General features: G+C 42.5%; 4 protein-coding genes and 4 non-coding genes across 11 annotated transcripts; 6 read left to right on the top strand and 2 right to left on the bottom strand.

Moving 5' to 3' along the window:
* Positions 1 to 4,913: 4,913 nt before the first annotated feature.
* Positions 4,914 to 23,917, top strand: ptc (protein patched). Its single transcript, XM_002049836.4, has 6 exons — positions 4,914 to 5,967; positions 19,016 to 19,569; positions 19,635 to 21,579; positions 21,642 to 21,849; positions 21,947 to 22,218; positions 22,287 to 23,917. Exons 1-6 carry the CDS (start codon positions 5,839 to 5,841, stop codon positions 23,136 to 23,138), a joined length of 3,960 nt encoding a protein of 1,319 aa, XP_002049872.1. The 5' UTR covers positions 4,914 to 5,838; the 3' UTR covers positions 23,139 to 23,917.
* Positions 12,700 to 15,271, top strand: LOC26531120 (pyruvate kinase). Its single transcript, XM_015174802.3, has 2 exons — positions 12,700 to 12,954; positions 13,600 to 15,271. The coding sequence occupies exons 1-2, from the start codon at positions 12,842 to 12,844 to the stop codon at positions 15,161 to 15,163; spliced, it is 1,677 nt and encodes a 558-aa protein (XP_015030288.1). The 5' UTR covers positions 12,700 to 12,841; the 3' UTR covers positions 15,164 to 15,271.
* A 294-nt stretch (positions 23,918 to 24,211) lies between the features above and the next one.
* LOC6625762 (mitochondrial sodium/calcium exchanger protein) lies at positions 24,212 to 27,173 on the top strand. The gene is made up of 8 exons (XM_002049837.4): positions 24,212 to 24,370; positions 24,426 to 24,646; positions 24,710 to 25,035; positions 25,093 to 25,167; positions 25,376 to 25,858; positions 25,935 to 26,074; positions 26,127 to 26,361; positions 26,789 to 27,173. The coding sequence occupies exons 1-8, from the start codon at positions 24,329 to 24,331 to the stop codon at positions 27,070 to 27,072; spliced, it is 1,806 nt and encodes a 601-aa protein (XP_002049873.1). The 5' UTR covers positions 24,212 to 24,328; the 3' UTR covers positions 27,073 to 27,173.
* Positions 27,174 to 27,925: 752 nt separating this feature from the next.
* On the top strand, positions 27,926 to 47,034 carry Acsl (Acyl-CoA synthetase long-chain). Of its 4 annotated transcripts, none has more exons than XM_070210500.1 (11): positions 27,926 to 28,175; positions 37,804 to 38,027; positions 41,193 to 41,328; positions 42,524 to 42,589; positions 42,907 to 43,345; positions 43,827 to 44,033; positions 44,137 to 44,611; positions 44,681 to 44,853; positions 44,916 to 45,179; positions 45,242 to 45,517; positions 45,587 to 47,034. In XM_070210500.1, exons 2-11 carry the CDS (start codon positions 38,005 to 38,007, stop codon positions 45,739 to 45,741), a joined length of 2,214 nt encoding a protein of 737 aa, XP_070066601.1. In that variant the 5' UTR covers positions 27,926 to 28,175; positions 37,804 to 38,004; the 3' UTR covers positions 45,742 to 47,034. The 4 variants fall into 4 exon arrangements, with proteins under 4 accessions (XP_070066601.1, XP_070066600.1, XP_015029845.1 ...); XM_070210499.1 differs by having other exon boundaries at positions 37,717 to 38,027; XM_015174359.3 differs by lacking the exon at positions 42,524 to 42,589 and having other exon boundaries at positions 27,946 to 28,175; positions 37,717 to 38,027.
* A 147-nt stretch (positions 47,035 to 47,181) lies between these two features.
* TRNAL-CAG (transfer RNA leucine (anticodon CAG)) lies at positions 47,182 to 47,264 on the top strand. The gene has a single exon. It is a non-coding gene; the product is annotated as a tRNA-Leu (tRNA).
* A 1,964-nt stretch (positions 47,265 to 49,228) lies between these two features.
* TRNAK-UUU (transfer RNA lysine (anticodon UUU)) lies at positions 49,229 to 49,301 on the top strand. The gene has a single exon. It is a non-coding gene; the product is annotated as a tRNA-Lys (tRNA).
* Positions 49,302 to 49,516: 215 nt separating this feature from the next.
* TRNAK-UUU (transfer RNA lysine (anticodon UUU)) lies at positions 49,517 to 49,589 on the bottom strand. The gene has a single exon. It is a non-coding gene; the product is annotated as a tRNA-Lys (tRNA).
* Positions 49,590 to 49,938: 349 nt separating this feature from the next.
* Positions 49,939 to 50,011, bottom strand: TRNAK-UUU (transfer RNA lysine (anticodon UUU)). Its single transcript has one exon. It is a non-coding gene; the product is annotated as a tRNA-Lys (tRNA).
* Positions 50,012 to 54,795: the final 4,784 nt, after the last annotated feature.

Raw genomic sequence — 54,795 nt, 5'->3', positions numbered from 1 at the left:
TCGATCCGTCGAATTGGCTCAGCCATAACATCAAAAAAAGCTCGACGAACTCTAAATACCCTAACAGATAGGCTATAGGAACTATATATAATAAACAGTCTAATCTGATGTGCCTTTGCAAGTTAGGATAAGATTTAGCTCCTAAAAGCTGAAATGTATAAAGTATTCCTGAGAAACAAAAAACCATTTGCCGAAATATTCCATATAGTTATGTATAATAAAATTTTCAAATAATTTTCTCTATGTCGATTTTCTATATTTGTTAAGTGTAGAAAAGCAAGAATATACCATATGGGGGGAGGGGACATCTGCTTTGTGCGTTACACTTTTCAACACAATATCGAGATACTCTTTCTCTCTAAGAGTAACACAACAACAACAAGAAGAAGAAGAAGAAGAAGAAGGGGCACAAGCGGAGCGCATGACAGGACCACACAAGACGCAAACGCTGAAAAAGCCACACACAGCCAGGCAAAAGACAACCACTGAGCGGCGACTCGACGGTTGATTACATGAACAAACGAAGCGAAGCAGCACGGCAACGGGAACGGGAGCGGGAGCGGGAACGGACGTCTGTTGGATGCAGTCGCTCTGCGTAACCGCAAAGTCGACGCCAAGATAACGAGTAAAAAAAAAAAAGAGCCAACCACAAACAAATTTACCAGGGCGCAGAGCAGGGGGAGAGGCGGGCAGGGTATCATTGGCGGCGACTTGGGCGAGCCAGAGCCACACGTATTACCGGTGGCAAATAGTAATTATTACATTAAATGCACCGCAATAAAGCAACAACAGCAACTGCAACAGACTCGGCCATAAAAATTGCAACGATGCACGACCCTAGGCCCCCTCCTACCCCCCTCCCTACCAGCAAGTAGCCTTCTAATCGAATGCAGTTAAAAGTTTAAGTGGTGTAGCGAGTGGTTCGTCGGTTGCAGCGGCTCCGGCAATGTTAATGGCGTTATAGGCCAATGACAAATGCAATTGCCTAGCGATGCGGATTGCAATGCCGGCTTCAGCGACTGCGACTGAGTCGGCGGGGAAGTGAGGGGTGCGGGACCTCAGCTGCGATGCACTATAAATTAAGACATTATGCGATTAAAAACAAACTGGCTGTCGTTAAAGTCGCCGTGGCGAAGGGGTGTCAGCTGGAAGGTGGGTAAGGGGAGGGGGGGAGGCACGAGTGAAACATTTTTTTTGGCTAGCTGCAGCCGATTGTGAAGCTGAATGTGGGCTAGTCAGAGTCTGCAATAGGCAACATTTCGCCAGACAAATCATTCACACGAGCCTATGAAGGATTTGTGAATTCATTTTGCCCCGGTCGGACCAGAACAGGAGGTCTTAGTTTTTGGAAAATATAAATATAGATCCACAAGCTTATGTATCCCAATTTGCAACGAAAACATCTGCGAGCAGTTGGACAAAACTTAGATACTCATTTTTTTCCCTAGTCAGAAACACTGGTTATAATAAATAGAGAGCAGTTCAACTCGGAACTGCAGAAAGTTTTAGTTTAACGTGCAGACAGAACAGTTTTCTGGACAATCGATGTATCTACATATCTTGATCTCCCCCTTTTTTACGCTACGTAAGGCAACCCCAGCGAACCCTCAAACACAATTCGCTGTGGTCCTTTCCAGACGCGGGCAACAGCTGCTCCCATCCCCATCTCAAACTAGATCAGTTGCCTGCATGTGAATGATATACGAAAACAAGGCGACGTTGAAAAAGTTGCCGCGCTCTAGGCAGGCAGGCAGGCAGGCAGGCAGGCAGCTCGCTTCAGCAGCAACAACAACAACAGCAACAACAACAATAACCCGACGCTGCCGCAACTGAAACGGCAAATGAAGCTCTCAACCGCCACGTTGGTGGTCCAATGGCAGCTGCGCCGCTGCCGCCACACAGGCACAGACAGCATTTGAATGCCCAAGTACACATGTCAGTGTGTGCCCCTCTCTCTCTCTCTCTCTCTCTCTCTCTCTCTCTGGTTTTGGAGCATTGGAGCTGCGTTACGCTGCAGGCGAATTGAGCAAAGCAAAATGCAAGTCATTGAGAGCAAAAACATGAGAGTCATGCACTGCGTTGCCAGAGATGAGCACGACAACACGATTAAGTCCGTGCTCAGAACTAAAAGCACGCTATGATATAATATGCAAGCTGTGCTGTGTAACGAATTAATTTATAAATATGCAGCCATTAACAATTAAATTTCAAAACTAATCTAATAAAGTATGAATTAATTTGTTTTTTTATAACTCTAACATTTCTTGTAACTGTTATGTTATTCGAATTCGTGCAATGCCAGTCACGATTATCGGCCATCACTAGTTTTCAATGTACTGAGCAAAAAATGGCGCAATCTGCAGAGAGCGCAACGTAAATGGATAAAGCTAAAATATGCGGCCCGCGAGACGGCGGCAAAAATGCCGCCCATGTCGCCAAAATGCGCCACACGCAATCCAACACAGAAACGGGCACAAACAACAACTTCTCCCCCTTGACTTGCTGCTGCAGCTCAGCATAAGAGAGCCAGTGGCAGTGCGAGAGAGTAAGAGTAAGAGAGAGAGAGAGAGAGGCAAAAAGAGCGCACAAGTGCTTGGTGCAGGCGCACTCAGCACAGGCAAAAGCACAGCAGCCATTCATATTGATGTAACGTTAGCCAGGTGAGCGGCAGCGATATTATGGTGCAGCAGGGGCTGAAAGGGGGGCAGCTACGTGTGCTGCTGCGCTGCTCGTCATCAAAAGTTGTTTGTTGTTGCTGTTGTTGTTGTTGTTGTTGCTGGTTGTTTGATTATAATAGCGGCTTGCGGTGGGTCTCGCCAATGACGTTGCATTCGAATTTGAATGCGACTTCGATTCCGACTGCGATTCGAACGCTAATTTTCTGATCACTGTTTCTATACCCTTGCATAGGGTATATTAATTCTGACACTCAATGTGTAACGCATGCTTGAGCACCATAAGATACTAGTTACAATAAGTAAGTTAACGTATTGAAGCGCCTCTGCCTGGCTATTTATTAATTTGATTAGGCTCCTTATATATTATACATATCGCATTAATATGCAATTTGTAGTTGCGTAAAAATTTGATTTAAGTTTGAGTTTATTTTGAGTAAATCTTTTTTTGAACATGTCTTTAATAGCACTAGTATATATATATATACTATATACTTTTATAGCAAAGTATGTACATAATCATGTCGGAAAGGGTATTCTATACTCGGCGCTGCAGTGAGAAATCACATGAATAAACAGTTATTGCAATTTCATTCATGAATTATAATACTAAAATTACCATGAAAATTGTTGGCACTCACGATAGTTTGATTTGTGAAAATTGTTGATTTTTAACTAATTACATATACATATATCATTATTTGTATAATTGATGAGTAAATAAAATTACAAACAATTTTATAGTTTATTTTGTTTTGGTTTCATTTTGATGCGCATGCTGGGAGCCCTGGTTGTTCGCCAAAAACAATCAACTTTTCAGCGGGCCGCATATAATTTGCTCGCAAAACAACAACTTGTGTGGTCCTCACACACACACACACATACATACATATATACATATATACTAGGAACGCACGACAAGGCGCGGGAAGCTGAAATATCCTGCTCATAATTTAGTATTAAAAACATGCAAAAACAGACATCAAGCCCATGTGGCAGCCACAAAAAGCAGCAAACAAATTTGCCAACAATTCACAGCCTGCAAAGAACACAAAACACACACACAAGCTCACACACACACACACAGAGAGAGAGAAGTAAAGCCTGCCGCGCACGCGCTTCACGGACATAAACACTTATACAATAATAAAAGCTCCACTAGCGTCGACGCGTCGCGACGTCTCGTCGCTGCTCGCAGAGCTGAAGGCCGCCATCCAGCAGAAGAGCGGGCAGAGAGGGAGAGGCCGGCGGCGGGAGAGCATTGGGACTGGGGACCACCCACAATGCCGGCAGCCGCTTTTAATGAAGCAACAGCAACATTTTATTTGGGTGGTCGCTGCAATAAAAATAACAACAACATGAATAACGCCAGCGGGCGCAGTCGTGTGTGGTCTTAGCTAAAGCAACAACAACAAAATTAGCCAGCACAATCGCAAGCTTGTTTAAACAATTTGCTGCTGGCCCGCAAAGTTTGACATGCATGAGCTTTAAAAACTTAGCAGAAACTGTTAATGAGCAACAGTTCCTAACGGTCATTCGATTTGATTGCATTTTATATTAACTTTGACTTATGCTGATTTTTAATTCTTATCAGCACAATAATCGAACCTTATCATTAGTAAAAGCATTCTAATTAGTGTAAAAAAATATTGTAATTTGTCCTATATTGTTAGATTGACAGTGTCCTGTGCTAATATTAGTAGATACTCTATGTCTTAGCACCTTTACATATTTAGTTGACATTTGATTATTCTCGTTATGTCGGGATTTTTAGGGACACAAACATCTATATTCGCTAACATTTACTTGTTTTTAGTAGAATGATTTTGATACCATTTTTGTGTTCTTTTACAGATGTAGGGTATTCGATCATTCCCTATGGTACACACACAAGTCTGAACTGTTCTCAAAGCTATCAAACTGTTAACCGTGAGTACACTGTAGCCCTCGTTGTGAGTAGCAGGCGCGCTCAAATCAAAATGGCCGCAACAGAGCAGGCCGAGGTACTGAGCGCGAGCGCGTGCGAGAATGAGAGTGAGAGAGTCTAAGCGTTACACACAGATACGACTCGCTAATGAAGTTGTATGCTTGGTGAAGTCGCGTCTGGTCTACGCGACATGCATATCTCTCTCACTGGCAACATTTAGCAGGCTCGTTTTGAGTTTAACAGTGCCATTTTGAGTTAACATTCATTTCAAGCAAAAACAATGTAAGGCATCAATACAAAATGTATCTGTATCTCTCAGACTGCGTGCGATCTTCAAACGAAACGGTTGTGTTCACTGCGCGAGCGGCTCTAACGAAACGCGCCGAATGCAAATTTATACAAGCCGAGCTGGCCTGATAGTGCTTTTGTAAATACAATAAAACAGTGTCGAAACATATGCATTTAAATATCAATTAATATCCAAAGGAAACCAACAAAGTCCAAATATTAAACGAATTAGATAGCCGAGGCAACAACATCAACAACAACAGCAAACGAAACGTCGACGTGCGCAAAGTGTGTGTAACAAAAAAAAAAAAAAAAAAATCATATATAAAGCAAAACGCGCAGAGAGCGCAAAGGAAACGAAACGAAAGAAAAAACGTGATGCAGCGCTGTGTTGGAAACTTCTGAGGCGTTAGCGTCGCTCGTTACGGAAAACGTGTGAATTATGTGTGAAAATTGTTGAAATTGTTGTGGAAAATGTGCACAAATGCAGTGTAAAAGTGAAGCGATCTCAAGCACGAGTCCAGATCGAGTTCAAGCTGAAGCGAAGCCAGCAATCACAACAAAACGCAACAGAGAGTATCAGTTGACAGCCGGAGAGCGAAAACGAGAGCGAGTGTTAAAATGTTGTTTACGTTGTAGGAAAAATGCAGCGCAGACATAATACAAATAATGCGAAAAATGTAATTGTTTTTTTTTTTTGAACATCAATAACAAAAATAAACAATACACGCACACAAACGTAAACGTGTGGACGCACACAGATAGGCTGCAGAGCGAACGTGAACTTCAAGCTGATTGGTAGCACTTTTCTGCCGCTGTTAGTTAACAGAACTTACCCCTCGCACACGCTTAACAGCTGAGAGAGCGCGCCTTTTTTTGTCCTCCCGCACCCGCCGCGCAAGCTTAACAGCCAATTTACAATACACACAAGCACACATACACATCAACATGGATAGGGACAGCCTGCCGCGCGTTCCGGACACACACGGCGATGTCGTCGATGAGAAATTATTCTCGGATCTTTACATACGCACCAGCTGGGTGGACGCTCAAGTGGCGCTCGATCAAATTGATAAGGTAAGTGAAAATACCAAAAAAAAAAAAAGAGTCACAAAAGCTTCGCCAGGTCAGAGCTCAGCTAAGCCCGAATCCAGGCCCAGACGGGCCTAGCTTTGTTTAATGAAGTCATTAAGCCGTTGGGACAGCTTTCAATACAATTTATTGCCGATATCTGACGCCGTTTTTTTTTTTGTCTTATTTGTTTTTTCTTTTGTCGCTCGATTCGATTTCATTTCGTTTTTGGTTTTACTCAATTTGTTTGAATAGAGTTGTTTGCGGCTGTGTTGTTCTTGGCTGGGTGAGTGTTGTTGGCTGTTCGATGTTTTATTAATTGCTTTGCTTAACTAAATACTATAATGTCAACGAATTGGGGAAAAGTGAAAAACTGAAAGAATCTAAGCTTACTCAAAATATCTTTTACATTCTGTAAAGTGCAGGTAGTTTTTCTAACATAGTCACTGTTAATTAACGTTACAATGTAACATAACATAGCCACTTTGTATGCCCAGCATAGTTCAAAGCCAAAAATAGCTCAGCATGTGTTTGTGTGCAGCACATGTTTATGCAATACATAGCACATATATGTATATATACGTATGCTTGCATGTATGTATGTGTAGGGTTTTCACTCACAGCAACAACAACAACAACAACAAAAGCAGCACACGTCAACTGCTGTACGAATCAAAGCTAAAGCTATTTTCACTTGGCGCACAGCAGGATCGGGGCTCCGACTCGAAACTGAGTTGCCAGAGCCACAGACAAAAACAACTTCATTATTTGTGTGCTACTGTGCGGCGGAGTTGTCGGCTGACCGCAAAAAAAAAAAAAAAAAAAAACAACAACAGCGGCAGTAACAGCCACAAAAATAACAACTGCACAAAAAAGTGAAGCTCTGACTGCAGCAGCTCTTTCAATGTGTATGTGTGTGTGTGTGTGTGTGTGTGTGTGTGGAGAGGGCAGCCAGGGACACCGCCAAAAACAACAATACAAAAACTTTTGATTTGCTCTTTGATAAAAATGAGTTTTGCAGCTTTGCTCTTACGTTTGCAGATGCTGAGACAAGGAATGCACAGTGATAGAGCGTAAACAACAGGATAAGCAATCCTTTGCTAGACGAAGATTAAATTCTCTATAAATTGTACTTTACAATGTATTTTGTTTGAAATTCATAAAACTAGCTTTGCAATTTGTATTAATAATATACAAATTTTTAATTTCTTTATGCTCAAAATGTTGTACACATTAGAGTTGAGTTTGCTATAGAGCATACAAATGTCGTTGTAAACTTTACTTCAAGTCTTATTTATCGTTTGCGTTCGTGTGTTGTTGTTGTTGTTGTTTTTGTTTTGTGTGTGCTGTTGATTTTTGTTGTTGTCGTTGCCAAAAGCATTCTGTTTATTTTCTTGTTGCTGTTGTTGTTGTTGTTGTTGTTGTGGAATTGTAGAAGCAGCTACCGCACACAGCGCGTCACGTCAGCTAGAAGAAACACACACACGCACACACACATATGCATGCATGAGCATATATATGTATATATATAAATATTTTGAGAGTGCGGGTGGTCCGCAATGAAGCAAAAAGTAAAAAAAAAATAAAAATAAAAATATTTCACTGACGCACGCGCTTTTTGACCGGGCGCAATGGCTGTCAAACTGTGGCCAGCAACCACAACGCCTCTCGCCTGTTCTCGCATCTCCTTGTGCATTGCCCTCTGCTGTGCTTTTTACAACTTGATGTCTTCATTATGGCAGCTCTGCTCTGCGCTGCGCTGCGCGGCTCTGCTCTGCTCTGCTCTTGCTGCCTCTCTGTTTCGTTTTTGTGTGCTGCTCCGCAATTATTTCACGTAAGGTCTGGCTGTGGCGCTGTGCTGTAACGTTACAACGTTTCCTACTCGCATTGAACTTCTCGAAAGTTGTGGCGATCGCGAGCGACGCGTCGCAGCTGGCAGCGACGCTGGCTGCGATTGCAGCTGAGGTGTGGTCGTGCCTTGTTGTTGTTGTTGTTGTTGTTGCTTGTCTTGTTGCTGTTTGTGTTTTGTGTTTTGTGTGTTTGGCCTTTTGCTCGTGACGGCGTCATCGACGATGGGCGATTTATTTTAATGACTCAATTTAGCGAAATATATTAAGACATTAATTTCGTCTAACGAAGCCAGGCAACAACAACAACAACAACAACAGCAACAATAGCAGCAACAAATGCATTGTGTTAACTTTTTCGCTCATTTGGCCTGCGCATATGCAAATTGGCCAACGTTATGTTTATTACTTTATTCGTTTGCCATAAAAGGCCAAAAACAAGCAACAAACTCCTGGGAGGTCCCTGGCTGACGTCTCCATCAGTGAGGTGAATGTCAAACTGTCTCTCTTGATCATAATAATCATAATCTGCTTTGCCCATTTGTGTTGTACCTCGCAACGTTTGCCAGCACAGGCCATGCACGACTTAGTATTTGATTGTACTACATTTCTCTTAAATGATTTGTTTTAACATTTAATCGAACTATCTATCAATACTTAATCTGCACCAAAAAGTTTTCCATATACCACAGTTTACAGAGTATCTGCTAGTCTTGCAGCTGGGATTAGTCTCATGAATTTTATTTGCTGGTGCCGCATGTTTATTTATGGCAATACCGTACTATGGATGCAGGCCATGTACGAATGTGCGGCGTCGGAGACGAGGGTCATTGTATTTGTATCTATAAGATACATTTATGTATATGTGTATATAAATTCATGAATGAAATCGCTGGGGCACGTCTCTCCCGCAACCCGGCTCGTCTCTACCATCTGTCGCTGTGCCAATTGTAAAGCACACACACACTCACACACACTCACACACACACACACACACACACAGACAAGCACTCAGCACAGGAAGTTGAGCCGCATTGGCGGCATTTTGAAGAAGTTTTCGTTGTTGTTTATGCGGCATTTGCTGGGTGGGGGTAAGAAATTTTGTTAAGTCATGCCGCCCGATCTTTTCACAACAGCACATAAAAAACAAATATTTATGGGGCTTCGCGGCAAACGTTACTCAAAAATTGACATGGCCAAAATCGAAGACCAGTAGCATAAACCCTGAAATTGTAAATAGGCAGCGAGCTCCTAATAGCTTGGGTAAACATCAATACTAGCCGTAGTTAGTTGCGGACCAAACATATTCTGCATAGTCAACAACTTGAAGATGTTTGCGCAGTGCAGAAACCAAGAAATATCCATCATCCGGCCACAGACAAAGGGAAGTTCCTCTGTGGTATTGGCGGATTCCATTCGCAACTGATGAAGAATGATAAAAAAAAGATGTTTTTTTTTTAATAAGGTATATCAGGTATTTGTTTGATCTGCGTTGAAATTAACGAATGAACTGAAAAGTGCGTTTTCAAACGTTTTTTCGGCCAATCCACGCCAAAGCGTGGAATTGGGGGATCCAAGGTAGAAGGGGGCAAAAAGCCGTTTAGTATCCGGCTAGCATTTTGATATGCTCGTAGGCTAAGCTGAGGGAAAGTCTATTACTTTAACGCGAACCTTTGTCAACTAACTGATCAATTCTTTTTCGAACGTGTTTAATCGATTTCGGCCAATTCACGCCACAGCGTGGAATTGAGTGTGGAACGTGGAAAGCACCTAGAGCCAGGGCCAAACTGAGGCAAAGTCTATTAATTTAATATGATTCTTTGTCAACTTATTAAGGAATTAACTGATCAATTCTCTTTCGAACGTGTTTAATCGATTTCGGCCAATTCACGCCACAGCGTGGAATTGAGTGTGGAACGGGGAAAGCACCTAGAGCCAGGGCCAAACTGAGGCAAAGTCTATTAATTTAACACTTTTATGTTCCCTAATATTTTCTGTTCATTTTTCGGCTGAAGTGTATTTCGGGAAACGTCCCTTTCGTATACAAAGCGTCGCTTAGTTTCTGGGTATTGTTGATGCCTCGGCCTCACCCTTTTCGTAATCTTTGGCACAAGAGTCAAGGCGCAGTAAGTAGTTTTGTAGGGTATATACAATTTCTTGACTAGGCTGACACCCTTTCCTGGAAGTGAATATCTTCATATCTTTGCCGCTGCTGTCCTTAACACGCCTCGGCCGTACCTCAGATTACAGTTAACTTGTTAAGGCCGAGTACTTCCTCCCGCCCCTTTATCCGCTCGCCGCCTCCGCCCTTTGTCTAATACGCTACCCTCTGTCAAATGTAAGCCGGAAATGCTTGTAGGCGTGAGATATCTTCATTTTGTTGGGCAACAACAACATTTCTTTGGTCTTCTCGGAAGCCACTTCGTCTCTCGACTTCAGCCCTTGGAGCTGAGAAATTTATGCAGGTATCTCTCTCCCTCTCTGCGTGCCTCCCTCTCGAATCAGACCTGTGTATGCTTAAGGATTAGTTGGCACACAGCTGTCCCTCCCTCTCTAGGTCTCTCTCCACTTGAAACTCGCCCCTCGCTTTTGCCCGATCTTTATTTTAATACCCTGTATATATCAAATCGTAATAGCGGGTACATTAAATAGCCCAGGTCCCATCTCTATCCTTTTGTTTTTGTACAGTGTATCTCTTAGTCGATCTCGCTCTTGCTGTTGCCGTTTCTTCGGTTCAAGTTTATCGGATACGGAATAACAAATATTGGGCCAATGTGTGAGAATGATTTATGTTAGTTACACCTGTTGCACGAGATCTTATCAGCAGATCTTATCTTGGCATAATATTTATTTTGTGCGGCTTTGATTTGAATTTGTGGAGTGGGAAACTAAATTCGGTAGATTCTTCAAATATTTCCCTAAAAACAAAGTGGAATATATTACAAAGAAAAAGTTTCCTACATTTCGAATATATATTATATATGTATGTTGAATAACTTGGACACCCGCTCCGCGTGACCCCAACTCAATCATAAATTGACGCCTAGATCACTTTTGATGCTTTGCTCTTTAATCTTCTAAGCAGTTGGGCGATCCCTTTTGGGGAACATGCTCCCCCAATTAAAGCTAAAAATACCCGAAACACACGCACGGATGCGGAGTCAGTGCCCCAAATAGCACCCACACATTGCCCCAGCCCCAATTGACAGCTCAATTTTGAGGCCTCACACCGAAACGGAGACAACTTTATTGGGGCAACTGGGAACTGGAAGTCGAAATGTGTTTTCCACTCAGCTTCATTAGGCCGGCTGTGAGTCGGGCCCTACCTCTGACTCTGACTCGGGCCGCACATAAAACTGTTATTGTCTTCATTAACGTGCCCCAGCAACGGGCAACAACAGACGAACGAACGTAAGACGTAGAAAAAAAAAAAAAAACAAAACAAAAAATCAAAAGAATTATGAAGACATTAACTTGACCACACAGCAAGCGGGCAGGCCGGCCGGCCGACCGACCGGGAGAAGCAGATAAAAGCAACAACAACAGCAACAACAGCAACAAAAGCGAAGAAGGTACCAAAGCAAAAGAAGATGTCGACGCAGTGACATTGGGCAGCACATGAGAGAGCAACAGCAACTGTAACAGAGAGAGAGAGAGACAGAGAGCGGCTTTTGGGACTGCGTTGGCGACTGCGGCTGCGGCTGAAACAGAGACGTAGAGCGAAGCGAATACCGGAAAGAAACATTCAAGCAATAATCACGGAATTCACTGAAAAAGCAGTTAACGGACAGCCCGGACAAACAACGGACATACTAGCTCGTAGGGCTCAGGCCCAAGTTTTGACTTCAAGATTGAGCCCTCGCCCGCTCCCTTGCCGACTCAGTTTCGGGCTCGGCTTCAGGTTCGGTGCGTGTGTACCTGTAACTCAATGAGAATGAGCGACGTGGCCGCCTTGGCTACCTGACTGACCGACTGTTTGTGTGCGTGCGTGTGTGTGTGTGTGTGTGCGTTGGTAACTCTGGGCCTTTTCGTCTGAAAATAATAAAGAAATTAAATTGCTTAAAAGCAAAGCAACAAGCAGCGTTATTTTTTGTTTGCCGGGCAGGTGAAGTTAAATTTCAAGTTATGGCTGCATTTTTTATGACAGCCGCCAGTTGAACATTGTTTTTATTTTGTTTGTACGCATTGTTTTTTTTTTTTTTTTTTTTCTGGCTGCAACGCCCACGCTATAAAAGCTTAAGGCAAAAGCTAAAGCGTATGAAAAGAGCAGCGCAGCATAGGGTCGCTTTCGCTCTCTTTCTGATCGCTCTCTGGCTCAACAGTGTGTGTGTGTGTGCTTGGCTTTGTCAACGTGCTGCCTAACGGTAAGCAAAGCTGTCTGACGCTCTCACGGCCTGGCAACAGATCCAGCTGCTCCAATGACCTTCAAACCTTTTTGTTTCTTTTAGTTTTTTTTTTGTTTTATTTTTCGAATTTTAACCGATTTCGCTGAATGAAGAGCAACGTAGTGCACACGCACACATACATATGCACGTATGCAAATACATGCCCGATCGCTTGCTGGTCACGTTTTAGGGGCGCCATAAATTGCCGGCTAACGACAATTTGCATGCATCGTCATCGTCCCATTTACTTTATTTTAATTGCTGGCCTAGCCGCGAAACTTGACTCGTTTTAAGCAGCGTGGGTAACTAAATTTGAGCAATGTGTGTGGTCCACACACACACACACACACTTACGTACACTCCGTGTAGCATGCGGGCGTCTGTTCGCACTGTTGCACAGTGGGACCAGAGTGCTCGATCTTCGGATTATGATATAACTGTGTTGAGCTATCTATTCATTTTACAGCGGAACATTTGATGTGCCTAATAGCCTGTACTTTGACTTCAAAATAGATGTATATATTTAGTTTAGGCATTTTTTGTTTATGAATTTTGTTTGTTTCGTTGTGTGTTTCCTTTTTAATTAACGCGTGATTTGAGCTCTCTTTTTGGGCGGTTATTAAATTCCAAATTTCAGGTAAAACGGACATGATTTGGTGCCAGCGACATGCCCGCAATTTGGTATTCAAGAACGCCTTTGGGCGGCACATAACTTTAATGAGAGCTACACGTTTAATGGCACACATTTACGTGAGAAACATGTGAGTTTTTCAGCCAAACAGCAGCACCACATACAAAACATTGCGAAACGAATTGACAAACATAGCTGAGTCTGGGGAGAGTTAAGGTTGTTGCCGAGAGATCTCCGGATTGCCTCGACGATCGAATAGGATAAATATGCAAAGGTTTATCTCGCTTATTTGTGTCTCTAGAAAGTTTATTACCGCAGCATCCCCAGGTTGTCTCTTTGATCGCAAAAGATTAATAAACTAAAGGTTGAGCGGTAATTATTCGTTCTAGAGCTTATTTGTGCCTCTAGGGAGAGAGATCTCCAGGTTGCCTCGATGATCGAATAGGATTTACAAAACGAGTAAGGTTGAGCTCCATTCACATCTTTTATGTGTCTCTAGGGAGTGTTAGGTTGATTACCCAGAGATCTCCGGGCTGGTAAAGGTAAACGTTGACCTCGTTCCAGAGCTTATTTGTGCCTCTAGGGAGAGAGATCTCCAGGTTGCCTCGATGATCGAATAGGATTTACAAAAGAAGTTAAGGTTGAGCTTTATTCAGATCTTTTATGTGTCTCTAGGGAGTGTTAGGTTGATTACCCAGAGATCTCCGGGTTGGTAAAGGTAAAGGTTGACCTCGTTCCAGAGCTTATTTGTGCCTCCCCCCGTTCTCTTTCATAGGAGTGAAAAGACACAACCAGTCGTCCAGAAGGCCAACAGTCAGCTGGAACACTCCTGCCTCATAGAGTATAACGCACCGCCAATCGCTCGACGACTCTCGACTATTATTTGCACCATAGGACCCGCCTCGCGTAGTGTGGAGATGTTGATGAAACTGTTGGAAGCGGGCATGAATTTGGCCCGTTTGAATTTCTCGCACGGATCGCACAAATACCACGCGGAAACGGTGGCCAATCTGCGCCAGGCCGTCGAGTGTCACTCGCAAAATCTGGGCTACCAATTCCACTTGGGAATTGCGCTCGACACAAAGGGACCCGAAATACGTATCGGTCTCATCGGGGGCAATGCGTCCGGCACTGTCGAGTTAGAAAAGGGTGCAACCTTTATACTGAGCACCAACAAGAAGCTCGAGGAAAACGGCACGCAGGAGCGGGTCTATGTGGACTATGCGAACATTACCAAAGTGCTCAAGGCTGGGGGACGCATCTTTCTGGACGACGGAATGATCTCGCTGACAGTAAAGGAAGTCAGGGGCGAGGAGTTGGTCTGCCTAGTGGAGAACGGGGGCAAGCTGGGGTCACGCAAGGGCGTCAACTTGCCCGGAGCGAATGTGGATCTGCCCGCCGTTTCCGACAAGGACAAGAATGATCTAAAGTTTGCGATAGACCAAAACCTGGACATTATTTTCGCCTCGTTTATAAGGAATGCGAATGGAATCAAAGAAATACGCTCGGTGCTGGGTGAGCGGGGCAAGAGCATCAAGATCATTGCCAAGATCGAGAACCATGAGGGCATGAACAATATTAAGAACATAATCGAGGAGTCCGATGGCGTCATGGTGGCTCGCGGTGATCTGGGCATCGAGATACCCGCGGAAAAGGTCTTCCTGGCCCAGAAAACTATTTTCGCCCAGTGCAACAGGGCCGGCAAGCCGGGCATCTGCGCCACCCAAATGCTCGAGTCCATGATCAAGAAACCCCGTGCAACGCGCGCCGAACTTTCCGACGTGGCCAACGCCGTGCTGGACGGTGCCGACTGTGTCATGTTGTCCGGCGAAACCGCCATGGGTGACTATCCGGTGGAGTGTGTCCAGACCATGAACAAGGTTTGTCGCGAAGCCGAGGCAGCCATCTGGTATGAGAACCTCTTCGCGGAACTGGTGCAGAGCGCCAGTAGCCAGCTCGAGCAGGTCGTCCTAATAGCTGCAGTCAGCGCAGCTATACGGGCTAAGGCCAAGGCCATTATAGTTCTCACCTCGTTGGGATACTCGTCGTTCTCGCTGAGCCATTATCGGCCACCGTGTCTCATTATAAGCATCATTTCGGGCGACAATCGGATAGCACGTCAGTCGAACCTGTACCGGGGCATCTGGCCGCTGAGCTACAAGGAGGACTCCACGCATGCTACCAGGTCGAAGAAAACTGTCGACGATCGCGTGGAGCACGGCGTCAAGCTGGCCAAGAGCGTGGGCATCATCAAGAAAGACGATGCCGTGGTCATTGTCACCAGCCTAAAGTTTGGCAGCGGCTTCACCAACTCCATGCGCATCATAATCGTGTCATAAATTGTTTGAACTCATTTTTTAAATTCTATTTTAATCCACGTACGCCGTCTGTCTTCTAATAAAGTAAGCTGCAGCTTGTATCTCAATTCGTGGGTAACACCTTTCTCTCTCCCATTCGAATCAATGTGAAAGCCGTAAACTAGGCTTATAAGTGGACTCGTCTTCAGAAGAATGTACACAAATACGGCATAAGCTCCGAATTTATGTGTATATGATAATAAATTATGGGTTCCCACATGATTCAAATACATATTCCATGCATAAATCGAGTTTCTTAAAAAGAGTCTAGCATGGCACACCGAAGACTGAATGCCCTTGAAAATATAATCAAGTTTTGACAACATATCGAAAAATAGCCTGATCTGATAGGCTCCATATAATATAATATACATATAATACCTCCTATATGAATAATTCCGGCAGAAACTATGAAGGATATTAAGGGTTAGATAACTTATCCTAAAAATCCTTTCTAGTCCATCATATCTGTCTGTCTTTATCTAAGGTATTCCTGGTATTAGATCAAAGTGATTCATTCAAGATTTTTTCTTATATATTCGAACAAAAATACCCTCTATTAAAGTGCGTTGACGTCTCCATCGGGCTAATACGGATATGACTGGCCAAACGGAGACGGGCATATGTCTCTATTTAAATATGAGTATCTATTGATATTATGAGTATTCGTATATATTATGAGTATTCGATGCCCATATGATAATTATGCCTCGGCTGGGTGGTCCGTCACGTCGCCTTTGTCCGGCTACAAATATTTTCAATTCGTTTTTTATTGCGGCACAACTATAACTGGGCGCACATAAAAGAAGATGGGCAGCTCTTCCATCTCCCCGTCTCTCTCTCCCTCTCTCTCTCTCCCTCTCTCTTTCGATTTGGAAAGGTTTTTATGCCGTGTAATTAAGTAGTCAAAGCCCGTGGGGGGTGTCTGGCTCTCGCCACGAACTCTTTGATTGATTAGTGCGTTATATATATATATATATATACTATATACTATAATATATAAGCTCTTGTTGGCCTTTTGTTTTATAACTAATGCAAGGCCGAGAGGGCGCTCGCTCAAGCTGAAAACGCGTCTACGTTTGAAAGTATTTTGCGTTTTTACCTTTACAATGCACCTGTCAAAGCGTTCGCTTGCCATCTCTGTTGCGCATTCGACACGGCGCGGCGGCACAGCGCAGTGCATGTCAAACTGTGAGCCGTGGGATTAGCCAAGCGCTGCGGATTAGGACCGAAAATGCGCATTTCTAATGAAGCTGTTCCCAGTTGCCAGACGCCTTACAAAGAAAATGCTGCACATACAATTTTCCGCTTAAGAGCAACAACAACAAGAAGAAGAAGAAGACGACGAAGAAAACAAACTGAGCAGAGGCCATAAATCAATTTGTGACATTTCCTCACGACGTCGACGTTGGCAGCGACGCCAGCTGCGGGTGTTTTGTAGCTGTAGCTGGGCAGAGGCTGAGGCAGACAGAGGAGAAGAGGAAGAGAAGAAGAAGGCGAACAGCAGGCAAGATTGATGATATGTCACATGGTCAGGCTACATTTGGCGTGGCTTGTTGCGTATAAAAAGAGACAGGAGAGGGAGAGGGCGGGACAGGCTGACAAGCGTTAACAGCAGCCGCTGTGATGGCTCAATTGCGCACAGTTTGAGCTGCACTGCAGTGACTGCCAAATCTAGATTAAGTTTATTTTTAGTAGCGGCTGCTGCTGCTGCGACCTGCGGCAGTTGCAACATTGTTGCACCCGGTGCTGAGTTTCTGAGAATTGTGTGTGCGTCTTTTTGTTTAGAAACCAGGAAAAAACATTCTTTTAGGCAAGACACACACAAATTATGGAAAAATTCCACGAACATTGCAAACGCAGTCGCCACATGCGGCGCAGCTTGAAAGAGACGCCGCCGCCGCTGCCGCTGCCGACGCCGACGTCGCCGCCAATGACTTAATTAATAGCGACAAAGTCAAAGCCGCTTCTGAGTTTGAAGTTTGCGGAAATGACAACACGGCGACGACGACAATGACTGCATAGCTAGGCAGCAGGAAGTGTGGCACTCTCTCCGTGCCACATGCCACACACCTCCAACTGGTGGCGCACCCACCACAAATGCCATGCATAACTTCAAGCAGAGACATTTAGCGCAGGTAACCTTTTGGCATGGCTTATTTATGGCCGACTCCCGCGTCGCTGTTCGCGTCTCTGTGCTAACGGTAGTCATAAACTGACTGCCCAACAATAAAGCCGTCTTCCCTGCAGTCAATGCCACTTAAGTCATTTTTTTTTCTGGCTCTGCGCCTTTTACCAACAATAAAAACCCACAATCGACAACAACAACAACAATGCACGAAACACAAAAAAGCCACACCGAAAACAAAAAAGAAAAATGAAACTTGATTTGGACCTAACGCTGGGTCCATTTCACTGGCGGAAAATCTGTGAAAAGCGATAAAAGCAAAAGGAGTCTGCCCCACACAGACTCTAAACAGCGCCCAGTCCCCAGATCGAGACGCTTCATGCACAGCTTGGAATGTCGATTCTGTACCTGTGGCTGGGTGCGGCGTCGCTGCACAGTGAGGCGCAACCAGAAGCTACGAGAATGTTGCAGAGCTAACGCGTGAAACTGGCATCATTCAAAAGCAACTTGTAAATTTCGTTGAAGCTCAAAAGTTGAATTTGTAAATGTAGAAAAATGTAGAGTTCCAAGCAAACACAATTAGTTAAGCTAAAGAGGGAAACGTTTACAAGTAACATCTAAAGCTAATGTTAATTTACAAGTTGCTTGTAAAGCTAGTATTCGAAACCTTTCAGTGAGACAAGAGAAAGTGGCAATGTTTACAAGTTAGCTGTAAACCTAATGTTAAAGCTAATGTTAATTTACAAGCTACTTATCTCTTATGAGAACTCGTTTAGTAATGCTTGCTTGCAAGTAAACTGCAAGCCTAATGTTTATTTACAAGTTACTTGTAAAGTTAACTCTCTTAACAAGTAACCCCAGGATAATGTACAAGTGAAGTTAAAACAAGGATAAGAGCTGGTTAACTGATAAATAAAATCTAGTTGCTTTTCGATAGACAGATTTTACTTGATATAATTTTGCTAGTCAAATAAAATTTGATGCACGCGTCATTAATAACAAAAAAAAAAAATAAAAAAAAAAACAATGGCAGCTGTGCTCATTTGTTATGCCCACCCCCTCACCCCCTCCCCACTCTCTGCCCTTGCCGATCTATCAAAGTCAAAAAGCCAGCCAGAGTCAAAGTCAATAATTGACTGCGTCCCACTGTGCAATGACTGGTCGGTTAAAGGTTCGATTGAGACGTTAGCGTGCTCCTCATTATTTGGGGCTCAATTTCCGTGCAGCGCTGTGGAACAGACGAGAAAGCCAGCGAGGCCCGACCAGGCCTGGTGTGGCCTGTGCCTGGGCCTGTGCCTCGGCCTGGGCAGCGCTTCCAACGATTATAGGTTGCGGCTGCGTCGACGTCGACGTCGACGTCAGCGTCGGCTGCGGCATCTTGTGTTGTTTTCGTAGGCTGGGCTGGGTCCGTTGGGTGCTGCTGGTCGGATGGAATGGGAAGATCATCATCATGATGATGCTGATGATGATGATGTTGATGGCTTCATCGCAGATGCTACAAAAACATATAAATTATATGGCTGCGGTCGGGCCACACGCTGTTTCGTTATAATTTTAATGCGTTATTTATGGCATAAACCAAAACCCAAAAAAAGGGAAAAAAAACTAAACCAAAAAGCAAATATCAAGCTCACTTATTTACACTCACTCTCTCTCCCTCTCTCTCCCTCTCTCGCACTCTCTCTCACTCTCTCGCTCATTTGCAGGGCAAGGCGCGTGGCAACCGCACGGCGATCTATCTGCGTTCAGTATTCCAATCCCACCTCGAAACGCTCGGCAGCTCCGTGCAGAAGCATGCGGGCAAGGTGCTATTTGTGGCCATCCTGGTGCTGAGCACGTTCTGTGTGGGCCTCAAGAGTGCCCAGATACACTCGAAGGTGCATCAGCTGTGGATACAGGAGGGCGGCCGGCTTGAATCGGAGCTGGCCTATACGCAGAAGACGATCGGTGAGGATGAGTCCTCGACACATCAGCTGATCATACAGACGGCACACGATCCGAATGCATCGGTGCTGCATCCGCAGGCGCTGCTATCGCATCTGGAGGTGCTCGTCAAGGCCACCGCGGTCAAGGTGCACATGTACGATACGGAATGGGGTCTGCGGGACATGTGCAATTCACCGACCACGCCCAGCTTCGAGGGGCACTATTATATTGAGCAAATCCTGAAGCATCTGATACCGTGCTCCATCATTACGCCGCTCGACTGTTTCTGGGAGGGCAGCCAATTGCTGGGACCCGAAACGCCCGTCTATATACCGTAAGTTGCAGAGGGATGCCTCCGGCTGCATTAAATTCCAATTTGTTAATCCACCTTTCCCACAGCGGCCTCAATCAGCGACTCATGTGGAGCACTCTGAATCCGTCGGCGGTGATGCAGTTCATGAAGCAGCAAATGTCCGATCAGAAGATCAGCTTTGACTTTGATACCGTGGAGCAGTACATGAAACGGGCGGCCATCAGCACTGGCTACATGGAGAAGCCCTGCCTGAATCCCCAGCATCCGCTGTGCCCGGACACGGCGCCCAACAAGAACAGCCGACAGCCACCGGATGTGGGTGCCATTCTCTCCGGCGGCTGTTACGGCTATGCGGCCAAGCACATGCACTGGCCGGAGCAGCTGATTGTGGGCGGGGCTCAGCGTAATCGCAGCGGCCACCTGAAGAAGGCCAAGGCCCTGCAGTCGGTGGTGCAACTGATGACCGAGAAGGAGATGTACGACCAGTGGCAGGATCACTACAAGGTCCATCACATTGGCTGGACACAGCAGAAGGCCGCCGAGGTGCTCAACGCCTGGCAGCGCAATTTTTCGCGCGAAGTGGAGCAGCTGTTGCGCAAACAGTCCCGGATTGCGGCCAACTATGACATCTATGTGTTCAGCTCGGCCACGCTGGACGACATTCTGGCCAAGTTCTCGCATCCGAGCGCCGTTAGCATTGTGATCGGCGTTGCCGCCACCGTGCTCTATGCCTTCTGTACGCTGCTGCGCTGGCGCGATCCTGTGCGCGGCCAGAGCAGCGTGGGCGTGGCCGGTGTGCTGCTCATGTGCTTCAGCACAGCCGCCGGACTGGGCCTGTGCGCCCTGCTGGGCATTGTGTTCAACGCGGCGAGCACGCAGGTGGTGCCGTTCCTGGCGCTGGGCCTTGGCGTCGATCACATCTTCATGCTGACGGCCGCGTATGCGGAGAGCAACCGGAAGGAGCAGACCAAGCTGATCTTGAAGAAGGTCGGACCCAGCATACTGTTCAGCGCCTGCAGCACGGCGGGCTCCTTCTTTGCGGCGGTCTTCATTCCCGTGCCCGCGCTCAAAGTCTTCTGCCTGCAGGCGGCCATTGTGATGTGCTTCAATTTGGCTGCCGCTCTGCTGGTTTTTCCGGCTATGATTTCGCTGGATTTGCGCCGACGCACCGCGGGACGTGCGGACATCTTTTGCTGCTGCTTTCCCATTTGGAAGGAGCAGCCCAAGTCGCCGCAATTGGCCATGAACAACAATGGCATGCGCGGCGGACGTCATCTCAAGAACTGCAACAACAATCGCACGGCTCAGCTGCAGCAGCAGCAGCAGCAGCAGCCGGCACAGAATCCGCTGCTGGAGCCGCGCACAGCTGGCGGCGGGGCGGGCAGTTCCCTGCCGGCCTTCTCGCTGGCCAGGTTTGCGTACAGGTATTATACGCCCTTTCTGATGCGCAGCTGGGTCAAGTTCCTGGCCGTGATGGGCTTTCTGTGCGCCGTCATCTTTAGCCTGTACGAGGCGACAGCCTTGCAGGATGGACTGGACATTATCGACCTGGTGCCCAAGCACAGCAACGAGCACAAGTTCCTGGACGCCCAGACGCGACTCTTTGGCTTCTACAGCATGTACGCGGTGACCCAGGGCAACTTCGAGTATCCGACGCAGCAGCAGCTGCTGTGCGACTACCACGAAGCCTTTGTCCGGGTGCCGCACGTCATCAAGAACGACAACGGCGGACTGCCGGACTTTTGGCTGCTGCTGTTCCGCGACTGGCTGAGCAATCTGCAGCGCATCTTCGACGAGGAGGTACGTGACGGTCGGCTGACAAAGGAGAACTGGTATCCGAATGCCAGCAGCGATGCGATTCTCGCCTACAAGCTGATTGTCCAGACGGGCTATGTCGACAATCCGGTGGACAAGAACCTGGTGGAGACGAATCGCCTGGTGAACAGCGAAGGTATTATCAATCCCAAGGCCTTCTATAACTATCTCTCCGCGTGGGCAACAAACGACGTCTTTGCCTATGGTGCCTCACAGGTGAGTCCGCCGCCCCATGCGCTCCTTCAAGGATCAGCCACCTTATCTCGTATGTGTTGCAGGGCAAACTTTATCCGGAACCGCGCCAGTATTATCATGCGCCCAACGAGTACGACCTGAAGATACCCAAGAGTCTGCCGCTGGTCTATGCCCAGATGCCCTTCTATCTGCACGGCCTGACGGACACGTCCGAGATCAAGACACTGATTGGCCACATACGCGATCTGAGCGTCAAATACGAGGGCTTCGGACTGCCCAACTATCCGTCAGGTGGGTGTTGAACGACAGACAGACAGACAGACTTGCAGTTGAGACTAAGGTTGACCGCTTGAAGCCTTTACTTACGTTAGTCTATTGCATCCCTTAGGCATTCCGTTCATCTTCTGGGAACAGTACATGACGCTGAGATCCTCGCTGGCCCTCATTCTGGCCTGCGCTCTGCTGGCCGCCTTGGTGCTGGTCTCGCTGCTGTTGCTTTCCGTTTGGGCTGCTGTGCTTGTGATTTTTACTGTGCTCGCCTCGCTGGCCCAAATCTTTGGCGCCATGACACTGCTGGGCATCAAGCTGTCCGCCATTCCCGCCGTCATTCTCATACTGGGCGTGGGCATGATGCTCTGCTTCAATGTGCACATCTCGCTGGTAGGTCAAACGGCTGGTGCCTCCAGTCAAAACACTCAAACTCATACTCATGCTCTTCACGCTTGCAGGGATTCATGACGTCCGTGGGCAATCGACAGCGACGCGTTCATCTGGCCATGCAGCTATCGCTGGGGCCCTTGGTGCACGGCATGCTTACCTCCGGCATGGCTGTGTTTATGCTGTCCACGTCGCCCTTTGAGTTCGTCATCCGGCACTTCTGCTGGCTGCTGCTGTTGGTGCTCTGCGTGGGCGCCTGCAACAGTCTGTTGGTGTTTCCCATTCTGCTGAGCATGCTGGGCCCGGAGGCGGAGCTGGTGCCGCTGGAGCATCCGGATCGCATATCGACACCCTCGCCGTTGCCCATGCGCAGCAGCAAGCGCGCCAACAAGTCGTTCGTGGTGAATGGCTCGCGTGGCTCGTCGCGCAGCTCCGGCTCCAACAACTGCCACAAGGCGCACCATTATCACAAGGACGTCAACATTAACGATCCCTCGCTAACAACCATTACGGAGGAGCCGCAATCATGGAAGTCCAGCAACTCGTCCATACAAATGCACAACGATTGGAGTGCGCCGCCCACGCCGCCCACGCACAGTCACCATCCGCATCATCTGAACAATCATTATATGAACAACATTAACAATTATCAGCAGCGCAACGAACGTGAACCACCGCATGGCGCCGCCTCCAGCTCGAATTGCGGCTATGCGGGTCCGCCGCCATCCTACCACAAGGCCGCGCAGCCCATGCCCGGCGGCTATGGGCCGCCGGAGCTGCAGAGCATTGTCGTGCAGCCGGAGGTGACCGTGGAGACGACACACTCGGACAGCAACACCACCAAGGTGACGGCCACGGCCAACATCAAGGTGGAGCTGGTCACGCCCGGACGTGCGGTGCGCAGCTACAACTTTACGAGTTAGCCCTGGCACTAGTTCCTGTAGCCATTAACTGTATCTGTATCTTAATCTGTATATGTGTATGCATGTTAGTTAATTTCCACATAGGACATATATCTCTAGGGTTAACCTATATATATATATATATATATATATATATATGTGTGTAGTATATATAGCAGCTGCTATGCTCCATTCGCATGCCTAGCAGCCTTGTATGTATGTATTTAGCATCTAAGGCATTCTTAAACATAGAGTTATTTATTGTAACACACACACACACACACACCCGACACACACACACACACACACCATACAGAGCTATGTACTTATGTTCGGGGTCATCTACAGGACCCAATCTAAACGCGAGATTCAAATATCAAACCAATCCATACACTAGTAATTTATAGCATTTAATTTAGTTTAAATATGTACATAGAACACAAGGACTTGAACCAAAATAGTATCGCTAAAAACAACACACACACACACACACACACACATACTGAATTTAAGAATTAACAACGAGAAACAAAAAAAACAAAAAACCCAAAAAACGAACAACAAAAATTGACTAATCTAACGAAATTACAAATATTAAGAAGAATCCCTCCCGTAGGTATTTACAGCCAAAATTTATAAATAAAAAAAAAAACCATATAAATTTAATAAAACAATGTTAAGGACTGTACGTATCCAAATAACACACACACACACACACACACACACGCACACACACACATTATGCAGTTCTTAAAAAGCGAAAGCATTTAAATAAAATCGAAACCATTTGTAAAGCGAAATATTGTTCTTTGAATGAATGAAAACTCTTTTGATATCAAGTCCAATATAGCATTTGTTTTGTGTAGATGAAATATTAGAGAACATATTTCACCTGCAGCCACACGAAGCTCTGCGCTCAAGGATTCTCGTATCAAAGCAATCGTCCTAAGCAACATAACGGCTGGACAGCTAGAGTAAAAGAATGGGAGCGCGCATATTTGTGGCGAGTGGTCCAAATGCGACTTCGTTTTTGTTCGGCTCCGAGAAACGCTCATTTGCTCAGAGAGCCAGAGAAGAGGAAATACATTTGATTTTGATTGTCATCGTTTCCATTTCGATAGTGCCTATTCTGTCAGAGACTTAAAATAAATGTTTGGGTTTGTATTTATAGCATAATTAAGGAGCTTATAAATAAATGAGTAATAGATGCGATGGCCTTGCTTGAGGACGAGTTCAGGCACTTTCTGTCCAATGTTCGTATAACGTTTGCATTCGCCATGCAAGGCTGCTTTAAATGCCCATCCACAGACCAGTTGCCACAGCCTGATGAAGGTGTCCTACCCGTATCGCTGCACGATGGCCCAGAAACTGGAGGAATGTCGACATATAATTAATTACTTCAACTACTTCGAGTTGATGTTCTGCATGCTGCGCATTCGCGACAAGACAACGGAAGTCTGCATGATGCTGCTGCTGTTCATGGCAGCGCTCTTCTATGTGCTTCTCATGTCGATTGTGGTGGATATGTTGTAAGTAGCTAGGTAGATCATTGATCAATGGGCAGCCATATTTTCATTTCATCCATATCGAAGCCTAACGCCTGCTCTTAAGGTTCTGTCGCTCAAGTTGCGCATGAACGAGTACCTGGCTGGCGTCACGATATTGGCCTTCGCCAACTCATCCCCGGATCTGATAGCCAATCTGATGCCCATCAAGGAGAATGCGGCTCTGTTCACGAGCATCATCAGCAATGCTGTCGCCATACTGCTGCTCTCCGGGGGCATGGTCTGCTATCTGAAGCCCTTCAAAATGGATGGGCACAGCACTGCGCAGAACCTGCTCTTCCTGCTGCTCTCCGTCGAGCTGCTGCGCTTCATCATGGTCAAAGGAGACAGTGTGACCGAGACGGAGTCGATAAGTAAGTCTCTCGTTAATAATATGACTAAATATAGTTATGATCGTGACTGCGTCGCAGTGCTGCTCTCGGTTTATGTCGCCTATTTGGTTGTCAATGTTGCCGACCTTCTGCTGATGCGATATTCCCTAAGAAGTAAGTTGCACACACTGTCTCTTAATACCCTGTACCCCTTGGTAGTCGGAAGAGAAGTAGGAATCCGTAGTCACATTTTAGACCTAGCTAGACCGCAGTTAGTCGAGCAAGCATTTCCCATAGCATGATACTATTATTAGAAGTAGGGTACAGGGCATCTTCTAGTCGGTCACTGCCGACTAGACTCTTAACTCGTCTTACCACGCAGAGCTGCGACTGGAGATACGCATCTTGAGGGCGCAGACAACCTCGCAAAGGAATAGCAGGGAGCTGAAGCAGAAGACAGCTCTACTGTTGCGCTTGGAGCATAATGAGGCTCTGAACTTTAAGAAGCGCAACTCCCATTATTTCGTCAAGAGAGGGAGAAACTCCAGTAAGTCGTTGTCGGAGCAGAGGCCGGAGCAGGTGGACTACGAGACGAATCGGACCATGTTGCACAGCAAGTCCAACGCAAAGAATCGATTCCTTGGTGCAGAGTTTCTGGAAACGCTGAATCCTTTCGATGCTGTTGAGTGGAAGCTGAGCGGCTGCTTTGGCCGGCTGATGATCATCATGAAGATGCCGCTGGTGCTGCTGATCACCATGTTTGTGCCCGTGGTGGACTACGAGCGGTACAAGCACGGCTGGAGCAAGCTGCTCAACTGCACGCAGATTGTCACGAATCCCTTCATTCTGATCACCGCGGTTCACTGTATGCGAATCAACCTTTGACCTTTGACCTTTGAGCTTTGAGCTTACCTACCTCCCATCTCATATCTCATCTGCAGCCAAGTTCGCCAGCGTCTACAAGTCCTGGTACATTGAGTTCAACCTAAACTACTCGAAGTGGTCCTTTTGCCTGACGGTGCCGCTGGCACTTCTCGTATTCCTGCATGCCAGGACCGACATGCCGCCCCCCTACCACATGGTAAGTGGAAGCAAGACCTTCCGACGAAGCGCACCTGACCTGATCCCTGCAGCTGTTCATCACGCTGAGCGCGTCCGGCTCGCTGGTCATCATCGTTCTGTGCGTCAACGAGATCGAGGTGCTCACCTCCATTGTGGGCAGCGTGCTGAATCTGAGCGAGGGCTTCGTGGACATCACCTTCGGCTCGATGACGAACGCCACCATCGATCTCATGTCCAATTTCGCCCTGGCCATGCAGGGCTACGAGAGAATGGCCTTTGCCGCCAGCTGTGCCGGTCCATTCTTCAGTAAGTATTCTCCCAGTAAGTAAATCCTTTGGGTCAGCAGAGAAATGCGCGAAGAAATAATTCAAATAATCCCATCCAATATCAATTTAAATATTGGCCAAACAAAGCCGGGTAATCGCAAGGGCGAAACAATTCTCTTAAAAAAAAAAAAAACTACAAAAAGAAAATTCAATTTTATTAATTTGCACGAAATAAAAATGCTTTCCTCCCCGGGGGTTTGAACCCAGGATTTCCGCATAACTGCGCCGACGTCTGCTTTAAATATTTGAAAAATAATTTTATTATATTATTTTTTTTTTTTCGAGTAATAAGAACAAATAGAATAAGTTGAAAATTTCCCACAGGCTCAGGGCAAATACTTTGTTTTTGTTTAAAAAAGATTTTATTATAGTTTTAACACGTTTAAATAATCCTTTTACACCTGCAGGCATCGCCTTGGGCATGGGCGTGGCCCTTCTGTTCAACACGAATACGCGGCTGAAGGGATCCTCGTACTGGCTGTACGGCGAGGAGGGGGACAACTGTTACATATTCCTCTTGCTGGCAATTGTAGCCCAACTGTGGCTGTGCCTGACCTTTAACTTTGTGGCCCGACGATCGTTGGGAATATTTTCGTGGACTCTTTTTGCTGTGTTTCTGATCTACGCATGTGTTGCCGAGTGGGATTTGGTGCATGATTTTACTAGAGATAGCTTTTTTGAGCCCCAATAGATGTGATTAGGAACTGCTTCCTTTTATATATTTCTTATAAGTATAATTATTGTAAAGGTAAATAAAATAAACGCACGGGAGAAAATTGCATGCGACTGTAATACTGGGTTTGTGTCTGTACTAGTTGTTTCGCGCGGGTGGTAGACTTTGATGATTCGTTAAGTAAAGCACTGGCTAAGCAATTTCGTCAAATTAAAATGTTTTACTGAGTGGCAGCGCCAAAAACACGTGATATGCACTCTGTCATTGCAAAGTCAATTATGACGAAAGTAACTGGCGTAAACACAAAAGTAAAGGCATGAATTGCGCGTGCCGTCTGGGTGGATGTACATGATATCATCGAATTTGCCGATGTTTATTTGTATAAAATGTATCGATAAGTATGTTTTTATAGTTTATTTGCAGTCTAATAAGTCCAAGGCCTAAGGAAATGCACTTGACTTGCATATAGCCATGCAAGCGCGAATCGTACTCACAGTTTTCCGCAATATATAAATGTCTTAGTATCGATAGCATTGGAATCGGTAAGAAATATCGTAAATTTAAAATTTCAATTTGAACTATCGATATTTTAATACGATATAAGCAACAACAAGAAAAAGAAATGAAAATAACAATTGGAAGCGCGCCGCGTGTAAATAATAGTAAAAGCCGTAGCATCGTTTAAATGGGACACATAAAACTGTTAATATTAACATTACTTATTTACCGACTAAACGTACTGCATCTGCATGTGCTGCACAAGTAGGTAATAATAAAACAGATTTGACCGCAAGAGCCAGAGCAAAAGAGAGAGCGTCAAACAGCTTTGCCTGTGTGTGCGTAAGTGAGCGGTCGGAATCAGACGGTGAAAATAATCGTGGCAAAAGCGACGGCGACATTTTATACACGTATCAGAAGCAAACTCAACGTGTTTTGAGAACGTTGTATTGGACGCGTTGTGGCCGTACATACACATACATATACATACATACGTGCACATATCTATTGAAAGAAGTTTGTGTATTGATATATGTACATGCGGGCGCGAAATTAAAACGCATACTAAAATCTTGAAACGCAATTGAAAGCAAAATAAAAAAAACCTAACTTTAAAGCTTTGTGTAAGTAATAAATCGCTTTGCGTTTTTCGCCCGGCGGCGAATGAGCTGTTGGCTCGTGATAGTTCCTTTGTAAGTGTGTTTGTGAGTGTGAGTAGGCCATCGAATTGGCAAAAGCGCAACTACAAAACAAAAAAACAAAAAAAACATGTGCATTAGTGTGTAATTTGGTGAAAGTTAAAATTTAAAATAGCCCAATCAGCGTTGGAAATCACGGATTAGTAAAAGTGATTAAGCGCCACACAAATTCTCATTGGAATAACGCCTACGAACGTGGTTATTACGTCAAAAATATCTGTGTATGATTAAAATGTTGCATTGGCTAAAAACAAACAAAGTAAAATAATTGTTTACTAATTAATTTCATGTATAATAATACATTTGTTTGGTGTTTATTACATGTGCGCGCTCCTCTCTCTCTCTCTTTATCTCTCTCTGCCTCTCGCTATCTCTCTCTGCACTCGCCTACGCTCGTTTGCCAATGCAAATAACGGCATTCCAAACACAACGACGCAAAAACTCTGGAAATTACTATAACCGTTTGCAAATACAGCAGGTAAGCTTTTAAATTCAAGTAACGGTGTGTATGACGTATGCAACTACATACTTAGCTACGTTCTGCCACTGCCTCTGTCTGTCCATCGCTCAGCTGACACAGGTCGCACGCACAAACAGGCAGAGACGCGCATTATCTCTCTCTCTCTCTTGCTCTGACGGATTCCCTTTGCCGGCGTGGCGGCTCGAATGTCACGCCACCTGATCAATGCCCGTGTCGGAAATACAAATGGAGCCCCCGCAGGCAGCCGCGCTCTGTTCACTTCTTAAGTGTTTTATGATGGCATTGCCACTTTAAATTTTAACAAGTTGCAATTGCGGTAAACAACGCACGTTGACCCAGTTTCAATTTGCGAGAGAGCGGATGCATTGAGCAACACGCTGCATATGCATTATGCAATGCAGCCAATGGCAACCAAATAAACAGAACAAATGATTTGTTTATTTGTCTATTGATTTCTGTCTGCTTGGCAATCACAAAAGATTTTAAAAAGTTGTCAGCTCTCTTTCCAAATATAATATCACAATGTATGCAATCAAAGCGTAAAGAAAAAATGCACTTTATGCCGTTAGTTACTGTTAACCACAAATCAAATATGATTTTAATTATGCTTACAAAAACAAAGCTCTCTCAATTTCTGCTCAGAGCTCTCTGGCGCTCTCTTATGCTGCCCAACCATTTCCCCTATTGGCCGCGTGCACGTGCATCAGACAATTGTCAAAATATGCGCACGCTCTCTTACAGACTGGAGAGAGCCCAGCTAGCTGACTCAGTCGCTCTTCTACTCCCACACTCTCTTGTCTGCTCGGTTTATTATACCAACTGAAAATCATGCGAGTTTTGCTGTGCTTGCTCTTCTTCTGCTGGGCATTGTGGGTCGCTGCGGGGTCATGTGCACTGTGGATGTGTCATATGTTTCTGTTGTTGTTGCCATTGCGACGGCGCTCACTGACCAGCTGAGCCGAGCCGAACGATGGCCCATGGAAATGCTGATGCATTTTCAATGACGCGTTGGCGAGCTGATTTCTGATTTCTGATGTCTGATTTCTGGGGTGCGGCTTTGTTATGGCCCGGAAGCATGTGCCCTTGCAGTCGTTTATCATTGGCGGCGGGCACGTTAAGTAGCGCACATATTTTTTCTGGACGATTCAATATACATGTGAGCGAAAACTGAAGTTTGGCATTTACATTATTTATTTGTGCTCAACATATTTCGTGTACAGTTGCCTTTTCACATAACTGTTATTGTAATGAATATATATTGCATGTGCTTTCCGTTTGTGCTGAAAAAAAAAACTTATTATTATTTATAATTGCTGTCAAATTGGAAAATACATTTAGTTCATCTCAGATATTTTTAAGATTTTTTATAAATACTTTTGGTAAACACCACCCTTTGCCCTTTTTCCGTCTGGCTTTTATATACGCATATGTATGTATGTATTTGTGCATGTAGCGTTTGCCGGTCGCAGCTTTCATTCATGGCCAAACCCAATTGTCAAAATCAGAGCAGCGGGGCCAAGCAGCATTCAACGTTGTAAACAACGTGCTCTTTGACCTTTTAGCCCGCCGCCACAGTTAATGAGACGGCGGCGAGAGCGCGTGCTCTCTTCGCCTTCGCCCTGTGCTCTTGTACAGTTGACGTCTACGTCGACGTCAGAGGCATTGCAACCCATTGCCATGCTATTCGCCCTCTTTCGCTCATTTCGCCCTGTTCGCCGCACTTTTGTTGTGCTGTTGCTGCGCAACATTTCCCCTGAAACTCGTACGATTTTCAGCTGGTATATCCAAAAGCAAAAGAAGACGAAGAAAACGTGCCACGACATGCTGCCGCACCAACCCTCAACCGATTTTCCTACACCCATTGACTTTTTGTCTGGCGCTTTTCTTTTTACGCCGTTGCAGTTGCAGTTGCCGTTGCCGTTGCCGTTGCTTTTGGGGCCCAGCAGAAAAAGTCACGCGATTTCTATGTAACTACATGAACATACATATGTACGTATGTATGTATGTATGTACATATGTATGTACATGCGTTGTTTCCCCTCGCAGACTTTTACTCTGTGCTGCATTTAAGATCTGGTTACAGGGCACCGCAGAGTCAACTGACTGAAGGATCAATGCACTGTCGAAACCGTAAAACCCTCAAAGATGAGGCTTTCTGAAATTCCACCCGCAAGTGTGGGAAAGGCGTGGAAAACGATTGTTTGCTATATTTTTATTTATTAGATGAATTGATGCTTGGCAAAATGCATACCAAACAGGGTCAGGACACAGGTTCCATGCTGCCCTGAATCTGGAGACTGTAGAGCTCTCTCTCTCTCTCTTTCTCTCTCTCTCTCTGAGACATTTCCATCTTAAACTTCGTCCATATGTCGAAGAGTGGCAGCTATTTATATATCCCGCCGCTCATCTTGGCATATTTTTGGCTTAATTAAAACAATTAGAAATATAAAGAAAATGTATTGAAAATCCAATTAAGACGTGTTCCACGTTTTGCGGCAAACCCACCTCTCCACCTCTTCCAATTCGAAATATTACTTACATTTGCATTTTCTGTGTGTGGGAAATGGGTGGAATAAGGGCGGAAAATAGTTAAAATTATTCGATACAAGAACCCTGACACGGAAAAGGCCGGGAAATGCCAGCTAGTGTTTAATATGTGGACATGCTAATGCATATATTTGCCAGAAGTTTTAACAAAAAGTTTTTGCAACCACTTATTTACATAAAAATATATGTTAATATATAGATATGTATATACTAAGTGTGCGCACGTTATCAGCTGCAATTTTAAGACACTCCTCTCTTCTCTCTACTCTAATCCTCACTATCATATTCTGCTTCATTATCTCACTTTGAGTTATTAACAAATCTAGTGCTCACCTTGTGTTTATTTACTCGACTTTGGGCTCTTAGGGTGACCATTTTTTTAAATAAAATTTTATTTAAACTGTTTGAATATTTATATATTTTGAGAATTAAATATTATGTAATGGGGCTTCTTAGGACTAATTAAAAAAAAGCTTAACTCACTTAGGGCATTCCTATGTATGAAGAGAGTGCGTTAGTTCTACGTTTTTACAAACATACGGAAATGAGCTTCTCATTCGTTAGATATGTAATTAATATGGGGTATATAAATAGTATCTGTGGGGCATGAATAAATCCACATTTTGGCATACAATACTGAACACGTTTGTTTCTGAAGACCTCACGCTGATGAACCATCAACACACACGCACACACACACACACACCTGCACACATTTAAACTATGTTTGCTTTAGTCACGACGTTGAAATGTATGCGAAAAGATTTTCTAACCGGTTTTGCCAACGGGCATCAAGTTGCCCGTATTGCCCGTATCGTATTTTTATAATGCATTAAACCGGCCTTTTGCGACGTGCTTGTGCTCTCTGTAATCATGATCATTGCCAATGTGCTGTTTATCTTGTGGAAAATTTTCACTTTGCATGGCACGTGCTTTCCTAACAGGGTATGCTATAGGGTTGGGGAGACTGGGAAAGCTGTGTGTGATGGTCACTCTAAAGATAACTACACGCATACTTGTCTAGGTCACTTGCATGTGTGTGTGTGTAGTTGAGCATGCGTCGACGTTGACGTCAATTTCAGTCCCTCATCACTTTCCCACACACTCATGCATGATCGCCCATTGCCTTGCCGATGTGATGGCAAGCAGAGCGAGAGGCAGGCGAAATGAGCGAGTGCAAAAGAGAGTGCGCATAACAGGCAGCACTGTCTGCCTACTTATCTGCTTGCTGTTGTTGTGTGTGTGTGTGTGTGAGCTTTTGCTCTCGCTCTTGCTCTCTCTCGGCTTGCTGCACTTGCCGGCAATCAAATTCATTTCAATTCTCCCACACAATCTTCGGTTTGTGTTTGTTTGTTTTGCATACTTGTTGCTCTTTCTCTTTTCATTTTATGAAATATTTAGCGCTTTATGCAAATTGTTGTAGCATTTTTAAATTTATGATTATTGTTGTTTTATTTCAATCTTGCGCGAGCATTCTTCTCATTTTATGTGCGCTCAATAAGCTGCATACAAAAACTAAAAAAAAAAAAAAAAATAAATAAAATAACTACAGAAATTATTTTTATTTCGGACTTTGACACAGTCATACGATGATTTTGTTACCCCATTTGAGCAAATGAGATAGAGCGAGTGCGCGAGCGAGCGGGCGAGAGAATTAGGAAACACATAGACAATGACAAAGAACAGTTGCTCTCTTTTGCTCAATCGCCAAGCATTTTGATCACAGGTCATTTGAGCATTATATTGCACATGCATGTGTGTGTGTGTGCATATATGTATGTACATACACAGGAATAGAGAATCATTGACCGCCGCCCTCCCTGCCCCCGCCAATGTCAAGGCAACTCGCGTGTCATCGATATGCTGATGATTAACGAGCACCGTTACATGCCGTTTCGCATTTAGCACCTTGGTTGAATGTTTATGGTCTTGCTGCGAATGCCAAAGTTCAAGTGACTGTGCAAGCTATTTGCGCATTCAAGTTTGTTGGCGCAACAAGGCAGCAATTGGTGTGAGTTGATGTCAATAAATAAATTAACTGTAAAAGTTATATCATTGCAGCAAAAAAAAAAAATAAATAAATAAATGAGATATTTCTTATTCAGAGAAATCATTTATCATTATTTCTAATGAGCATATATTCCATACAAATTGTTGTTTGTGGACTTATTTGATCGACTTATTTTTAGGCATTAATCATTGAGTTTTACTGCAATTATTAGCAACAGTAGGCGGAAATTAAAAAAAAAAAAGTCATAAAAGTATATATTATTTTGTTAACAGGCACTTTGCAAAGTTAATTGAATGGGAGCACATTCAAGCTATTGTGAAGAAAATGTGTTCAAGTAAAAAATACAAATATTTATATTTATTAGTCCGACGTATGCATATTAACATGTACAAACACATGACTGTGAGCGCATTAGTTAGTTAGTCTAATAAACAGTTTTCGTTCTATTTTGTTATTAGATTGTTTTAAGATTTGTAAAATGTATCTATTTGAACTTTTCTTTAATATTGCCGGCATTTGCATTGCTAATGATGCTTATCAATAATCTATTCTTACTTGTTTTTTTTTTATTTTTATTTATTTCTGGAACATTTACATAAATTTGTTACTTCACCTGACCTTAATTACCTGTTACGTACGAGGCATACAAATTACAAAGGTGTTCGTTTCCTAAAATTGTTCAATTTGCATGTGTTGTGTAAATGTTATTTCAAAGTCTGGCACTAAATTCTCACTTTTTTTTTAAATTATTAATCAGTGCAGGCCAGATAGGTTGTATTGGCAATTTAAAACATTTAACAGCAAGCGCTAACTCATTTTACTTTTACAATAAATATTATTTAATTATTGAAAGTATTTTTTAATTTTTTAAACACTTTTGTTTTCAATAATCATCTAACTTTTTAACTGTGATTGCCAATAACGGTGCAAATTCTTTTTCTAAATATTACACTGATTTTTGAGTAGTTTTTCACATTTGTTCGATTGGCTTCAAACCTATTTTCAAAGCCTTTCACAGGAACTTGACGAAAACGTATTTCACCCGCAATTGTGGAAAATTGGCGGATTGAAAATCATTTTCAAATGTGACCTTTTAACACTTTGATTTAGTTTCTTTTATTTGTAAGTCAAGTGAGTTAGTCTCGTTATTTGTGGGCGGGCACGTGGGCAATTTTAAAAGGTTTATAATAACATAGGCTAGGCTCGGAATAGTTCACACAATAACGGATCCAAATATTTGTGCTTTGGTATCGTTCTACTGTTTCAAGCTCGATTACCTGGGACTTTGCACCGAACTTGGACTTTGTGAGCCGTGCAATTGGCTTGCTGCGTGATTGTGATTATCGACATGGAACTCTTGAAACTCTGTCGAGTTGGGCAAATAATATTTTCGGCTGATGTCAGTGAAATCAAAACGCCGTCAACATGCACAAATGCACTTTCAAGTTCGAGGCTGTCAAGCCAGTCGCTCGCCTGCATTTCCAGTTAGTCGAGCATGACGTCGAGTCCGCGTTTCACATTGGCTCAATGATTTCCATCAATCGTATTTGTTGTTGTGTTTGTGCTGTGCCGTATATGCAAAAGCCAAATGGCCCGCTGTTTTAAAAAATTGGAAAACGCGCATTTAGCTCACGATTCGAACACTCAACAAACAAAAACATGCAAAAAACTATCTTTGGCATGCCGCAGACTAGATACCCTTGCAAACGCAAGTACTATAAAATGAACTCTACTCCCAATTGATCCTATAATAAAGCTATGCGATATATTCGTTCGATCCAGACGTCTATTTTCTATGCGTTGCACATGCCGTGACAAAGAAAATAGAATGCTTCGTAAGGGTATAGAGAAAATGTATAAAGCAAAAGAAAAACGCGCAGTAGCAACAAATTGAAAATGTTTATAACGGTTGCATACGCAGTGTCTATAATAAAAAGGGGACCCGCAATTGTTTTAATCAAAGCAATTAAAATCAGTTTCACCTAATGCTCAGATTGGCAGCGAACGAGTATTAAAACCTGATATTAAACGCTGAACTTTGAAATGAAAGCGGTAATAAATTGAATTGAGCAGACCTGCAAATATGTATTTCCATAATTTCGAGCATAGCTCATCTACCATCTGCTATGATAAAGACAATTTGTTTGTTTATGTCGGTCGATTATTGTTAGCATAACGCATGCGAAAGGGATTATCTAAACCGACTGATTAAATCAGATGTGTCGCTCGTTTAGCAGCCGCAACACTTTTTCACTTGTCCAACATTTGAGTGGAGTGTGCTTTGGCGGTTCGGGTAGCTGGGTGGGTACAAAGTGCTCGGAATATGTTGCTGGCGATCAAGTGATACGTGTTTGTCATTTCCTGATTGTCTTAATCCAGAGCCATGTTTGCATAACTGTTTGGCCAGCTGTTCGGTGGTGTTGTCGTCGCAGTTTGATTCTTATGATTCCATTTAGCTGCAATTTAACTTTGATCAGGGTCACGTTCGTCGCACACGCGGCAGCGTGTACGTTCAAAGTTCAAAACTTTTGTACCCGTGTGTGCCTACAAGCTTGCCTGAACTCAATCTATTCTGTTTGCATACAATTTTCATTCATTAGCCCACAATTTGGCGATTGCAATCGCTTGCAAATTGTGACAATGTGAAAACAACTTTCGCCCAAGTCGTTGTGCTTCCCATGGTCAGAGTGCTTGCTGCAACTTAACCTCCAGTTGGAATAGATGCCACTCGATGCCTGCTCTACTATGCTGCACACTTTGCTAAATATTATCTTAAAGATCATCGATACTTAAAGTTCGAACGTATTGGATATATATAAAATGCTTGCTTATGTTTGTAAAGGCAGTTTGTCGCGGAGCTTAGGGTATCTTCTAGTCGGAGCACTCTTCTTTTTAATCTGTCTTTGCTATGCGCAAAATCTTTTTATTTCAATGTTATCAACAGAAAATGTACAAATCTTATCAATTTTGAATGGATTTGGGGTAAACAATGCACTTGTTTTTACAGATTTTGACTGAGATAGAACTACATTCAGACATTTAGCCGGAGGTTCTTTCTCGTTTATCAGTTGAACAAAATTATGTTTAAAATTGTAGTAAGAGATATATTTTTTTGTTCTTGCTTCATTCGCTTGACCAAGCACATATATATTAATTTAATAAAATAAGACATCTTAAGTTTTTTTACTTAAAATTGAAGCGTAAAAGATTTAAGTAGCTGTCGAATTTTGCATTAATATTGTGTTTCGACGTTCTCTCACGGCGTAAACAAAACACGTTTGGAAAAAGCGTCTTTCTTGTTATTCATGTTATTGTTTTCGCTGGCGTGGTTCAATGTACGCTGCCGTAAACAAATGCCATCTGTAAAGCCGAAAGGGCTGAAGGATGACGGCAAGGAGTCTTGCAAAAGAGTTTATGAGTCTTGTGACAAACCAAAAGAGCTGCCCATAAATAATCAATGCATGAAAATATTTATTAAAAGACGCTTCATTACGTTGAACTTTGCTCGATTTTGGCAATGCGTTAATCAAGCCGGCAGATTCTGAAGAATTTCTAGTTTGGATATCTCTTTCGTTCATATTGCCGACGCAATCAGTAGACCTTGCTGTGGACTTTGCCCAAGCGATTGCCATTAGAAATTGTTAATAACTTGTTTATCAATGTATTTATGGCTCAAGCCAAACAAGCCCAACAATAGTTCCGTGTGTCTTCCATTCATAGGGGGCGCGACCTATGTCAATTTGTAGCCTAGAAAAGCAGAAGTAGAAAAAGGCGAATGTTACACGCGTGAGATTTCTCTGGCATTTCTCGCGTATTATGCAACACACATTTGACTGTCTAAATTTAATTTCTGTGCTATCTTTAAATATAGATACACACACACACACACATCTGTACGGATCTTTTTTGTATCTGTATCTCGGTTCTTGTTGTTTTTTTATTATCAGTTTTTGGCCAAACACCAAGACCACAAGGCGAAACCGAAGAACTTGTTTTCTGTTTTGTTTAAATTCAAAATTATATATTCAACCTTTTCTTTTTGCCTTATTTTTCTTCTCATTTAATGTTTAATGAAATGCTGCTCTGTAGTATTTTAAATGATTTTTTATGCTAATAGTGGAAAGCGAAAAGAGACCACGAAGGTCAGCCAAGTTCTGTTACAAAATCTTCAAGCTCTTTCTGTTTTTTTTCTTTACACATTTATCGCATTCGCATTAAAGTATTTTATCAATTGAAAATTGAAAAGGTGTCTAGCTAAGAATACCCATTGCCATTGCCATTGGTGAGAGCTGTTCTAACATCTTATTGTTTTTGCCCTACTGCTATATCTATTTGTACAACAAAGACCATTTTGATTGTCTAATCATTGTCATTATTTTCATTACATAAATGCGTATCTGTTTTCTCTCTCTCTCATTTTATTGTAGGTAAATGAAACATCAAAGCAACTGCAGCTTGAAAAGTGGCATCATCGTCTAAATGTTGCATCCATTTGTTTGTCCAACCTGTTTTAGCTAACTACGTAGAAACCGCATCACGCATTACGCATTACGCATTACGCATTACGCGCTTTTCCATCAACGCAACTGTACTTGGAGTACGCTTGGAGTGGCAACAAGGACACGAAATAAAGAAAGCGTTTTCTAGAATTTCTCCCCCCTTGTCTGTGTCGCTCCGTCTCAACCGCTGGCCTTGCCACAGTGAAGCTCGGCAAGATGTTCATCGAAGATGATGCCCAGTAAGTACTCTCCCATTGAACTATCTAATTGTCCAACCTTTATGTAAGTCATGTCAACACTTGCTTTAATTTGTGTACACTTTTACGTAGCGAAAGATTTGAGAATGCATGAGATACGCGCTATCAGGACAAGTCAAATGTAATTTTAATTTAAGCAGAAAATTCTCAACAATTCGATTCTTTTTTAAATTTAATAACATACCATTTAGTTAAAAATATGCATTGCATATATTTAATAAACTCCTCGCGGAGTTATGTCGTTTTGGAACGTCATATCTCCTCGCGGAGTTATGTCGTTTTGGAACGTCATATCTCCGCGCGGTGTTCTGTCGTTTTGGAACGTCATATCTCCTCGCGGAGTTATGTCGTTTTGGAACGTCATATCTCCGCGCGGTGTTCTGTCGTTTTGGAACGTCATATCTCCGCGCGGTGTTCTGTCGTTTTGAAATGTCGTATCTCCGCGCGGAGTTATGTCGTTTTGGAACGTCATATCTCCTCGCGGAGTTATGTCGTTTTGGAACGTCATATCTCCGCGCGGAGCCATTACCCGAGATATTAGACGGACGGACGGACAGACGAACACGGCTAGATCGACTCGGCTATATTATCGCTTAACATATTTTATACACGACTAATTGTGAATTCAAGCATATAATTGTACCTGACTCAAATTGTGTTTAACATTAAAACACATGCCATTTTATTGAATTGAAAATAAAAAAAAACCCCAAAAAATTGAAATACCTTTTAAAGTCAGTTGGCATCTTTACGGTCGGATGGTTTTTGAGAGGTTTTTTACAATATATCTTAACAAAAACCATATCTTGACAAAAACCAGAGACCAACTAACTAAAGACCAGAAAAACACAGAAAGCAGAGGATTAAATACAATTGTCTTAATGCTGAGTTGCGTGAAACGATTGTGGAAATCTCATTTTCCGTCGGCGAGCTATATGTACATATAATATGAACGATCTGCAATAGCTTTGACTCAGATTTCAATATACGCCAATAACCTACTTTTTGAGCGAATGTTTTTATGGCAGCTAAATGACATATTTGTCGCTATATAGTATATATTTGGTACATATATGTCCAAATTGGCCGGATCAGACCAAGCTGTCAAACGTCTAGTTACTATATCATAGTAAGTCGATCGACTAAAAGGGTATTTAGTCTTCGGCATGGCAAAGATAGTTGTTCTTGCTGGCAACGCATGCCCATAAACCATGCTGATATTTTAAGTCTAATATTTTTAATTTGGCGTTTTTTATTGGCGATTAAAGATAAACCGTATTTGGGGTACTTTTAGCGAAGATAAATATGAAAGTGATAAATAACTGTAGTGCACGAATATTTAAATTTGTGATAAGATTGCGAGCCAATTATTTGATAAGCTATAAATGGAAATTTGATTAGCAACTCGATCGAGTGTGAGGGAGTGATATTTTAATAGGAGAGATTTACTTTTGCAGCGTGCTCGATCAGTCGCCGTGAACCGACCAACAAACTGTGCCAATTAATTGACATTAAGTCTCTGTTGCCAATGCCAACCGGTCGAGGGGCGTCCTAGATTAACGGGCGTAACAGTCACTTGCAGTGCATGTCAAGTTCAGGGACGTGACGTAGTTTCGTAGTTGCTTTGCTTATCGCTGGAGCTCGCCTTATCAGTTCGTTGTGGCATAAGTATTTTTGCACTGATTGCGAGTATAATTAAAGCATTTGCACAGGCGTTCGATGTCTGCTGGCGATCAGTGTGAAATATCATTTGCTTTGAAAATTTCTCTTCGGCGCTTGTCTATATCTATATCTAGCAATTAATATATTTCATGATAAATATTGTATGACCTTCAAACTGGAAAATTATTAATAATAGCTGCAGCGAAAATCACGCTACTTGAGACTTTCAACCTGACTTATTTTATTCGCTTACCGTTTTGATAACGTGCTGGAATGTCAGTGCAAAGGTTGATAATTGAGTTCACATACAGCCGCTGATTATCATGTTATTCACACACACTAACACACACACACACACACACACACACACACACATGCATACAGACGCATTACGAAGCTCTAGGCAACAGCTTTACCATATTATCTTCACTTCCACAAAGACGTAGAAAGGGCCGTTAATTGGCCGCAGGTGGGCGGTGAGATAGTGGCTTAAGTTGAAATAATTTAGAAAAGATATGAGCTTTGTTTTGCTTAAATTAAGAAATCAAATAGTCGTAAAATATAATCATAAAAAGCGAACTATGCAAGTTATCTAATGATGTATGTGCTTATGATTTGGCAGCAGGTGGGCTGTAGATTGTGGCTTAAACTGAAATCATTTTGGAATGCAATATTATTTAATAATACATGTATCGATCTTTCGCGAACAGCTAAGCTCATAATACTTATAATAGATATGTTTATGAAGCCGAACAATAACTCATTGTAAATATATATATATTCAGAGAAAAATCGTTGTCAAGCGTGACAAATACCGTGGGGTAATCTGTGATCTGTGCTGGAAACGAATTTAATCTCGAACGGTCGTTCACAATTTATTGTTCACATCATAAATCAGTTTGGCTTTAATTTACAATGGCAATTGACAAACGATTATTACTACGAGTATTTATTAGACTCCTAAAAAATATAAGAGTCCCTGTGACCCACTTTTACTCAAGTGGAAGATGCTAAACAAGATCGATTATAATTTGATTATGTTCCTGTAAAAAGTCATTTGCCGTTCCATAAGAAACGGAAACCTGTCTGTAAGAGCTGTGTCGGCAAATCAACGCGACGCGTAGAAGGCGCTGATAAGAAGCAAAACGCTTTCCAGCGTTATCGCCTTTCGAGCAGCTGCAGTGCTAAGCAGCTAAGCGGCGAGTGGCAAGCCTTTTCCAGTATTGGGCCCGAAAGATTCGTCAACTGAAATCAGTTAGCTTTCGACTTGCGGCGCAGCTAGAACTATAACTAGTGGCTTACTCTGCCCAAACCTAAAAATACTAAATATATATATCGTACACACATAGGTACATAATGAGTGGAGAATTTCAGAGCAGATCTTGTGCTTTCCATTTGCATATCGTTACACACAGCTGCAGCAGCTGTTACTAAAATCAAATAATATAATTAACTTTGCTTTTGCGTTTTTCCATCCACTTGCAGAATGGATAGCTTCTGGGTGCAGAGTGCACTGGGCGCCATCAAGGCGATTGCCTTTGTCTACGACATTATAACGCTGCCGGTTTATTTGGTAATACAGGCGCCATGGAAACGTCGACAGGACTCACGGCGAGTCAAGGTGAGTGAATTGTTCTAACTAGCATTGAGAAGCTGAACAAAGCTGAAATCTGGTTTAGTTTGTGCTTTTGTTCATAGTATTAATTTAAATTTTGACTTTCGATTTCTCAATAACCGCGTTTCATAGTCTTTAATCGCATGTTTCGTTTACTTACTATTATTACTATTTTATTTATGTGCAGCTTCTGTAATTGTAGCTTTATTATTTCACAAATTGCACAGCCTCAGTTGCAGTTTAACTTGTTCGTCATGCGATGCTTTTACCTTCAGCTTTCCACATGCCGTCTTTGCCTCACATTGTTTACCCAGTTTTAGCTTTAACAACTTGGTAAGAAACTTAAATCAAATCGAGCAAATGTCTCAAAAAGAAAGAAAGGGTCATGTCAGCTATCAAATTTTCTTAAGCCAACGAGCCTTTTATCTGTGCGTGAAGCCAATCTCACATTCTGCATTTTCTCTCAAAATAAATGTGAGCAATATATATTTATATAGTATATATTATAATATAGTATTTTGAAGGGATTTACATTTCAATGGAAGCGTCTTATTGAAATCGGATTTATATAAATGTGTAAAATATAACTTATTTGTTGAACGATTGATTTTTACAGTTTCTTGTCAGCTGTAAAATAATGAAATTTATTAATTTTTGTTTAAACTTTTATTCGTGACTTTATGAAAATGTACTTGTCAATAAATTCAGTTAGGCGAGGAATTATATGCATTTAATTAATTGCGATGTGTTATTAAAAGATTTGCGACTTTGAATGTGCTGTATTGTAGCTGACGTTATGTGGGTTTAGTTTGTAATCCTTATATTATTTAAAAATACAGCATTTGTGTATATTGGCATGCTAATACTTTCGTATTAACAATGTGATTCATTGCGTGCAAGTTTTCTGTGAACTGGTGACATAGTCAGCATTGATAACTCTAGCCACAAGCTCACGGTTCATTCTCACAATCAGTTATCGGCTATCTAAACCGTGATAAGGCTGGAACCAAGCGGTTGTTGAGCAAGAAATAAAAGGAAATGATATGTACTATAAATTTTATAGGTAAATCAAATGCTGCAATCGATTAAATAGTTCACTCAATGGAAATACGAATTGTGCAAAGCTTTAAAACAAAAAAACACATTTTCGTTATATGCCACAAAGCTAATTGGTAATTTTAACCTCCTACCCTACTCGCAGGCCAAGCCCATAAGCAAGAAATTGTTGGTCGATGAGTCCTCCAAGTACGCCGCGGATGACATTGAGGTTTTATCATTTGCATACGTGTTTTATTACATAAATTGGTCTTAAAGTTTTGGTGTCTGTACCATCTGCGGGTTCTACCACTAACGTACACCACGCCCACCCAGCGCACACACACTCCACTTATCAGTCAATAAAACATATGTTGTTTCATACTAATTGCACTTCCAACGCGTATGGGTACCTTAGCTTCCCAGCCAAACCACCAAGAACCTCGTTTCTTTATACACATGCTTGGTATCCCATTTAGTGGCATCGGTTTGATTGAAACTCGAGCTCTGCCTTACATTGTTACTCACATTTGTGCTCGTTACTTGCAGGCAAAGATAATCAAGAACGAAGAAACTGAGCTGACATACCGCACCACGGAACCGCCGCGCGATGTGCATGTGAAGATGCTGCAGGAGAATATCGATACGTTGGAAAAGGTTTTCAATTACGTGGCCAAGACGCACTCGACCAAACGCTGCTTGGGCACCCGCCAGATACTCAGCGAGGAGGACGAAACACAGCCAAACGGACGCGTTTTCAAAAAGTACAACATGGGCGACTATAAGTGGAAGAACTTTATCGAGGCGGAGCGCATGGCGGCCAGCTTTGGACGTGGACTGCGCGAACTTGGCCAGGCGCCGCGACAAAACATTGTCATCTTTGCTGAGACTCGTGCCGAGTGGATGATAGCTGCCCATGGTTGCTTTAAGCAGGCGATGCCCATTGTAACCGTCTATGCCACACTTGGCGATGACGGCGTGGCCCACTGTACGTATACTGAAACAAGAAACTGCGATCATGTTCGGCATGCCGAAAATTAAATATCCTTGAAGAACATTTATCTATTTTCAATCGTTGCTTCGGACTATTTACCGTATGCAAGTCCGATGTTAAGACTTTGAGCTCTTGCGTATGGCTTCACTCACTAAAGAAGAACGAATACCCGCTTGACGCGTGGTTTTCTCTGCAGCTGTGATTTTAGCCCTAGCCCCACACTATAGAAAAGGGGCGTTTGCGATTATCTTTGTTATTTATTGTATGCATAAATATGGCATACAAATATTTGTAACAGAAAAGCGCCATGCTAAAAAACCTCCAATTTTGGGTGGAATAAGGGAAAGGTATCAAATAAGTGAAATGAAATGGCCATATCGACTCGGCTGAGATAGAATTTATATGCATTGTGCTTTGTCGGTTTTACAAACATTCTTGAAACTTATTTTTTAACATATTTGACATTATTTTTTAGGCATCAGCGAAACCGAAGTAACCACTGTCATCACCTCGCACGATCTGTTACCGAAATTCAGAACTTTGCTGGACAAATGCCCAAATGTCGACACCATCATTTATATGGAAGATCAGCTGCACAAGACCGACACAAGTGGATTCAAGGAAGGCGTTAAGATTCTGCCATTTGCTCAAGTTGTGAAAATTGGAAATGACAGCAAATTTGGTATGTTTAAATGCGGCTAGACATAAATAAATAAATATTGGATAAATGTATTAGCTGTTAGCTTTTGATCAATTGCTAACTCTTGATTTTTATTCATCCACAGAGAACGTGCCACCAAAGGCCGAGGACATTGCCATTATCATGTATACTTCCGGCTCAACGGGCACTCCAAAGGGTGTTCTGTTGTCGCACAAGAATTGCATTGCAACAATGAAAGGCTTTTGTGACATGGTTAGCATTTATCCGGAAGATGTGTTGATCGGTTTTCTGCCCCTGGCGCATGTGTTCGAGCTTGTCGCGGAGAGCGTTTGCCTGATGACTGGCGTCTCCATTGGTTACTCAACGCCGCTGACGCTAATCGACACGAGCAGCAAGATTAAGCGTGGCTGCAAGGGTGACGCCTCCGTGCTGAGGCCTACGTGCATGACTTCCGTACCTCTGATACTCGATCGCATCTCCAAGGGCATCAACGACAAGGTCAACTCTGGCTCTGCATTCAGGAAAGCGCTCTTTAAGTTTCTCTACCAGTACAAAGTCAAGTGGATACAGCGCGGTTATCAGACACCATTGATCGACAAGTATGCACGATATAGAGAATATCTATACAAATAATTTAATTAACATGTGATTCATTCTGCTCTTGCTAGGCTGGTCTTCAAGAAGGTGGCTAAGCTAATGGGCGGCAGGGTGCGCATTATTATGTCCGGCGGTGCGCCGCTCTCGGCCGACACTCACGAACAGATCAAGACGTGCCTGTGCGTGGAATTGATACAAGGCTACGGCCTGACAGAGACCACTTCTGGCGCAACTGTGATGGACTGTAAGTGCTCTGCCTGAATATTCAATTCTAGTTTGCTTTACAACCTAACAATATGCTTGCAGATCGCGACATGACCTATGGACGGACTGGAGGACCTTTGACTGTTTGTGACATTCGGTTGGTTAATTGGGAAGAGGGCCATTATCGTGTTACCAACAAACCCTATCCACAGGGTGAGGTACTCATCGGTGGCGACTGCGTATCGCAAGGCTACTACAAACTGCCCGGTAAAACCAATGAGGACTTTTTTGATGAAGATGGACGCCGTTGGTTCAAAACCGGCGATATTGGAGAAGTGCAATCCGATGGCGTACTTAAGATAATTGGTATGTGCCAGTACACAATATGTACGCTAAAAATCTGGGCTAAATGTTCCACTTGCCCGCAGATCGTAAGAAGGATTTGGTTAAGCTGCAGGCTGGTGAATATGTCTCCTTGGGCAAGGTCGAATCTGAGTTGAAGACGTGTGGCTTTATTGAGAACATTTGCGTTTATGGTGATCCGACAAAACAATATACCGTCGCGCTGGTCGTGCCGAATCAGAAACATCTCGAAGAGTTGGCCGAACGGAATGGGCTTAAAAACAAAACGTTTGAAGATTTGTGCTCATCGCCAATCATGGAGAAGGCCATACTCAAGGAAATAAGCGAACATGCGAGGAAATGTAACTAACTAACTTATAAAATATGTTGTTAGAGGCTTATAATTATTATTATATTTTTTTCTGGTGCAGGTAAATTACAGAAATACGAGGTGCCTGCCGCCATTACGCTGTGCAAGGAAGTTTGGTCCCCGGATATGGGCCTAGTGACGGCTGCTTTCAAGCTGAAGCGCAAGGACATTCAAGACAAATATCAGCACGACATTAATCGCATGTACGCTTCATGAAAGTCAATGTACTAAAATAACAGGAGCAGCAGCTTGAAGCCAATTGTGTACTAAATATAACAATTGTTTTAGTATAGCTCAAAAGAGGAAACATGCGTTATTGAAACCAAACTAGCTTAAGTACGAAAATATCTAAAAACCAAATAGACACACATCAACGGCTATGCCTGTAAAGAGAAAATTTGTGTTTAGAAATTGATTGATTTTTGAGCTCTTTTGCTAATCTATTATAATAAAACCTGTATTGAGTTTTTAGAGTTATGTAGCTTAGTTTGGTTACTTTTGTTTTGTACCATGCTGTTGATGTTGATGATGATGATGATGATGATGATGATGATGATGATGTTGAATATGATTTTGATAATGATTACGAATGACAATGATAATGAAAGAGACGATAACGGTTACGATTGATGTACAGTTTTCGGTTTTTAGTACATTTTTGAGGCAAATGAAAAATTGCGTAAAATAATAATTATTTTTATAAAACACACAATAAACTAAGCTTAAGTGGTTGCCTAATAATTATGTACATACTTTACATATACACAATCGCGTATATATCAAAATCTAATCCTAGATTTGAATATAAATATATAAATATAGCGTACTTCTTAAAATATAGTTTAATATATGGCAAATATTGAAGTAATGAATTGTAGCAAATATAAAAACATAAAGCAACATGTTCTGAATTAAAATGCTAAATGCAAATACAAATTAATAAATTTCTTTACTTCTGCTGGGGCTAACATATAAAACAAAGAGAATAAAGAGAGAGTGCACTAACTATAAACCCTCCATATACACACAACTCATATGAAGGGCAGCAAAGAATTGTAAAATGTACAATTTTTTAGGCAAATTTAATAAATGCAACAATGCGAATAAACTTTAAAGATCAATTGCAATTACAACTCAACATCATAATCAGCATAAGAAAGACTTAGAGCTAAAGGAAAATAGTAATGCCTAAACTATTAAGATTCGATTATTTTTTATGTGTGCAAATAGTTTTGATTAAATTGTAGTCATATTTTTAGTCACGTATAACTTGTAGAAATGATACGGTGCGTTTTTAAAACGAGGAAATTGATAATATTTTCAAAATACCGGAATACATTTTCTGTACTAATTATATACATACTATTATGCATATTTTAGATAGCATATTTTATTTAATAGTTATATTAGATTGAGTTACACAAAAAGTCTTACAATAAGCAAATTACATCATTGTACATTTGGGTGTATAAATATTGAGAATGATTAATAAATATTTAAATCCTTGAATATTTTTAGCTAATTCATTGAAGAAGCATGATGTTTAAAACATATGCTAATGCATGCAACAAATTACAAAATGGTAATTGTATGTTTTTGTTTTTAATTAGCCGGTTTTTCATACATGAAGGCTTTTTGGCAGCAATGGGTATACGTGTCAGGATGGCCGAGTGGTCTAAGGCGCTGCGTTCAGGTCGCAGTCTACTCTGTAGGCGTGGGTTCGAATCCCACTTCTGACAAATTCTTTTTATATTTATATTTATTTTTGATATGTAAATGGCAACATTTTCCTATTTTGCATACTTTGTATATTATATAGGTTATTCACAAATTGGAGAAATGAAAGTTTTAAGGGATAAGTCTTTGCAATAGAGTTCCATATGTGTAGGTGTGCTTCATGTAATTTGACTTGTGTTCAGTGTATTTCTTTGTCGTTGACTCCCAATGAGAGTATTTCCACTTTTCACACCTTTAAGATATATTTGTATTAATGCTATGGAAAATTGAAGGAATTTTCCATGTCTTTCAGTTATACTTTACACACTCAAAACTCTTTATCATTAATTGTCCTGGGTAAATCATCGTTGAAGGATATTCATACGCATCGACTTCTGTGGGATTGACTTATTTATTTGCAATGCACGTTTGCCCATGCTAGAGAGAATGACACAATTTACACGCTTGACTGCGGTCAGTCCGTGTGCGCAGGGCTTACTGTAGGGGAGCAGCTTTGGCTGTGGATGTCATTACCTGGGCTATCCTGCATTTTTATGGCATTAAAAATTGTTAATGTACTGCTCAACGGTCGCCTGAGCTTGAGCAGCATCCAGGCGCCCATTTATTACGACGCATGGCCGTGGCAGCTGCAGCCGCAACAGAAGTGGCAGAAAAGAACGCTGCATACCTCTGGGCGCACAGACTCAACTGAAGTGGGCGACTGCCAAGGACGTCGACTAGCGTCCACTAATGCAACAAATAAATCAACTGAAATGTGCGACTGACCGTTGCCCGCACTGGGGTAAAAGGAGGAAAAAGTTGGCTGCCCAGCTGGAAATGGCTAAATAATTGCTCGAGTGATGAAAGTTACAGCGAGGTAGTCAGCCGAAAGTCATAGGCTAATTCATATACGGATTAAACTACGTTTTACCTACACCTAAGAATGCGCTACAAATATTATCTCTGTCTGATACACATTTCATTAAACTGATGTAAATTAGACTTGGATAATCTATTAGAGTTGTATTAATGATATAAGTTTCTTGCAGTTTGTAGTGTATCTGTTTGCCACATAGGGTCTATAGTTCGCCCGAGATGTGACATTATAATTGCATTAACCAGATTATTGCAGCGCACATATCATGTGTCGGACATAGAATAAGTATCAAACGTTCAATTCGAATTGGCCATCCAGTAATGAGAATCAGTCAGGCTAATGTAAGAGCTAGACACAGACCGAGACAACTTAAATGCGACAACTTGAATACTGACTGACTGCAATGGTACTAATAAAATTAATAGACTATAAAAGTCACACACACTTAGAGATTCGCATACACAAATACACACACAATGGCTAGAGAAGGACCTGCATTGGAATCTGAGAGCTTGAAATGAAATGCAAAGAATTTCCTGCTCATACGTTACGCTCAATGGATTTTGGATGACAGACAGTCATAGGGAGTGGGGGGCTTGGGTGGGCCAGCTTCACGGATAAAAACGTCAACATCTGGGACGTGGAAAGTGGGCCGATGCGAAAATGGTGACATCAAATGGGATTGGGTCAACAGACGCATTACTGTTCATGCACTGCGAATGGCAACTATGTTAGGATAAGAATTTTATGATGTGTACAAATTCCCTCGCATAACTCATCTGAATTGCAAGCCTCGTGCTCTATTTTTTTCCCCCATTTAGATCATAAATATAAATGGTTCGATGAGTGCTGTCAAAGGATAAAGCAACTAACAACAATGAAGAATTGGCTTTCGCTCAAATAGAGAACTAAGAAATACCCTGCATTAAGTATAAATTCATGTAGAAGAGTTGTCATCGTCAAAGTATACATAGATAAGTTTTGTTTCTGTATTGCAAGGATAAGTCTTCAGGCCTTCTATTTAGGTGGTTAGATGCACTATGTATATTCTATAAATAAATCAGGAGTTTGTGTGGCAACTATACGACATTAAACTCCAAAAGTCCATGTGCCCGGGTAGCTCAGTCGGTAGAGCATTGGACTTTTAATCCAAGGGTCCAGGGTTCAAGTCCCTGCTCGGGCGACGTTTCTTTTTATATTTTAGAACTTTTATATTTGACTTTTAATGTATCCAGGCATTACATTTCAAAATCAATTGGGTTTTGGAATCATTCGACTCTTTAAAACTTTTTTCAAATATGGCAGGATATATTTCCAAAATCTAGCACTATTGAAAATTTTGTACCAAAATATATACGTATATTTATGGATTAAAAGAACCGTAAGTTAAAAAGCGATCGCCCAAGCAGGGACTTGAACCCTGGACCCTTGGATTAAAAGTCCAATGCTCTACCGACTGAGCTACCCGGGCATTGGATGTTTCTAACAAAAACTAAAACAAGAAAAAAATAGTTACTTTCGGAGAACCATAGGTAATATACATTTGCAGACGTTAGAAGTGTTTTTAGTCCTAAACTTAACTGTGCGTAACTGGTTAAAATAAGGTCCACAGTTCTATAAAAAGAGTTAAGAAAAATATTAGTTCAAGAAGAGACTTGATCCCTATCGACTGTCTGATTAAACTTACTGTGACTGGCATCGAAAATGCTTCTTGCACAAAACAAGTATACCTTTGAAACTAGTTTAAATGGGTTCAGAGGGCATACAAGGCTTAAGACAGCAGGGATAAAATATTTTAAACGTACTGTAAGCCAAAAAGTCGCCCGAGCAGGGACTTGAACCCTGGACCCTTGGATTAAAAGTCCAATGCTCTACCGACTGAGCTACCCGGGCTTGATTTACATTCATTTTATTCAAACTTAACAAAATGAAGCAGAATTTGATCGCATATTTGGAGCATACACAAATATAAAAAAACACTCTGGTTCCCACGGACAGTTCCTTTGGCATATTGATTAATCCGTTGTCCCTTTTGGTTAGCTCGGTAAAATTGTTCTGCCTCACCTTTCATTTATATACTCTGAACTAGTACTGAAACTTTTGGTACAATTAGCGCCAGCTTCGGGCAGAGACAAAGCCGCCTAAATTGCTTCCAGACAAATTCAATCATTTTTGTCATATTAACAAGGCCGCGAAATGTAATAAAAAGCGAACCGAATCATATCAAGAAATGTTTTGGAAGCAGAAAACTTTTTGTGAACATCAAATGTACATTTCATGACGTAGGACTTAGCTGAAACAGATTCTTAATCGAAAACTAACAAATAATTGTTGCCTTTATACGAATTACTAAACTAATTGCTTAACTAAAAATTTGTATATGCGAACAGCTCTTAAGTGAAATGTGAAAGGGCAATTCCGAATTTATTGTAACAATTTATATCAAATTGAATTTAATTTGGAAAATTGAAATGTCAATTAGAAAACAGCACAATAATCAATAAACGCCAATATGTGTACAATAGGAATGTGCTTTCAATGTCAAGGAAGCAAATCAAAAAACAAAATTTCTAAGTACAAGTTGATTGTGGCCGGAGACGAAAGCGACAACTTTCACTTTGAAGGACACGAAGATGCCGTAACACAGATACTTAAACGTACCGACTCATAGATGTACAGACGGATGTGCGAACAGACAGACATGTGGGACATAATGTCAATCTCAGCGACTGTTCGTTCGCAATTCGCAGCTCGCTGAAGCGAAAAGCGGAAATCAGACGCAATATCAGGCGGATATGCTCTACAGGACCGGACGGAAATGAAGCGTAAGTGAACGTTGCAAAAACAACAAGCAGCCGAACATTGAATTAAATGTACGAAACAAGCGGACGATGTCTGCCTGCTCGACGCAGACAGTTCTGGTGACATTGAATAAGGGGTATATGGACAAGTGAGAGTGCTCTAGTCGGGACTGCCCGGCTAGACGATACCCTGAATCCAGCGCCAAGCTGCCGCTGCCAACATTCTCTCCTGCTTACACATGATCAGGGCTAAAATGGAATACAAGAGTGTGTTTATGGTTATTAAGCCGTATCTCAAAGTCGACATTTCCAAAATAGAAAATAGAAAATAGAAAATAATAACAAATTATGAGAATGACAAGGCTAGATGAACTCCGTTCATCTGATTAAGAATATTTTACTCATTTTCAAAGGCCTTCGGGTATAATAATAAGACTGAGTAAATATTGCGCATACGTCGTGAGGGACGCAGATAGAGAGAGATTGTCAACGGTGACAGCAACAATGCAGGGCCAATAAAACGCATCAAAGGAATTCGACTGTTTTTGCTGTTCAGCATTGGCTGGCTGCTCTAAATAGACATGTGTGTAACCCGAGTCGTCCAAGTTACTCGCAAAACATGAAATCGATTTCGCATTTGCAGTAAAAATGCAAATGTAAACTGACAAAAATAACAACAACAACAACTCAGTTGACAAAGTTTGGGTTGTCAAGTGTATCAAAAACACATATAGGCAATAACTATTTGCAACTAGATACAAATACATTTCTGTTGCAGATTTATATAAGTGCTCATATCCATATCCGGCGTTGCTCGGCTACTTTTATTCTGATTGAACCAAGTGAGTGGGAGTTAACTTATTTACATTTATATAACTTCAACGAGAGCAAAACCTTTCCACGCTTGGGTAACAAGTCGCTCTCAGTTGGTCGCGAATGAGGCAGAGATGTCAGTCAGCTTTATCAATTCTGAACTTAATTGAATTAAAATATATTTTTTTAAATAAAATAAACCTCGTTGTTGACATGCCTTAATTATGATGTGTTTAATATTGCTTTATATCTTGAAACGCTGTTTGAGTGACCCAGTTATTGGATCCTTGAACAACAAGAAATTAAATTTAAAGCGAGTGCAGTGATGCTTAAATCCGAATGTCTCAGTTGCTTAATTATAATAATGATAATAATAATAACAAATTGTATGTCATTTGCATTTTAAACAGCCCTTGCAATGTGGTAAATTGGGCTCGAACCAGCAAAAATGTCGCCTTATAAGACCTAAGGCCATTTGATAAAAATTATAATAAAAACAATATTTGTAATAATAATAAAAATAATAATGGTAATAGTAATAGTAATAGCAACAATAATAATGATAATAATATAATATATAAAAAACTTAAAAATGAAGAGTATTAACTTTGAAAAATTCTATAAGTTCTAAAGCCCTTTTAAAGTATTCACAATAGTCGGATCACCGTCTTCGTGAATCGATTGCAGCTGATTGCACATTGCCCTGCACGTGATGCGGGCGCATACGAATAGTTGTAACTGTAGATATATGAATATGTATCTAGACACTCACATACGCATGTCTTTATGCAAATTTCACTAAAGTTTTTCTGGTGGCTGCCTCTTCGAGAGCTAACTGCAGCGCTTAACACGATTTCTTAACGCTATGTTGCACATTTTGCAAGTTTTGCCAAGTTCAAATGGCTGTGAAAATGCACACGGGCCGGGAGGTTATACCAAAAAATAGTGGGTGGCGCCTAAAACAGCAACAGCGGCTATTTTGTAAGCCAGAGTTGTGAAGAGGTAACTGGAACAAACTGCGGCGCGTGTTGCAAGTGCGCACTCGAAAACTTTTGTGGCTTGATGCACATTTTTGAAAACACAACAAAAAAATGTATAGAAAACTGTAACTTCAAACTAATCAATGAACAACAAATTAATTGACAAAAACATTACCGATAAGGCGATTTAATTTCTTAATTAAGTTCTTAATACAAGTGACAAGGTCACGAAAGAACAAATTAAAGGTTCTAGTCGGGAGCTCCCGACTAGGGGATACCCTGAAACAGGATATCGATATCGATTCATGTCGATTGCTTGGAAAGGGAGTAAGTTATCGATTATCGGAAACAAACTCGATTCGCGCGGGCACTAGGAGCATCTACATCTTAATTTCAAGTCTCTAGCTCTTACAGGTTCTGGAATCCTTGCATTCATACATACGGACAGACAGACAGACGGACATGGCTAGATTTTCGCATCGACCTCTATTTTGATAAAAAGTGTGATTGCCTTGCCATTTTGTCGATTTGGGTCAAAATTTTGGATTTCCTTTTTTTTATGCCAATCGATAGAACTGATCCTTACGAGTCGAAAATGGTATGAAATTGCAAAATCGCACATTATTTGACGGAAATATTCCAAAAAATCATCAAAAAGGTTGAATTTACGAAGTAATCGGTTTTTTGTCAACAACATTTTTCAACCCATCGATGATTAATTTGTTTGAATGCCAATTGATGGTAGGGATCCGTACGCATTCAAAAAGGTATAACATTTTAAAATCAGACATTATTTACCCGAGATATTAAAAAAAAATCATCGAAAAAGTTTCGATTTTCGCACCGACCTCGACCTCCGAGCGACCTGGAGTTATGTCGTTTTGGAACGTCATATCTCCGCAGGGAGTTATGTCGTTTTGGAACGTCATATCTCCGCAGGGAGTTATGTCGTTTTGGAACGTCATATCTCCGCAGGGAGTTATGTCGTTTTGGAACGTCATATCTCCGCGGGGAGTTATGTCGTTTTGGAACGTCATATCTCCGCGGGGAGTTATGTCGTTTTGGAACGTCATATCACCGCAGGGAGTTATGTCGTTTTGGAACGTCATATCTCCGCGGGGAATTATGTCGTTTTGGAACGTCATATCTCCGCGCAGAGTTATGTCGTTTTAGAACGTGATATCTCCGCGCGGAGTTATGTCGTTTTGGAACGTCATATCTCCGCGGGGAGTTATGTCGTTTTGGAACGTCATATCTCCGCGCAGAGTTGTGTCGTTTTGGAACTTCATACCTCCGCGCGGAGTTATGTCGTTTTAGAACGTGATATCTCCGCGCAGAGTTGTGTCGTTTTGGAACGTCATATCTCCGCGGGGAATTATGTCGTTTTGGAACGTCATATCTCCGCGCAGAGTTATGTCGTTTTAGAACGTGATATCTCCGCGCGGAGTTGTGTCGTTTTGGAACGTCATATCTCCGCGGGGAGTTATGTCGTTTTGGAACGTCATATCTCCGCGCAGAGTTGTGTCGTTTTGGAACTTCATACCTCCGCGCGGAGTTATGTCGTTTTGGAACGTCATATCTCCGCGCAGAGTTATGTCGTTTTGGAACGGGATATCTCCGCGCGGAGTTGTGTCGTTTTGGAACGTCATATCTCCGCGGGGAGTTATGTCGTTTTTGAACGTCATATCTCCGCGGGGAGTTATGTCGTTTTGGAACGTCATATCTCCGCGGGGAGTTATGTCGTTTTGGAACGTCATATCTCCGCGCGGAGTTATGTCGTTTTGGAACGTCATATCTCCGCGGGGAGTTATGTCGTTTTGGAACGTCATATCTCCGCGCGGAGTTATGTCGTTTTGGAACGTCATATCTCCGCGGGGAGTTATGTCGTTTTGGAACGTCATATCTCCGCGGGGAGTTATGTAGTTTTGGAACGTCATATCTCCGCGCAGAGTTATGTCGTTTTGGAACGTGATATCTCCGCGCGGAGTTGTGTCGTTTTGGAACGTCATATCTCCGCGGGGAGTTATGTCGTTTTTGAACGTCATATCTCCGCGGGGAATTATGTCGTTTTGGAACGTGATAT

This window comes from Drosophila virilis, chromosome 5 (assembly GCF_030788295.1).
Source record: "Drosophila virilis strain 15010-1051.87 chromosome 5, Dvir_AGI_RSII-ME, whole genome shotgun sequence".
Taxonomy (NCBI): Eukaryota; Metazoa; Arthropoda; class Insecta; order Diptera; family Drosophilidae; genus Drosophila; species Drosophila virilis.
This window is presented reverse-complemented; position numbering and strand designations above follow the sequence as displayed.

Bases quoted from the DNA above. Each gene is read 5' to 3' on its own strand.
- ptc (XM_002049836.4), top strand. From the start codon at position 5,839: ATGGATAGGGACAGCCTGCCGCGCGTTCCGGACACACACGGCGATGTC. The intron at 19,570-19,634 runs GTAAGTTGCAGA...CCTTTCCCACAG, and splicing joins GAAACGCCCGTCTATATACC to CGGCCTCAATCAGCGACTCA. The intron at 22,219-22,286 runs GTAGGTCAAACG...TCACGCTTGCAG, and splicing joins TCAATGTGCACATCTCGCTG to GGATTCATGACGTCCGTGGG.
- LOC26531120 (XM_015174802.3), top strand. From the start codon at position 12,842: ATGATTTGGTGCCAGCGACATGCCCGCAATTTGGTATTCAAGAACGCC. The intron at 12,955-13,599 runs GTGAGTTTTTCA...TCTCTTTCATAG, and splicing joins CACATTTACGTGAGAAACAT to GAGTGAAAAGACACAACCAG.
- LOC6625762 (XM_002049837.4), top strand. From the start codon at position 24,329: ATGGCCTTGCTTGAGGACGAGTTCAGGCACTTTCTGTCCAAT. The intron at 25,036-25,092 runs GTAAGTCTCTCG...ACTGCGTCGCAG, and splicing joins GACCGAGACGGAGTCGATAA to TGCTGCTCTCGGTTTATGTC. The intron at 25,859-25,934 runs GTATGCGAATCA...TCTCATCTGCAG, and splicing joins TCTGATCACCGCGGTTCACT to CCAAGTTCGCCAGCGTCTAC.
- Acsl (XM_070210500.1), top strand. From the start codon at position 38,005: ATGTTCATCGAAGATGATGCCCA. The intron at 42,590-42,906 runs GTTTTATCATTT...CGTTACTTGCAG, and splicing joins ACGCCGCGGATGACATTGAG to GCAAAGATAATCAAGAACGA. The intron at 44,612-44,680 runs GTATGCACGATA...TGCTCTTGCTAG, and splicing joins CAGACACCATTGATCGACAA to GCTGGTCTTCAAGAAGGTGG.